This window comes from Daucus carota, chromosome 5 (assembly GCF_001625215.2).
Source record: "Daucus carota subsp. sativus chromosome 5, DH1 v3.0, whole genome shotgun sequence".
Classification (NCBI taxonomy): domain Eukaryota; kingdom Viridiplantae; phylum Streptophyta; class Magnoliopsida; order Apiales; family Apiaceae; genus Daucus; species Daucus carota.
In genome coordinates this window covers 20,721,680-20,793,768 of record NC_030385.2, presented here as the reverse complement: position 1 = coordinate 20,793,768, position 72,089 = coordinate 20,721,680, and the positions used below count along the sequence as shown (strand labels likewise).

Below are 72,089 nucleotides of genomic sequence, written 5' to 3'. Positions count from 1 at the left end.
AAGAAATGGAAATGGTACTTGCACGTCTTCTTCCCCTTTTGGTTGATAAAAACCAAAAATAATTTAAAAGAGGTTGGCTTCCCCTTAATTTTGCACTAACATTCTCTTTTTGAGAATTTTATATAATGATGTAAACAGTGCATTCTTTAAAAGATAGAGAAGGAGTATAACTGTAAGGATTTATTGTCCTTTTATGATTAAACTAAAAAGATGGCTTGACTTATTATATAAGTCTAATGTTTTTATATTTGGCTTAGTTGATTTGCACAACTGTTTTTGCAAAGAAGTCCGTTTAACACTGATTTTATAAACGAAGTAGAAGCTTTTGGATTTCTTTTACAGCTTCTCATTTGGTTGAACGTGAAACCTTAATTTCGACAAGTAGTATCACATTTGGACTAATATTGGTGTTTAGTCGAAGAATTGTAATCCAAAGAGATTCTTTTAAACTTTTAATTATAAACTAATCGAGAATTCATTTGTATAAATCGAATTCAATTTCTTTCGACCTGATTTCATTGAATCGAAAGCAGCATATCGATTTGAATTTTCAATTCATATGTCAAACTTGGACATAAAGAGTACAAATGAAATGTCAAAATTGGACATTTTATATTAAGATAATAAATACATATGAATAATTGTGACTGTCAATCTTGGACACAAAATTAAAATAGTCGAACTTGGACTAGAATTACATTACTTAATTGGACTAGGACGAAAAAACTTGTAAGCAACCATTCAGTTTAAATCGAATACTAATAGATATTCTCATCAAGCAAGAAAACCTGATAGCCAAATTCATATACCTGTGACATCCGATTTTAATTCAACAAGAATTCATATATCCTGTTCTTTTAGATTAACCACAGTAGATGTAAAATAGTATCATACAACCGGTTTTCATGCTTGCAAGATATATAGCATAAGACATATAGCATACAACTTTATGCATATTCGATTTCAGCAGGCAGACATGCACATGAACATTATAACAAATATTCTACAAGTACAGTCAGTGAGATGTTCATTGTAGAGATTTATGTTAAGCTCTTAACATAACAACTATCATTCCATGTTAACTATTCAGGGACAGAACCAATTTTTCAAGCTCAATGATATACAGTTATAAGATTTAAACATACATTTGTCAGATTGAGATTAAGGGAATCAGGCAAGGAGGATATAAGTTAAACAAGTAAGTTTGTAAGACAAAGAACTGCAGAATTTTACATATATATATATCAAAATTAGTTCCAACTAAATCAATTACACATATTGATTCAAAAGGAACTTGAATCCTGCAAGTACAAGGTAAGCTAGTTCTCTATAACTAGCCAGAAGCATCCAACCTGAAACTGGTACAGAGATTTTTAGAACAAAAAAAACTTTGAAGAACATAACAAACAACTAACAGACATTACAAACAGCAGCAAACAACACAACTGAAGCAGATTCTCAGCATGATCACATAACCAGAAAGCTTCAAGTCTCAACAGGCTTTTCCACAGTCACAAAACCAAGATCCTCAGGCATATCAGTGAGATCAGGAAGGGGTTCAGTTTGAACTCCAGCATCAACCATATCATCAACTAGACTTTCATCAAATAGTCTAGAAATCCTTTCACTAACACCTTCATTTTTACCATCAGTAGAATCCTCTTTGTTCCTATTTTCCAATTCATTAAGCCTAGCCAGCATTTTCTCTTGATTATCTTTAAGAACCTTAACCTCAAAGTTTAGAGTCTTAATCTCTAACATATTATCCAAATTATTCTGAGGTGGAGGGATCTTAAGCAACACAGTAGGAGCTAGCTTAATTTTAACAGCAGGAACAGGATTACATTCACTTAAAGGAACTTGATTTCTAACCAAACCAGCCATATTCAAGTATTCTACTCTTTCTGCTAATATTCTAGGCAAAGGGATGTGATAAAGCTCAAATATAGCAGTAAGCAGCAGACCAAATGGCATAAAATCTTCTTGAAAACCATAAATCATGTTGAGAAGGATCACATAGCATATATTAAACTCAACTTGATTTGTAACCAACTGGAACATGACTTTAAGATCAACAAAGTCAAAGAAGTGTGCTTCTTTTGGTTTTGGTAAAATATTTGCCCTAATTATAATGGCAACTTGTTGGTAAATAGGTGTAAAGTGCCTAAAATCAATAGCACATTCTTCCTCAAACAAACCAACAGGAACATCAGAATTGCAAAAGAAGCCCACAAACAACTCAAACTCATTCTTTTGAAAAACAAATTTTTCAAAAATGTTAATACAAGGCTGAAAAGGAGTTTGTAAACCAAGTTTTAGTGCCCTTGCAAAAGTGTTAACATCCACAAGCATATTTTTCCCATGTACCACAGTGTTGAGCAAAAAGATATCATCAAGACCTTTTTGAACAATCATATTTGCATAAAATTCACCCATCAAATAGGTATGATAGTTTTGACCCCTGTAGAAAACCATATTATCCCATTTTCCAACCATAAAAATACCATGAACTACCCCTTGTTGAGGAATTAGAGGCATCATCCCAGGTTGCACACTCTTTTTCATTTTCTCTAATTTTTCTAAGTTTATGGGGTTGACTAGAGTGCTCCTAGGGGGAGAGACAGTAGGCTTGGCTATGGGTGCACTCTGAGTGGTATATGGACCACCATATTGAGTGTTAGGGTTTCTAGGGTTTGTGTTTTTGTTTCCAGGGTGTTGGTACAGGTTCTGTGCATGGTTGTGTGCATGGTTAGGCTTCTGTTTCTTATTAAAAGATTTGGAAGGGTGCACATTGTTTCTGTGAACTGGAGAGGAGGGAGCATTTTTGTAATATTTTCTCTCCATATTGTTTAGAAGAGGAAGTGTGTGCAGTGGTTTGTAACTAGGGTTTGGAAGCTTTTGGAAATCCATGCAGAAGTGAGTGCAGAGTAGGTTTAGAAAAGTGATGTGAAGTTATAAAATGTGCAGTGCAAGTGTAAGCTATATATAGTATAAAGTAAGGTGCTGTTTGGATATAATAGTGTAGTACCTTGAGTATAAATTGAATGAAGTGCACAGATTTTAAAAAGTGCATAAGTGTGTGAGTTTTTAGAAAAGTTAGAAGCATTTAATGTTTCCAAACTGATGTCATACTGCAAAAGGTGCAGGGGAGACAAGTAGCACACAATTTTGTATAAAATACAACTTCCAAGGCTTAGGGTCAAATCAAGTAAAGAAATGAGCATGTACTTATACTCAAAGAGTTGAAAAACTCTATATGATTGATTGACAAGGGTCTGGTCAGCTCAAATGCCAAGGGGGAGTTTCCATTTATACAAATCACATACACCAGCCAAGCAAGCATACATATACAAGCATATATACACCAGAAAGCATTCATTTTATATCCTAAAACTAAGTGGCCGTGGCATATCAGTGATCCAGATACCAAGGAACTCAAGGGGTTCCCGGGCCAGGTCTTAATATGAGGGCTTTGTGTGTGTATGTGTCTTATTTCTAAATAAAGACAAGTTGCACATGTATACATACATATATATATAAACTAATGGTGCACATGAATACACATAAAGGCCACGTCACTGCCAAGTATCACATACCAGACAACAATTCAACACTGCAATAAAATATTCATGACAACTGACTTAGCATATAAGCAAATATACATATATATATCAGTCAAGACAGCCACAAACACATCACATATCACCAAATTTCAACATCCAGCAGTCAAAATAATAAAAAATTCGAGAGTTTAGAGATTACCAGTGCCCAAGGCTTCGGTGTCTTCTTGGGACTTACCTAATCCACACAATTTCGAACTGATTTTTAAACTTCAAAAATTCAAAGCGCCAAAATCCAATTCATATCCAAAATCTTTTAGCCAATTAGCCAGGTAAGTCTTTATACCTGCAAACACTTAATAATCGTGTCAGTAAGACGAAAAAAAAACAAATAAAAGATTAGGGTTTTGAAATATACCTGAGCTCGAGGTCGATATTCACTCGAGACTTACCTACATATATAGATCGAAGCCTCACTCATATAATACATGAGTCACGCGCTCGAACTCTATGAACCCATATCTGACTATGGAGAGTCACTTTAGACAAGCCACAAGCAAGCCGATTTAGCCATAAACCTGCGAACACAACTCAAGAATCTATCAAATTAACCCAGAAAACAACGATTCAAAATCTAGGGTTTCGAACATAATCGAACAAAATTTGGGGGTTTTGTATTAAATCGTCTTCAAAACATCAACATAAGCATATCAAGCTCAAACAAGTCGATTTAACACCAAACCTCTCAATTTTCGAACTAGGGTTTTCAAATCGGAACAAAATCGAATCGATTTCGAGATTTTTGTAAAGAATCAAGAGTGTTGAAAACGATTTGGGCAAAAAAAACTGTGGATTTCGTTCGTTGCCTCAGCATCACTTGATCGATGCTGACGAGTGAAACGAAATCAAGATTTGATGTATCAAACCCAACATGCAACTCGAATCAGTCTCAAAAACTAAGAGATAATCCAAGATAATGTAGTATCTGAGCGATTTGGTTAAAGAAATCGGTGGTTTTTGATCGGAAAAAGCTAGGTTTTTGAAATCGCCGTCGAGAGCTCTCGAGAGAGAAAGGAGAGAGCTGCGGCGAGAGAGGGTGTAAAATGAGGTAAGCACCGACAATTTTGCTTTATATATTTATCAAGTTTAATGGCTCAGATTTACCCTCAAATTTTAATCAACGGCTTAGATTAAAACCTGATGAATGGGTAGGGTTTGACCCGTTTAGAAATGGGTTTTGACCCGATTTAAAACTGATTTTAGAGTTAAAATATTTTTCGAAAATATTTTATAAATACCGAAACAATTTTGAAAATCAAAAAGATAATTTTTCCAGTATTCGAAAAATATTAAAATAATAACTGGATTATTTTTGAAAATTTAGGAATATAAAGGAATTGCCCAAAATAGATTATTTTAGTGAGTTGGACAATATTTCATATTTTTGAGACTATTTCAGATAGACTTTCGAAATAGCTTAAATATGAAAAGATTAATTCAAAATTTTCTTTGAATATTTTTATATCATTTTAATATTACTTTGTCCATTATAAAGCGTTAAATATTTGAGCATAAATGGACAAGTAATAGATTCACAAATATTCGAGATTTGAGATTAATTCTCTTAAATTAAATTCTCGAAATATTTAAATATTCGTAAATCATAAATTGTCCTTAAGATTTTATTCCTTTAATAAATTGGACAATAGATAAACAAATATTTGATTAAGATTTATTTTTACTAAACCATGTATGTAAATATAAAACTTTGTCCATAAATAATATAATTTTGAAGTGCGAGGACAAAGGTATGTTTATATTCATACAGAAATATATTTTCTCTTTTAAAGAGATTTTGTCCATATAGATGAAATTGGTAGTAGCATTGATGGACAAAATATTAATATTTATAGTTAATTTTGGCATAATATTTCATGAATAATTCTCATATTTAGATATCTCACAAATAATAAAATTTGCTTGTACAATGAATATAATTATAATTATGAACTCCCAAATTTTGACTCAGAAAAATCCGATCAATAAATTTCTTTATTGATAAATCTGAACTTTTAGAGTATACTTGAAAGATCCGAATTAATAACCATATTTAAAGTACATGAAATATCTAAAATAATGAGCATTACTCATTTATCATTTTATAATAAATTTTGCCAAAATATTATTTAGCCGGTTCCAACATTCCTAAATCCAATCGTAATTTAGCGAATCTTTCGGAACTTAATGGCTTAGTGAAAATGTCAGCGATATTAAACTCAGTTTCAACATGAGTCATTTTTATGTCGCCTTTATTGACATGATCACGTAAAAAATGATGTCGGATATCTATGTGTTTTGACCTTGAGTGCAGTACAGGATTTTTACTTAAATCAATAGCACTTGTATTGTCACATAGAATTGACACAACATCAAATTTAATATTATAATCTGCCAAAGTTTGTTTCATCCATAATATTTGAGCACAACACTTTGCGGCAGCAATATATTCAGCTTCCGTAGTGGATATAGATACGGAATTTTGTTTCTTTGAAAACCACGAAACTAAACATCCACCAAGGAACTGACACGTACCACTAGTACTTTTTCTGTCTACCAAATGTCCGGCATAATCAGAATCAGAAAAACATACTAGGTTAAATGGTACACCTTTTGGATACCAAAGGCCAAGGTCAACGGTCCCTTTTAAATATCGCAAAATTCTCTTTACGGCGGATAAATGAGATTCCTTAGGGGCAACTTGGAATCTTGCACATTTACAAACACTATATTGAATATCGGGTCGGCTAGCAGTTATATATAATAAACTTCCGATCATTCCACGATATTTCTTAGTGTCAACGGGTACTCCTTTAGGATCCTCCGTTAATTTATCCGATAAAGACATAGGAGTAGAAATGGGTTTAGCATTTTCCATTTCAAATTTCTTGAGCATTTCTTTACAATACTTTGATTGTGAGATATGAATGCCCTCATTGGATTGCTTTATTTGCAAACCCAAAAAGAAATTTAATTCTCCCATCATACTCATTTCGAATTCCTTACTCATATTTTCAGAGAATTCCTTGCAGAGATTATCATTGGTTGATCCAAAAATGATATCGTCTACGTATATTTGGACAAGTAGTATATCATCTTCTTCTTGTCTCGTAAATAAGGTTTTATCGGCAGTTCCCATCTTAAAATTATTATCTAATAGGAATTTGCTTAACCTTTCATACCAAGCTCTTGGAGCTTGTTTTAATCCATATAGAGCCTTGTATAATTTATATACATACTCTGGATTAATAGAATCTTCAAAACCGGGAGGTTGTTTTACATAAACTTCTTCTTCAAGAATCCCGTTTAAGAAGGCGGATTTAACATCCATTTGATATACCTTGAAACCTTTATGACATGCAAATGCTAAAAGCATTCGAATTGATTCTATTCGTGCCACTGGGGCATAGGTTTCATCGAAGTCTATACCTTCCATTTGAGTATATCCTTGAGCGACTAATCTCGCTTTATTACGAACTACCGTTCCATTTTCATCTAATTTATTTCTAAAAACCCATTTAGTTCCAATTATGGAAGTATCTTCGGGTTTTGGAACGAGTTCCCACACTTTACTTCGAGTAAATTGGTTTAATTCATCTTGCATTGCAGAAATCCAATCCTCGTCAAGTAACGCTTCTTTAGCAGTCTTAGGTTCTATTTGGGATAGAAAACTAAGATGATTCACAACGTTTTGAACTTGTGAACGCGTTTGAACTCCTTTACTTAAATCACCCAAAACATTATCTAATGGATGACTCCTTATTATAGGAATTTCTTTAGGGAGTTCTTCATCTTGATTTAACAATTCTAATGGATTATTAGGAGGGGAAATCCCAACGTCCAAATTTTCGAATTGTCGAATAACATCTTCAATCCCATCTTGTTGTGCATCTTCTTTATCAACAAGATCAATATACTTCGAGGGTGGTTTTGCTTCATCGAAAGCAACATTCATAGATTCTTCCACCACAAGAGTTTTGAGATTGAATACTCGGTATGCTTTACTATTAGTTGAATAACCGAGAAATATACCTTCGCTTGATTTAGGATCAAACTTTGTAAGGTAATCTTTAGAGTTTAGAATAAAGCATTTACATCCAAAAACTCTAAAGTAACTAAGTTTAGGAGTTTTGCCAAAATAAAGCTCGTATGGAGTCTTTTGAGTTATAGGGCGTAACAAAACTCTATTTAGTATATGACAAGCAGTAGACATAGCTTCGGCCCAAAAATATTTAGGACGACGATATTCATTAAGCATAGTACTTGCCATTTCTTGTAATGTTCTATTTTTCCTTTCTACAACTCCATTTGATTGAGGAGTATATGGAGCGGAAAAATTATGAGTAATTCCATTTTCTTCACAAAATTCAGTGAAGCTAGAATTTTCAAATTCTTTACCATGATCAGTTCTTATGTAGACTATGGTATTGTTTTGTTGATTTTGAATCTTTTTGCATAAAGACGAGAAAGACTCGAAAGCATCACTTTTGGCTTTGAGAAATTCCGTCCACGTATATCGTGAAAAATCATCAACAATAACCAAAGTATAAGAACATCCTCCGAGACTTTGTACGGGTACAGGACCAACTAAGTCCATATGTAATAGCTCGAGAGGTCTAGAGGTAGATACCATGAATTTAGATTTGTGAGATGCCCTTATTTGCTTGCCAATTTCACAAGCCTCACAAGTATGATCTTTTTGATAATTCAACTTTGGTATACCTCGAACATGATCATTTGTTGATATATTCTTAATCAACTTCATATTAGCATGTCCTAATCTTCGATGCCATAACCATGGGTCATCTTGAGTAGTGATTAGACATACATTATTGTGCTTGCTTATATCACAAGTATACACATTCTTACTACGAGGACAAGTAAGGACTAATTTTCCATCCTTATTAAGAATTGAACAATGAGATGGATAGAAAATTACCTTATAACCATTATCGCATAATTGACTTATCGAAAGTAGGTTATACTTGAGTCCCGTAACTAGTTGCACATTGGCAATCTTAAAGTGTTCATTTCCAATATCCCCAATGCCAATAATATTACCTTTGCTGCTATCTCCAAAAGTGACAACTCCAGCGGTTACCTTTTTAATGTCGTTCAAAAGAGATTTATTTCCCGTCATGTGCCTTGAACAACTACTATCGAGGTACCACATGTTTTGCTTAGCAACAAGGCATTCCTACAAAATAAATCAATTAAATTTATAGGTACCCTTTTGTCTTGAGGGTCCTGGGGTTAGTACTTCATAATAAAGATAGGGGTTTGAAGTAGGACGAACATTTCTGGTAGCATATTCATTTCTAGGTGCATTGTTCCTACCTTGATATCTTGAGTTATCATAGTACCGTGTATCTCTCGAATCATATTTTTGAGAATTTGCATAGTGATACACATGATTTCTATTATTTGGATAACGCATTGTATTTTGAGAATAGAAATTAAAACTTGGTACATGATAATTTCTAGATGATTGACCATTTGAAACTATGTTATTCCTTGTATTTCTATATTGAAACGGTATAGGCTTTTGATGATAATTAAATCTTGGTTGCCTTTGCTCATTAGAAACATTTTTGTATGGTACATATTTTTCAACCTTGGGATTTTGTTTTGTTCCTTTACGAACCCATATATGCTTCCCCTTAAATTCACCATTCTTGAATTTGCAACTTTGAATATCATGTCCATTTTTATTGCAATATGAACATTTTAGTGTTGGTGAACTAGAAGCTTTTTGAAAGATTCGTTCCTTTGGTTGAACATTGCTCTTTCTTTGAGCATTTTTATCATATCCCAATCCTTCATGATTATAGGATATTTTAGAATGTACCATTCTATCCAACATTTCATTGCCTTTTGTAAATCGTTGAATCGTTCGTTCAAGATCATTTTTATCATTAATTAAGGCATCAATCTTAGCATTTAAAATTCTTTCTTGATCTTTGCATTGTGCCAAGATGTTGAAATGTTCATCCTTGATTTTGCAAGTTTCTATTTTGAACTCTTTTTCTTTTTCTTTAAGGATTCGAGCAATTTCGGTTTCGAGACTATCTTTTAGATAACTCGTAGTTGATCTTTCTTGAGTTAGTGACTCATTTTGGATTTTCAAATTTAATAGATCAACATGAAGCTTTTGAATATTTTCATTTAATTGAAGCTTCTCATCTTTTATTTCTTCCGTTTCTAATATTAAGGAAACGTTCTCAATTTCCAACTTTGTAATTGCATCCTTGGATTTTATAAAGGAATCTTGAGGAGTTTTTATTTCTTCTTCAAGTTTAATATTTGATTCCTTTACCCGAGAAAACTCTTGTTGTTGAGTTTGATATATATCTTCGAGTTTTTCTTTCTCGGACCAAGTAGTGAGGAACAATTGATCAAGATAATCATAACGAGTATTAACTTCCACTAATAGCTTGATCAACTCACCTTTTTCCATATTTAATAAATTTAAACTAGAGAGTTTAAGAAAAGGAATATCAACTAAAGTTGGTGAAGAAGAACTTACCTCTTGGTTAGTAGTGGAGATATCCGTTGATGTAGAAGCATCCTCGATTGCCATCAAACATAGATTAACCACTTCTTCACTTGCTTCGGGAGATTCCTCATCTTCACTTAAATCCCAACCGTTTTCGGCCACGAGAATTCGACCCTTAGATAGTTTAGGACATTCTCGTTTATAGTGACCCGGTTGTTTACACTCAAAGCACACATCTTGTGTTTCCTCCAGATTTTGTTCTTTTGGTTTTGGAGGAGTGTAATTATTATTGTTGCTCGCGTTGGCATTATTATAGCCATTCAGACTTTGATTATTTTTGCCTTTATAGCCCGAGTTGGTAGGAAAATTACTCTTATAGTTAGGAGAATAATTTTGAGAGTAATTAGGCCTTCCATTAGAGTTAAAAACTCTTTGTTGATTATTTGATTTAAGGAAGCCTTTTCCGTACCTTTGAGCTTTGCTTTGAAGCACACGACGAAGTTGTCTTGTTAGTAAAGCAATTTCGCTTTCATCAAGATTTTGAATTTCTTCGTTTAAATCTTCGTCATTTTCATCTTCATCGATTAATATGGATTTTAATGCCATATTTTTCTTCTTGTCTTCTACCTTGGGAACGACAATATCCGGAACATTATCTTCCTCGTAAGCACGAAGGTTTCCGAATAGATTATCGATGTGATAGTCATTGAGATTGTGCATCTCTTTAATAGTAGTGACTTTAACTTTCCAACTTGGAGGGAGAACCTTCTTATCAAGAGAACCGAGAGATCTATTTAAGACCATTGATATATCCTAATTTAAATAAATTGGTTTTATATATGACAAGGGTATTTGGGTGAATAAACTAAAATATATTTACTGATTTAAAACAACCTATATACAACTATGTATGCGCATTTAATTCACGAGTTAATGGAAAGATTTTAATATCAGAAATGAGCAATCAAATCTTCTAAATAAGGTAATCATTAATCATAATTATTTTGTATATATTAAGATTTTAAGAATCAGTGAGTTGTCTTCCTTACACGATTCTAAGATTTATATGAGCACTTTGTACATTTTGTTAACAGTTAAGTAAATATATTAAAGAACACAAGCAAAAATTTTAAAGAACACTGAAAAGAATTGTAGTTTTATTATTTAAAATCATTCAAAAAATTAATGAAATAATTAGTAGAACACTTTAATATTATTTCAATCTTATTAGCACACTAAATTATTTATTATTATTTTTTGGAAACAATAACATTAACTATTTATTAAGTATTTCAAATTAAGATTCAATAAAATTTAGTAGCACACTTAATTTTAAAGTATGTTGAAGATTATTTTAGAGAACTTAGTTGAATTTTAATACAATTATATTTACTAAAAAAATCTACTAATTACTACTATATTTATCATTTTTATCAGTAGAAGAAAATTTATGGAATCTTATTACTAACGAATTTCTCATTATTAAAATATAATTTAATAAATCAAGATTTTTATTTATTTTAAACACTTAAGAGAATCTCCCAACAAATAATGATTTTAAAATAAATACTTGTGTATTTAGTTTAATACACAGATTTATTCTCTCAAGTATTTTAAATAACTTAGTTTACTACAATTATATTCTTTTAAAAGAATCTACTCAATGTCGTCATATTTTTTTTTAATAATTGAATTTTAATACAATTATTATTCACTTAAGGAATCTACTAATTGTTGTCATAATTATTTTTTTATCTGTAAAATAAGAGTTGTGAAATCTAAATACCGACTGATTTCTCATTAATAAAATAAAATATAAGAAATTAAGATTTCAATTTATTTAAAACACTTAGAAGAATCTCCCGACAAAGTTATTTCTAAAATAAATACTTGAATAATAGAGTTTTTTTGAAAAAAATCTAGAAATAATAATTAATAATTGTAAATGTAAAATTTAATAATATTAGATTTTATTAATTATTTGTCATTAAAATATATTGATTATTTAAAATAAATTATACATGTAAACAAATAAAATTAGGTGAGGTTTTTAGATACTTTAATAAATATAATTTTAAAGCAATATTAGTTTCTCTTAAGTATATTTTATAAATTTCATATAATTCTACCACATATTTTCATTGTGTTGATATATTTTTTCAAATTTGTACTTTGTTGAAATAAATTTTAAGAAACAAAAATATTCAAAATTTCATGTTTTTTTCCAATAAACATCGTACTTTTGTTTGCTTTTCTTTCAATAGCATCATTTATTTTGTACAAAGATTCTTAAAATATTTATTACATATTTAGTTAGATTATTACATATTATAATATGTTGAGGTTCATTACTTCAAAAAAAAAAATGTTGAGATCTTAATAGATGTACATTTAAAGATTCTTATAGAAATTTTATATTTTATTATTTTCTCTCAATTGGAAAAGTAACATTTAATAATAGACTCTAGTATATATTATTAAATATAATTGGGTTATTAGTTTGCAAAGGATTCAATATTCTGATATGGATTCTATCAATATGAAATTTTGAGATTTTTTAACAAGTTCGCTTAAATATGTAGAATGATATATGGTAGAATTGGTTAAATTTTATTTATAAAATTGAAAAAAAAACCGTTATAAGTAATCTTAAAAATATTAATACCGGAACTATATCTATGTAATTCTTGTAAATAATCTCAAAATTCTATTTTTTTTAACTTAGTTTATATTTAAAGAGCATTTAATAGAACTCCTAGTATGAAAAATATATAAATGAATATTTTAAAGAATCTTAATTGATTGTGTGCTATAATAGATCTTGCAATATAATTTTGTAACTAAATATTTATAAATATTTTGAAGAATCTTAATTAGAAAACAAAATATTTATACAACATTTAAAAGAATCTTTGATAGAAAATAAGGTACATTAAATATTAAATACTTTCTTAATGGTAAATCTTTTGAAAATTTGAAATTTGAAATTCAAATTAATCTACATTAAATGCTCTGGGTTATTTTTTGAAAGAATTAAATGCTATGGTTGATGAATTATGATACGGAGAATATAAAAAAGGAAATCAAGATTACATATCTTGTTATTTATGTTAATCAATATATGATCATAAATCAATACTTGCCCAAAAGATCTTTTATTATTGATGTCCGATTATGCCCTTTACTAATTGTTAATATAAATTTATTAAATCTTCTAATTATAGTAGCCATTGGATTAAAATGGCTGATCGACGGTAGATAGGCTAGTTCTCTCAGTTCTCTCGATAAAAAAGTTCTCTTAGGATCTTAATCCTATATCTTCGAGTTTTTCTTTCTCGGACCAAGTAGTGAGGAACAATTGATCAAGATAATCATAACGAGTATTAACTTCCACTAATAGCTTGATCAACTCACCTTTTTCCATATTTAATAAATTTAAACTAGAGAGTTTAAGAAAAGGAATATCAACTAAAGTTGGTGAAGAAGAACTTACCTCTTGGTTAGTAGTGGAGATATCCGTTGATGTAGAAGCATCCTCGATTGCCATCAAACATAGATTAACCACTTCTTCACTTGCTTCGGGAGATTCCTCATCTTCACTTAAATCCCAACCGTTTTCGGCCACGAGAATTCGACCCTTAGATAGTTTAGGACATTCTCGTTTATAGTGACCCGGTTGTTTACACTCAAAGCACACATCTTGTGTTTCCTCCAGATTTTGTTCTTTTGGTTTTGGAGGAGTGTAATTATTATTGTTGCTCGCGTTGGCATTATTATAGCCATTCGGACTTTGATTATTTTTGCCTTTATAGCCCGAGTTGGTAGGAAAATTACTCTTATAGTTAGGAGAATAATTTTGAGAGTAATTAGGCCTTCCATTAGAGTTAAAAACTCTTTGTTGATTATTTGATTTAAGGAAGCCTTTTCCGTACCTTTGAGCTTTGCTTTGAAGCACACGACGAAGTTGTCTTGTTAGTAAAGCAATTTCGCTTTCATCAAGATTTTGAATTTCTTCGTTTAAATCTTCGTCATTTTCATCTTCATCGATTAATATGGATTTTAATGCCATATTTTTCTTCTTGTCTTCTACCTTGGGAACGACAATATCCGGAACATTATCTTCCTCGTAAGCACGAAGGTTTCCGAATAGATTATCGATGTGATAGTCATTGAGATTGTGCATCTCTTTAATAGTAGTGACTTTAACTTTCCAACTTGGAGGGAGAGATTTAAGAACCCGACGATTCTTTTCATTTTGAGTATAGTTCTTCCCGAGTTGAGATAATTCATCGATTATACGAGTAAATCTTGTTTCCATATCGATGATATTTTCTCCATCTTGGAGTTTAAAGTTCTCGTATTCTTGGATCAAAGTATCCATTCGAGAATCTTTTATATCCGTAGTACCTTCATAGGTTACCACTAATTTGTTCCACATTTCTTGTGCCGACTTGCAGTTGTTCACTCGTTTATATTCTTTTTCTGCAAGTGCACTTGTGAGAACCATTTCCGCTTTAGCGGCGATATTCATTCTATCTTCTTCTTCATGAGTATACTCACTTACTTTCTTTTCGATAGTAACATCGTCGACAATTTTAGTCGGAATAATTGTACCATCTTCTATGGCCATCCAAACTTTGACTCCTTGAGATCTTGCATATATTCTAAATCTCGTTTTCCAAGTAGCAAAGTTTGTACCATCAAATAGAGGAGGTCTAGAATTTGAGAGACCTTCACTACATCCGATGGCATTTATATAAGCCATACCGGATCTACTTTTTCTTGTGCTTGAAATCTCAAATAGCACGTTTAAAAGTAACTGCTCTGATACCAATTGTTAGGTCCGATACGAGGTTAATTAAGCTAGAAGGGGGGGTTGAATAGCTTAATCACCAATTTAAAAATTTATGCGGTGTAATAAAAAGTTTATCGCCTTTTTAAAACTTGTATCGAGAGATGAGCAGTATATATGTGCGGAAGCAAAGAGCAAAGAAAGTAAAGTACCACACACAAGGATTTATCCTGGTTCGCGGTGGCTAACTCAACCGATGGAGTCCACTCACCCCTACTCCAGTCCCCGAGCTCCTCCCCGGACTCGAGATTTTCTCTACTATAAAGATACTCCTTTACAGTAGGCGGAAAAGCCTTTACAAATATATATCTTGGAGCGTAACTTCCCGTTACCTCCTCACTATAAATGTAAACTTACAAGACTCGTCTTGGAGCGTAACTCCCCGTCACCTCCTCAAAGTCGTTGTACCCCGGGTGTAGTCTTTGAACTTCTAAACTTTTGCGGGTCTTGGACAAAGGTCTTAGGTCTTGGGTCTTTCCTCTTCCTCACGGTGCGAAGACGACTAACTCCCCGTTAGCACGCCTAGGACTTGGGTCTTGAAACGAAGATCACCTCACTTCACTTTTCCTCACTACAAAATTCAGAAAACAATATCTACGACAAATAACTTGGGTTTATAAAAAGGTTTTTGGACTAGAAATGTCCAGGCCGAGTGTAGTAATATTCAACAATGAATATTTATAACTTGTATACTTTTCAAGTGATAAATATTAAATCGAAGTATACGTTATATCTTACTCCAAAAATAAATAATATATGTGTGGAGTAAAAGTATTCTTTCTTTGATAAATATACGATCTTGAAGAATCAAAGAATACTTGTATTTATAAACTCCGTGTAGATCGAATAAATTATATTCGGAGTTTTAAGTCTATTTAGGCTCGATGGCACAAGACTTATATTATTACTTCGTTATATGAAAATACGTCTATTTTCGAAGTAATATAATCGAGAAGACTTTGCTTCTTTTCAATATAACTCTTCTCTTTTATAGTCTTTTGAGACTAAATCAAATCAATTAAAGTTTGTAGAGAGAGTTGAGAGTTTCTTTAACTTTAGCACAAGCCAATATAAATTCCGCAAAACCAACAATACAATATTTATACACTTATAATAATAACAACTATAAAGTGCAGAAAGTATATAAATACGTATAGTAGGCCTATCCGGTTATTGTTCCCACGGAGCGCTAAAGGGGCTAGTAGGATGTTAACCAGGCAACAATAACAAGTAAAGTTAATTGCGGAAAGTTAGATTAGATTAGTTGGCAAGATAAGTGCTAAATAAACGTTAAAGAAATAACTAACTATTTAGATCGTTTCCTTCCCAACGGAACACAAGGTGCTAGTAGGGAATTAGATCAAGCTTTACTAAATCGATTTGACCGTCGTCAAATATAATCCTCTTTTTCGAGGTGTATAACGAAACTTTAGTTCGTATACAAAATAGTACGAATCGATGTTCGTTTATGTATTATATATTTGAGAGAATATTAGATCGTACGATATAAAAATTGTTCTTGTATAATAAATCTCAAATATATCACGAAACTTTAGTTCGTGTTAGTATATTTCGAATACAACGAATCTTTAGTTCGTGTATGTAATTTGTTCGAAATAATAAATCTCTTTTATAAATAAAATGGTCGGTTAAGACACGGATTTATGAAGCTAAAAATATAACCACTTACGAGAACGATCGGAAAGTTCGCCGGAAAAATTCGCCGGAGGTTCGGTAGGACTATAAGCACACGGACGAATTTGGGCAGCCCTTCGGGAGGCAAGATGGTAGTGGTTAAAGAGCTAAAGTGGTGAGACAAAGCTTGGTTGGATGAACAAAAGCTTGTATAACTAAAACCTTGTGTATATATATATATATATATATAAGAATGGAGGTTTTAGAGAAGAAGTATTTGTAGAGAGTGTTTGTAGATGAAAGAGAGAGTGTATACTTCAAAAAATCTCAGCACTTCTATGGCTTTTAGCTTGAGAAAAATGGGTGGGGGTGGGGGTTTATTTATAGGAGGGGTTAGGTAGAATGGAGGGTTAGGATTAAATGTAAGTGTATGGTGAGATTGAGAGAGATGTGGTCAATTGTGAGCCAAGTTTGTTGGTTGGTGGAGAATTCAAGCATGTGCCACTATTCTCATCAGATTTGAATTAATATTAAACAATAGAAACGCTTCGGTTTTAGCGAATAAATGCGTATCACGTATCGTTTAATAAATATGACGAATTTCCGAAAGTCTCCAATAAATTCAACCAAAAATATGATAAATCTCCAAATATTGGAAAATAAAATTCTGTGAAGTTTGGTGATTTTTGGTCAACTCTAGCTTGGTCAAATGCTCACTCGAAGTTCGAGACGACAGACAGAAAAACGCTACGAAACGAAAGTTCTCGAAAAATTACGAAACTTTTACCTAACATGCCTATACATATAAAAATGACATCCCCAAAGTTTCAAGTCATTCTAGCAAGTAGAAGTATTTTATCCGGAATTAAAACGATAAAAACCGCTTTTCGAGATACGATAAAATACGAAAATTCTTTTGACAATTTGTAAAAGGAATTAGACAAAGCTTTTGACTTGAATAAATACTATAAATATATTCCCTCAAAGATAAAATAGTTTGGAGTGTTGGGAAGTATATTTGAGTATTTAAAATAATTTCCTTTGATAAATAAGGAAATATATGAAAACCTGAAAAATTAGTATTTGGTCAAAACGAGTAGACCCTTGACTAATTTTTGAAACCAAAATACTTAGAATATTAAGATTCATGATAAATCATGATTTTGATAATTTTGGAAAGCATTCTAAGTATTAAAATATTTTTCTCTGAAAAATAGGTAATTTGAGAGACCGAAGAGAAAATATTTCACAAGGTTGCAAAAACGGATATTAATATTTGTAAGGCCAAATATTAATGATATGAGAGAGTAAATCTTTCTTTTGGATAGAAAATTATTTTTGGAGAGAAAGATTTATTTTTGAGTAATTAAAGTCAATTTATCCCTTAAAATAAGAAATTGATAAAATAGGGAATAAATCACTTTAAATACTAGATTTTGAAAATAATGTTACATGAAGCTTTTAAAGAATTTCAACATGTGAAAATCCTTTTTCCCATCTTCATGTCAATTTGATTTTGCAATAGTAAGAGAGAGAAAATCGTAGAATGGCGATATTCCTCAGCATGGATATTGCACAGAAAATCTTAAAAATTTTTGACACGAAAATCATTTTTCAAATCACTTGCTAAAATTAACCTTTCACCTAGAAATAATCATTTAAATTAAATGTCCTATTGGGAGGATCTAGGTGATTTAAATTTTACGTTTATTTAATAAATACCAAAATAAATCAATATCGAAGATATCCTTTCAAGGTTAAATGTTCACACAGCAACATTTGTTATTTTTATCACTAATTTGTCTACCCCATTGTTATGCTTTGGTTTCTGAATTGCAAACTATCATATGTATTTAAACATATTATCCAATTCCATGTGCAGAAATTGATGACTTGCTCCGCGCTATTGGTAAAAGCTTGAAGAATTACACGGAACTCCCACAACCTCCATTGACTTACCTCCACCACGGCACAAATAATCTTATTATTGAAGAAACTAACTACAACCTACATGAAATGAAAGTAGAACATGACAGTCTCTTATCAAAGTGCAGCGAAGAGCAAATTCACGTGTACAATAAGGTTTTGGATTCTGTCAAAGCTAAGCAAGGTGACTTATTTTTTGTGTATGGTAGTGGTGGATGCGGGAAAAATTTCCTGTGGCGTACGCTAATAGCCAGGCTACGATCTGAAGGTGAGATTGTACTTCCTGTAGCGTCATCTAGGATAGCTGCAACACTTATGCCTGGTGGACGGACTGCACATTCTCGATTCAAAATTCCCATTGTTCTTGACGATTACTCGCTTTGCAATATAGGACACAATTTGGATATTGCTGAACTCATTCGACAAACCAAGCTCATTATTTGGGATGAGGCACCTATGCAGCACAGGTATGCGTTTGAATGTTTGGATCGGTCACTCAAGGACATTATGAAAGCTGTTGACCCTGTTCGTGCAACATTGCCATTTGGAGGTATTACTGTTGTGCTGGGAGGAGATTTCAAGCAGATTCTACCTGTGATAACCCAAGGAGATAGAGGTCAAATTGTTTCATCCTGCATTACTAGATCTCAACTTTGGTCTATCTGCACAGTTTTCTTGCTCATCAAGACCATGCGACTCAACCAAGGCCAATCTCAAGAGGAAATTGACGAACTCACTAAGTTCGCGCAGTGGGTTTTAGATGCAGGAGATGGCAAACTGCCTCTTCCGGAGTTATATGTGGCTTATGCAACGGGACCAGAATGATCATCACAAAGTGCTTAAAATTCTGTGTTGAATGTGAAGTTATATGTGGTAGCTTTATTGGCACACGCCATTTTATCCCATGGATGGAATTATGCCTAAGTGATACTCGCATGCCATACAAGCTTATTAGGAAGCAGTTGCCTTTGCATCTGCTATGCAATGACCATAAACAAAGCTCAAGGTCAGTCACTTGAAAAGGTCGGCCTCTTTCTTCCAAAGGCTGTTTTTACCCATGGCCAATTCTATGTTGCAATTGGTAGAGTGACCTCTCCTCAAGGGTTAAATTTTTTTATCGATGATGATAGTGGTTCTCCTACTAACGTTACACAGAATGTGGTTTACAAGGAAGTCTTCTATGCTTTACCAAAGTGTTAGAGAGTTTTTAGTTTCTAACTGATATCCTTTTTGATTTTGTTATGTTCTAAACTTTCATCGTTCTGCATCCCATTATTTAATAATATATGAATAGACATTTGAAGCAAGAGTTTTCTTTATTTTTACACCTTCACAGTTTTAATCTTAGTGTATGCGCATACCTTTTTTTCATACTAAAAGCATCATTTATAAATCCTATTACGGAACGGCATGTTAGAATTTATGGAAACCAAACCAACCAAATACAATATTTCACAACACAGATATATCAAGTCAAGACAAGTACTGCAGATGATATACTACATTAAGGTTCATAAATATTAATATATCAAATGTTTCAACATATATTAAGAGTTACATACTTAAGCAGAACCAAAAGGATGAAACAGAGATAATACGGTTGCATAAAACAAGCCCAGTTGCCAAGTCTTCAAAACACTAATGTAAACAACATTTTCAAATTATTAAACAACTTCAACTTGAAAAGTAAAATCATCGATGTAGTCCAGCTGAAGTACTTGGCCTTCTGCAAGTTCGTTTGCCATAGTGAATTCAGACCAACCCTTCCCAAATCTGCACACCTTGCCAGAGCGTAGTATGGACACAAATGAAATTCTTGCTCCAAAGATTAGCCTTACATTTATCAAACCAGTCCAGCTCTTATAGGTAGAGTATATCGATGGTGACAAATACTGCATGTTCACAGAAAACCGTAAAAAATTATGCTCATCCTCAAAAATCTAAATATCTAACATTAAACCATACTCACCACTCCGTGCTGCCTTTTATCCACATGTGAAGCCCTTAATGTAACCCTGGAACTTATAGGCTCTGCAACAACTTTTGCTGCATCAACTTCAGCATTATCTTCAATTCAATGAACCAATTGTTCATTTTACCGACATTTGAATAACAAATAGATGCAGCAAACTAATAGATATCAAATATACCTGCCACATCTGGATCATCGGCTAATACAACATCCTCCACATCTATGAAAGTTATGAGCACACGATTATGATACTAGGCAAAAGGCATACCAAATCAAAACCACCACATTTTTATCTAAAAAAATACAGAGTTACCTTCATCACAATCATCAGACACGACGATTATATCTTCACCAATTTTTTTATTCACATCTTCAGCGCCAACACTCTCTTGCACAATATACTTTGACTCCATTCCAGAGAACTTAAAGAGAGACAGTACAAATAAGCAATGATTGATGAATGTGAAAATCATCACATCTGTTGGTTTGATTGGATACTGATGGATGAGATTCCTCATCCCATACAACATTTTCCTTTCTGGACTGTATTTGACAACAACCGTCTCTCCATCCCGCAAGATCAAATTCATTTTCTCTGGAATACTAACTCCCGGACTATCTCTGAAAACTCTTGGGATTTCCTATTACATTCATAACACAATTGTAAGATATCTGCAGAAGTGAATATGTAATAGGAGTTTGAAATCGTGCAAACCATTTCTCCGGTCGAGATGAATTCAAAATTGGCAATTTTCAACCAGTCCATGATTCCACTCTTCTGTCCCAGACCTTGGAGTAACATGAATTTTTAATTAGTACATTACACATTTCAACAAACAAATGCCACTATGACTGAACTTACCTGCGTAATTACATTTGCTACACAGATCTCTCTCAAAGATGCAAATCATATACTTCTGCGCTTTCTCGGTCTTCTGAAACGCAATTGTATCTCCTTTTCGCATGTTGCCTGCCTTTGCAAAAGCATTCCACATTCTACCAAAGTATAACTTACCATTTTCCCATTTCAACTTGACAACCCAGGTCACACTTTTATAAGTCAGTTTAACAAAATCCATTGACTCTACCAGTGCCAGCCTTTCCCACTCATCTTTTTGCAATACCTTATATGGACACATGCACCACAATAAAACAATTAGCACAACATACATGTAAAATAGCATTTCTCAAGCTTATCTATAATACAACAACAGCAAACATTTTCTGCAAATCTAACAACGACAATTTACTTACTTCATAAGAACCACTCTTACGCAAAAAACGGTTTCGAACCACCACATCACAAACAGCTTGACCACTTTGGTATGCATTAAAGGTCAACGTACCACAGAGCTTTTCAACTTCAAGCTCTGAAGTGGACAACACACTGGTAGCAGGATCAATTCAAAAGTTACTTCTGCTCGCAACATCATAGCTAATTTCCACTCCATAAGGATTAAATATCTTCAAATTAAAACTTGGCCCACCATGATAATCAAAAAGAACAAGATGATAAGGCTTTATACTATAAAAAGTCATCATTTTCTCTAAACCTTCAATGCAAAAGTTATCCCTGCTATATAAACCATTCCACACAACGCCTGGCGGAACATGTAACAGTAACCTTTCAGGTAAGCTATCGCTATTGATTAGTCCATATTTTTGCATATTTAAGTGCCTATTTTTTGTTTATTTTCGTAGTATTAATCGCTTATTTATTTTATTTCAGGAAATTGTAGATAAATAAAGAAAGAAGAGAAAATGCAAGAAAAAGAAGAAAAGGAAAAGAAAAGAAGAAAAAAAAGGAATTGGGAAGTAAGGGACACATGGAGGGCCACAATCTTCCCAACACACAAGGCACATGGATGGTCAAGATGGAGCCACCCTACCCCTAAACCCTAATTCTTTAGTTATAAATACCCCTCTTCTTTTACTTGTAATCACCAACCTAGCAACCTACTAACCTAGCCACCTACCCATTTTTTCTACCTAGTCATTTCTATAGTTAGTATCTTAGATAGATTTACATTTTGCTAGCCCCAATTTCCTTTCCAAGCTTGTATACACTTTTTAATTTATATGCAAATCTCTTTTAGCTTAATCTTGAATTGTCTTTTTAATTTATCTTTCTCCTAGTAGCTTGATTCTTCTTAGTACCACCATATATGCCTAAGGGCTTTTGGGAATGAAGACTCCATCTTGTTTTTAATTCATTTAGATCTTGTTATTGTTTGAATTAGAGTTTAAAGGGTTAAAGTCCAATACAAAACTAATTTGTGTGGAGGCTTAAGCTTTATATTTCCAGATTACAACCTCTTAATTTGGCATTAGATTTATTGGCAGCTTAAATTTTGTAATCGATATACACGGTTTAAGCAGTCCAGTTGATTAAGTATATGTGTTGCTATTTTCTTTTTTTTATTAAATCATAAAACACCCCATCTCCCCTGTTTTATAAACAGACCCACTTGCTCTGTTTTCATTTTAAAATCAACCCACACCACTGTTCTGTTTGGCTTTTGCCGAGCCGCAACAGCGAGTGACTAGCTTATTCTACTGAGTCAGTGAGTCGATTTCTGAAGTGTACTGAGTCGTCTTCCCTGTTAGTATCGAGTCGATGGCTATGCTTTCGTTTTTGTCCTGTTGTTGTCTGAGTCTCCATGTTTTGCTTTTACTGAGTCGAGTTTATTTTGCCGAGTTCACTCTGCTGTGTAGCTCTTGAGTTCGGGTTTTGTACGAGTTGGTTATTCTTGGTTTGTTCGAGTCCTGCTGAGTTTGTAGTTTTGCTGGTTGGATTCTGCTGTGCCGAGTCGTGGCCCTGTACTAACTGCTGCGTTTCATACGTTTACTGGGTTTCGTTTTTGCTTCGAGTTTCTCTGTTCTTCGACCAATTTCTGTCTTTGAGTATGTGTTGTTTCTGCTGAGTTATGGCGTTTGTTTATGTACAGAGTCACGGTGGTTTCTGCGAGTCGTGTAGTATGGTTTCCGAGTTCAGAGTTGCCATGTCTGCTATTTCGTTTTTGTAGTTTGTCGAGTTTTTGCTGAGTCTTTTCTTTACTTTTACTGCTGCGTCTTTGCGAGTTTTTGGTTCCTGTTTCTCTGCCGAGTTCTTTCATTTCCGAGTCACCATGGCTGAATAGCTGAGTTTTTGTCGTTACTTTCATTTGGTTCTAAGCTGAGTTTTGATGTCTTTTGTTCTTTTCATTGCTTTGTACTGTTGAGTCGCCGAGTCTGATATTTTTGCCGTTTGTTTTAGTTTAGTCGCGAGTCCGTATTGATGCTTGATGTAATGAGTTTACTGCTGGTGTAGTTAATTGTTTTTTTTTTTTGTTTACAGTCCACCACCGAGCACTATCTTTGTAGCACTGGCCTTTGAGTAGTAAAAGAAAATAATGAAGTTTAGTTTTATTTTTGCTGCGTTGAGAATTCTGTGTCACTTAATTAGTTGAAAATGACATGTGAGTTTGTTTATTTACCGAGACATGTGACTTTGGTTTTGGTTTAGATTCTTTTAATTGTTTTATGGTTTTGTTTTGTTTTTAGTTAATTTTTCATGTGCCCGATAAGTTTTATAGTTAGATTTTTCATAAGTAATAATTAATTAGTTAAAGTTTTGGCCAGTGATTTAATTAGATAATCGGAAAGTTTTAGATTTAATTTTGAAACCAAATTTCACAAAAATATTGTTCTAATTCGCCTAGGTTAATTATTAAAGGATTGCGAAAATAATTTTAATCTCTGTGGACGAATCTTAAATATTAAAACGGTGATCGTGCGCTTGCGATTAATAAAGGTAATATTTCTAGCACATCAAGTTTTTGGACTTCCCAATTCCTTTTTTTTCTTCTTTTCTTTTCCTTTTCTTCTTTTTCTTGCATTTTCTCTTCTTTCTTTATTTATCTACAATTTCCTGAAATAAAATAAATAAGCGATTAATACTACGAAAATAAACAAAAAATAGGCACTTAAATATGCAAAAATATGGACTAATCAGCTATGCTCCACACAAAAGTCTTTAGGTAATTTCTACATAAAATTGGAAAATACAATAAACATATTTGCATGCAGCGAAGTGTCACCAAAAAATTAATATAATCAACAAATCATACAATTACTCCGACTGTATAGTCCTTTGCAAAGTTTGGGCATACAAACCTAATTTCCTCATCTATATCCATCTCAGATTTTCCTTAAAAAATCTTACTGTAAGCCACAAAGACCAATCTAAAAAGGAAAAGAAATGCAAACGAAGATTTATACTACCGAAGAGTTAACATACCTTCTTTGTTGTTCATTGCTGCCATTTAAGATTTGCTCGCAGATTGCGAAGAAGTCATGAAATTAAACTCTCAGCACCAAGTACAGCTGAACAAAATGAAACTGAAAGGACTGTTTTCACAGCAGTTATTAATATGACTTTGTAGTACTAACTCATAAGGTCATTTCATTGTTCAGTGGCTCAAAAAAAATGTAATGATGGCCTATACTGCAAGCACCCCGTAGCCCAGCGCAAGTTCAAGTGCATCCCCCAAGTTTGATAATAAACTATACAGTTTGTAATAGTTTACTAATTCGGTTCATTTTTTCATTACCTTTTTAATTCTAAATTTTGTTTTAATCGTTTGCACAAAATCATATTTCAAAGAAATACCTCATTTTAATATAATAGCCATGTAATTTTACTTAAAAGCATAATAACAAATTAACATCAAATAAATAGCATAACCATTACAAATTCTTTATTTACCTATTAAATTTTTTGAACCAATAAATATCAAAACATCTACCCGTTGTTGCTACGGAATAGTAAAAGAAAAATCAAATTAGAAAAAAATACTTGAGTGAAAGTCAATTTAATATGTGCGAAATACAAATTTAATCTTTCAGCTTCTCCGAACATTACATAATTACTTGACATATGCGAATAATTACTTCACATATAATGTGACCAACCGTAACCTGTGAATTTTAAGTAATTTTAATTCTTGAACTATATTCTATAACCTATGACAAATGAAGTCATAGTTATATATTCAAAAAATTATGACAACTTCAAATTTACTTATCATGCCTACAATTTTTACTTATCATGCCTACTATTTTTTACTTATTCTAATACAATTAATATTCTATTTATTACAATAGGTCATGCAAAATCTTATTACCTTAGATTTTTAAACGAATTTCATTTTACAAATAACTTAGCGTTGTTTTATAAGTTACTTCATATGTCCCAATGAATTGTATACAGTCTCTTTTTTTGGGACGTCCCGTCAATTATATACATACCAAAAGCAATAAGTATTTATTTATACATAAAAGCTTACCTACACCCACTACTTTCTTCTACAATACCCATTTTATACCTTAAATATTAGTTGGTCTCACCACTTTACTCACACTACACTAATTTTACACATTAAATATTAATTGGTGCCAACACTTCATCGATTTTTCTTACTTTTCATCACTAAATGAGACTTTTTCTTCACCTCCGTGCCACTCCTCATATGTATTCTACTCACCAGGATAAAAGCAGTACATATTTAACTGCACCATTATAATACACGCAAAATTTTTCGTTGTTTTATAAGTGACAATTAACGTAAACTCCATATTCATTGGCCTGCAAACCTAAACTATTTACTACTGTTTGTAATAAGTACTGTGACATTACTGCAGCCAAACTTCGACTGACAGTTTAGCCATGTACTTAGAGATAATTATCTGTTATTTTATTGACTCCTTCCTTCCGAAGGAAGCTTTTTCTTACATATCTCACAGCTGTAACTCCCACTTTTCACATTGTTCTATTACCTTGCTCATTATTCATATAACAGCACTGGAAAACCTAGGTGGACTTTGTAAGAGCATTCAACACTCCTCATTACTCCTCTCTCAACAATATTCAGGTCAGTAAATTCTCTAACTATTTATTAGACATTACATGTATCTGCATAAGATTGCATTTCTGACACTGAATCAACCTTAGGCTAATTGTATCAAGGATTTAACAACCACGCGCTTCGATTGGATATGTAGACTGCGTTTACAAACTCTTTGGAGTGGAATGAACAAAGAAAAGAAAGATTTCTGGGGAATGAACATGATATTTATCGATGACTCAGTTTGAAATCTTACTCAGTTATAATTAAAAGTAACAAGCTCTTTCGACGTTGCTTAGATTAACTCTGTTTTTTTGTTGTTTATTCAGAACTACAGGATTCATGCGTTTGCCAGTGTTAAATATTGTAAAGATATAATTGAGGAAATGAAAGAAGGAAAAATTTATGTGTTGGCTAATTTTAAAGTGAAAGATTATGTTGGAGATGAGACATCACGTCCTGTTCGAAACAAAAAACATATCTACTTCACAACACATACAAAATTAGAACAGGATCTGGGTGTTGGACTGCGAATTGAGAAGCATGCTTTCGATTTGTTCTACCTTGATGAAGTTCAAAAATTAGAAATAGAAAATCGGTTCTTAATAGGTATTGACTTGAACAAAGTCCTTAACAGAATCAGGAATTTTTACTAACAAAATTTAAATACAGATGTTGTAGGTCAAGTTCAAAATGTTCGAGGAAACATAAAAGCAAAGCTGAGAGTGAGAAGATACTAACAGAATTCGAGTTGTTCGACGGAAGGTAAAACTATGAACGATTATTATACTTATCTTTTACTATTTAAACTTAAAGTCAACTATGAAAACTACTTATAATCCATGCAGGCAATCTGTGGAAGTAACATTCTTCGACGACTTTGGCGTGTAGTTTGAAATGACTTTGAGAATGGCAAAGCAACAGGAAGTCATTGTACTCATAAGTGCTGCAAAAATTGGACTCTATGAGGGTAAGGAAGAAATAATAAAGATCCCACATTTCATTTGGCTAACTGTTACTTTCTCATGCATTCAGGAGCACCTAATCTGACAAACTATCCCGCAACACGTATACACATCAACCCTTCTCATCACTGTATACTAGAACTGCAAAAGAGGTCCACCTACATTTCGTATTGGAAAAAATTTCTCAATTATGTTTGCCCAAAAAATTGTTATTGAATATCCATTTCCTTGAATGCAGCTTGAAGGAGCCTACATCTGAAGCTGCAATGTCACCACCACCAGAAGATGTAAATTACCCAACAATAGAGAGTGCTAATTTGTCAACTTTTTTACAGACCAGAGTTAACTGTAAAGTTAAGGTCACTAAAGTTAAGGAAGGGTCTTCATGGTTTTATGCTGTCTGTACAAAGTGTCCAAAGAAAATATTGAGGGACCAAGGAGTTTTCAAATGCACAGACTGTAATCGAATAATCCCATATCCTGACAAGAGGTATTAGTTATGATTTTGCACGGACTATGATTCATTTTACACTGATAAATAATGAAAATACAACAAAAAATATTAGGTTCCGCCTATGCACACTGTGCAGCGATAACACAGGCTCAGTGGCTGTTATTTTCCATGATGAAGAGGTTTGCCGTTTTCTTGGGAAAACTGTTTTCGACCTTGATATTTAGACAATGCAAACAATAAGTTAGATTGTAGAAGGGGGGGGGTTGAATACAATCTACAAAAATTTGAACAACTTTTGCACAACAGATTATATTCAAACTACAAGAGAACATAAAAACTAAAATAGAAATTTAAAGAACAAGGATCTTAAAAATTTCAAGTGGATTGTTTGATCCATCTGAGAGATTTTTATATCAAGAACCTTCCAAGTAAAAATACTTGGCTGCTTACAAAAGAATGAAGAGCACATGCTAACAATTTCTTGTTAACTTTCTCTAGTGCTTTGCTCTTCAGTTCTTGGTGTTTTTGATACTTTGAAATGTAAATTACAAAGTGAATATATACTACTACAAACAAAACTAGTCTGTAAAAGTATTTTCCTACTCACTTTCTAGCTAGTGCAAATATAGAATTTCTTGGACTTGATACTGCATTTGGCAGCTTGAAATTCTTGTTGCTTTGCCAGAAATGGTAGGCTTCGAGGTTCTCAATATTTGACTAAACTCTTTTTGGTTTAGCTTCCAAAGCCGGTGTAGCATCTGTCACATCAACCCATGTGAACTTTGTCTTTTACCTGACTTGTAGCTGTCAATTGCTGATAATCAATTGCTAATATCATCAATTGATGATACACTGAAATAGCAGTTGATAGTCTTTTTTGAGTTATGGGATAATGATAATGTTGAAATAGCGGTTGATAGTCTTCCTTCCAAATAGCCATTGATACTTTAAAATTACCGATCGATCTTCACTTCACTTGGATAGATTACATGACTTCTCATATTTACAATTATGTCACCCTATCTAAACATTAATTGATAGATCAACTGCTAATCTAAAAGTACACATTATTTTTACATCAACTGCTAAAATACTCCAGCTTTGTTACAATACCTCATCAGCCGTTGATGGGTCAATCCGATCAATTGATACTGCCTTGGCATGCCATCAATTGATCAGCTACATGCAATTTATTCTAAGTAAGAATAAAATACTTTGTATCATCAAGCATCACATATTCCTAACAATCTCCCCCTATTTATATCTGTAGGAAATTCAGATATAAATTTGAGGTGCTTGATGATTACAAAACACACAATAAAGAAAACAGATATCTTTACATTAAAGAGAAGAATTTAAATTGCTGAAAGATAAGAGTTTTACAAGGATTGGATTTTTGCTCCTCTAGCCTGAGCAGATATTCATTGTTTCCTTTTCTTCTGTCTGGACAGTTTCTTGTTTATCTCCCTCTCTAGATCTTCAATGAACTTGGCCTCTTCTGTGATCTTAGAATTGAGTTTGTTCTGCATTGCCCTCAAGATGTCTATATCAGCATTTCTAGCATGATCCTTTAACCTGAAAAATCTTTTAATGCCTTGATCATCTCTAAAAGTCATCAGTCTTGAGGGATGATTGTGAATGCAGCTACCAGTATTAGGAAGGGACAATCTTAAGGGGAGATCAGAAGGTTCATTCCATTTCTTCCTTATATCTTCAATTCTTTTAAGAATTTCACTTCCGATTCCCTGTGAGTATGAAGTTCTGTTGTCCAGCTTCAGGTACACTGTCTTCAAATCATTGTAGTCTTGATCTAAGATCCTTTCTAGAGGCCATACAATTCTTTCCTGAGATGAGTAGTGGAATTCCAACCTTTCTGGAAGCTTCTTAGTCCTTGTCAAGGCCTTTACACTTAGCAATTCATTCAGATACAGATTGATTGGGGGCTGTTCACTGATATGAAATGCATAAGCATAAGTAGATTTAGGGACCTTGATAATTTCTGGAACAGGAGGAATCACCACTTCTCTTGAGGGAGTCTTAACTTGAACAGGCCCAACTGGATCATGCCTTCTAGGATTTCCTCCTTTCTTTTTGATATTAGCAGGCACATGTTTGGCTTTGCCTCCAGTTTTCTTTGGCCTTGGAGAATCTGCCAGCTCATCTTCTTTAGTTACAAAGATTTTTGGAAAGTTCATGGATGAGATGTCAAACTCTACAGGCTCTTCTTTCAGCTCTTCTGGATTGATGAATGGTTCTGATTGAGCAATAGAAGCAGGAGGTGGATCTTGTCTTGGAGACTTGACTTTTTCTTCTTCATGTACCACAGTAAGATTTGGTACATTTTTCTTCACACCAGCCCTAGTCTTCTTTCTAGCCTTCTTTTCCATATTTTTCTTGGCTTCATCCAGAATTTTTTGCTGAATAGCAATGTTGGACTCATCAGCCAAATCACTAACTTCTTCACCAAGTTCTTGCAGCAATTCTGCAGCAAATCTTTCAATGTCTGCATCTTCATTTACAGAAGGCCCTTGGGTTCTTTCTTGTTCCTCTTTGGCCTTAGCATACAAGGGCTATCCAGGAGGCACACATATAACTTCATTGTTCCTTGTAATGTAGGCAAATTCAGATCTCCACACAGAGTCTTGATCTAATTTGCCAACAACTAGCTTTGGCTTGACAGGCATCCCTTCTGTAAGATCTTTGGCTTCTTGCTCAGCTCTTTCCTTCTCAGCCTTCTCTCTCTCTGTCTTTTCTTCCTCAGTCTCATCCCACTTCTTGCCAAATTTACCCATATGAATGGCAAGACCAAGTAGCTTATGTAATATCCGGGATTTCGACATGTATTTGTTTATGCCAGTATGCGAATATTTTGTGAATATTATGTGAATTAATTGTGAATTATATGTTAAGTGACTTGTTGAATGATCGTTTATGTATGTTATGACTTGTTAGATTATAATTTTTATATGATCAGATCAAAATATGGAGAATTTAGGCACTCATTTGGCAAATTATGGATTATTACATGATTTGATATTTGATTTAAGGGTTTAATTAAGTATATTATAAGATATTATTATTAAATTGATTTTAAACCCGTTTACTCGATAATTAAACCCCGGGGGGGCTTCCGGGAAAATTTTGCCGGTTTGTTATTTGAGACATTCTGAACAACTTTCGTGTTTTAACTTTTCCCATATGGTGTACGGATTTACGTGAAAGAGTTTCGGAACGATTTTATGAATATTTTATTATTATCGATAAACGTGTACGCCGGATATTTTTAACCCCAAATTATTTTGACTAAAGCATTATATTTCTCGTACTTCGTGCCAGACAAAGCTCGGAGCCCCATACGTTTCTCGTAATGTGTGTATTTGATATTTATCTTTAAAATCGGTCCCGAACGGATCAGTTTTATTAATATTTAATGATTAAGAAGTGTATTTTATGTCCGGTATGATCCAAATGGGGGCCAGTTATCTGTAATTATAAATAGGATAATTACTAGTTTATTTTTCATAATTATCATTTCAATACACGAGAATCGAGAGAAACTAGTTATTCGTTCTTCGCGTTCTTGAAGTTCAATCGAAGGTTTGAAGGCGTTATCGATCTCAGAATCAAGCATACAAGTAGTCCAAACGAAGGTATCGACGCGTAGAATCCATATCCAGCATCAAAAACTATCATAGATTCACAGTTTGTAAGTAATTTTACTTTTTAAATTCGAACCAAATAGGGTTTAATTAGGGCTTTTTGATTTTGATATGATTTATGTGATTTTATGTTTCCATGATGTAGATAATCTTCTCCTGATCATTTTGGTATATCATATGTGTGATTTGGAGTTCAATAACATGTTCAAAATTGAGTTTAACCGTTCGAAGTGAAAATTAGGGTTTATAACCCGTATGAATGTTTTCAATTGAAATTGGGGTTTTTTAAATCTAGGAGGTAGAAGTGAAATTGGATGATACCATCATGTTTGTTGTGATCTCAGGAACGTGTACATACCTTCAAATCTTATCTGAGGTTCGTGAATCGAACGAATCGATTCAAAGAAAACTCGCCGGCGACGGCGAGTTTCTTCGATCGATTACGGTCGATTCCGGCCATATACAATGAAATTGATGCCTGGAACATGGTTGTAATGGTCTAGAGTTCAGTTCTGGAGAGTATGGTCACCAAACTTTTGGAAACGATGCAATTAACGTACTAAAGTTTCTGATTTTACAGTTTGACCCCTCCTGAAGTTTTGAAAACTTGCAAATCAAACCCTGGAGTTTCAGATTTCTAAAATCAGTTTTATTTAATTATTTTTAATTTCGAAAATCATTTATTTAATTTCAAAAATTGTTTTTAATTATTTCTTTATTCAAAAATAAATCTAATTTAATTTATTAATTAATTTTAATTAGTAATTAATTATTATAATTAGTCAATTAATTTAAATATTAATTGATTAATTGTTTTAATTATTTATTAATTGATTTTAATTGATTTATTAATTAGATTTAATTGTTTTAATTGTTTTAAAATTCCAGAAAAATAGTTTCAAGCTTTAGAGAATTATTCTAAAGTACATTGAAGGTTTGTTAATCGATTTCAAGTGATTTCAAACCTTATTTCGAATATTTGGACTTGTTTATTCAGTTATAACTTGATTCTTTTACCCGTTTTTATTCCGAAAAATGTTTGAAAATTCATAATAAATACCAGAAAAATCATTTTAACCTCAAACCTTTTCTGAAAAGCTATTTCATTGAATCTCTTATGTGGTATATGCTATGTGTTACTTGATTGATATGTGAAATGTTTATGTGAACATTGTATGACTGTTTTGTTCGTATCTTTTAAACCGTAAATCGGATTTAAGTGAAACGAAGGGTAGATAGAAGCTTGTTTCGATTATGAAACGAATAGAATGATATAAGATTGAGTATTGATAGATGAATATGGTGATTGTCAGAGAAGGACAGGCTTAGAAAAGGAAAGCAGGTAGTGTTGGAGTGATTCTGTTTAGTGAAAGCTATAGAGAAAAGTAAAGCTTCTGAATAAGGCAAGTGCTCTATTCTCAACTTGTACTTCTGTAAACTCCTTGAGTCACTGTTCTGCATATAATGTTGTTGTTCTGGAGAGATTTGAAAATACATCTGTTGATATATTGTGCTATTGATCCTGATTATTGATAAACCTTATCCAACCCTCTTGACACCTGAATTATAAGCTGAACCTTGACTTTGATTTCAATTGAACTTGTACCTATTTCTTTGAGACCTGGAAACACAAATCATTTACTTGATATTCTTTCATCCATGAATGACCAAACAGTACAAACCTATATGCTACAATACTTCACCAAATTATACAATGTCTTACCAAATACCTATATTACTCTTTCGAAGAATGTTCACACATATACACCCTAACACTTGGATTTCCTTCAAGATAAACATAATGAGAACCTTAAGTCAATCTCAATTGCATTATTCCTTCTACAAACACCAGATTGTTTTCACCATATACTTAATCTTTCTTTCGACTTCAAGCCATTCTTCGAACATATTGTGATGATACTTGAACCTAATTCTGAATTGTCTTTTAATCTTGATAAATATTGCAACCCTTGTTATAATGATTCTGATTTAACGATTATGATTCTGTTTTGGTAATATTGCTTCTGTTCAAATGGTATTGATTCTGATTTATTGAGATATTGCTGATTTCATTATATTGTTAAAGAATTGGATTGTTGTATAAATGTGGACCAGATTCGTGGTTAGACCAGATTCGTGGTCATTAGGCCAATGTGTGCCTTGGATCCAGTGATAGAGCTTGGTATGTACCTGGCTCGGGGTTAGTGCGTGACTGATCAGCAGCCTAACCTTGGTTTTTAAATAAAAATATGAATATCCAATTCTAATCACTGCTTTAAAAAGAGGTTTGATATCCTGATTCATTTTCATTGATAATTGTTGAACTTTAGTTTATTGTTTATATTGCTTGCTGAGCTGTAAGCTCATTCTTGCGATTCTTTATGTTCTTTTCCAGTGAAGAAAGAGACTACTGTTAGCGAGGACCCACAGGCTAGCCATCAAGATGAGGGTTGGGAAGCCTTGCTAGGAGTTGCTGATATTATAAGCTTTTGAGTATCGTTGTGTGTAAGCACTACGTTTTATGTTTGTAAGTTGTAAGATAGTGATTGGGATTCGAGGTATTGTAATATAACTTAAGTTGTGGCTTGTTTCATACTATAACCTGGAGCGATCCGTGGATGTTTAGGGTCAATGCATATATTATTATTGTTTACAGGTTTATATTGTTGTGTGACCCCCAAGTCTATGACCCGGATTTGGAGGGCGCCACAGGTTGGTATCAGAGCTACAGGTTATGAGTCAATGAAACAAGCCTAGATTGTCGAGTTTGGGTAGAGGGATTAAGATTAGAAATGAGTGATAGGTAGATAGAACGTTGAGAGGTGAGTATCAATGGAAAATAGGCCCTTCACTAGTACAGAAAACACCTTTTGCAACGCACCTTTTGTGTCGCCTTTTCTGAATGCCGTTGCCTAAAACACTATTTAGCGTCGGATTTTAAGTTAACCGACGCAAGAAGTGATTTTTTATGATTTATAGCGTCGGTTATTTAAAGCACCGACGCTTAAAATTCACCTTTTGCGTCGGTCTGCAAAACAGTGACGCCTTAAAGTAGCTTTTTGTGTCGGTTCACAAAATACCGACGCAATAGAGTAGTCTTGGGTGTCGGTTCACAAATCACCGACACAGTAGAGTTGGTTTTTAGCATCGCCTCTTTAAAATGACGACACAATAGATCTTTAAATTTATTTTTCTTTTTAACAGGAATAGATCTTTAAAATTGATTCTTAAAAAATTAAGAATTAAAACTACTACAAACCACGACCAGTATACAGAATACAGAGTCTCAACCGCACTCATTCACGATAGCTTCACAGAATCTGCTAGCTTCACAAACTTCACACAATCTCACAAACTTCGTTGTGTATCAAGTCGCTAGGCGATTCGTTGGCTTCGCTGGGTATATCTGATTCGTTGGCTTCTCTTTCAAACCACTGCTGGGTATCAATTCGTGGGCTTATGCTGCTTAAACCGCTGTTTCGTGGGTTTACAGTCAGGTAATTGGCCAGCCGTGTCTATCGAGGGACTGGGTCAGTTAGAATCTTCAATTGCTCGTCGGGTTTATTCACAAGAAGAGGCGAGGCATTCTGCTCGTGGGGACTGGGTATGTTTCTTCTTCTAATTGATTTTCTTGTATTTTAATTGTTGGGTTCAATTCGTGGGTTCAAATTTTGTGGGTTCTATTAAAAGAGAGGTTTCCACTATATATGTTGGGTATATCTTTAATTGCTATAGTTGTTGGGTTCAAATGGCTTTAATTGCTCTGATTGTACAGTATATGCTGAGTATACTCCTAAAACAAAGATGGGTTTCAAGTGAATGGTTTGGCCATGGATAAAAATTAAGGGTTTAATTATTGAGATTCTTGAATGGTGTAGTGTAAGTTGCAGAGATTTACAATGGAGTGGAGTAGAGCATCTGGTTGGGGAAAGTATCTATAGTATATGCAGCTAGTTGAGCAAAATATTTAAATTCAAATACTGAAGTGATCTTTTGCTTTTGAATTCCCTCAGTCTGCTAGCTTATGTTTCTAGTCCAACTATTTGGCATTTATAATCAGTTGTTTACTTGGAAAAGAAAGACTTAAGACTATGATGATAGGATAGCAGCATTACATTATATAAATGTGTATCATTCACCTCAGAAGCCTCATATAATGCAATATGACAAACTTATGCTAGTACTCTAATGAATCAAATCCGGCAATCTAAATTGATGTCATTGTACGCTCTTCAGAAAGACACGTAAGAATGACACCCTTTAGTAGGGCGCTTGCTCTAGAAGCACCTGCAGCACTTTTTCTTCTGGTCACAGATTTAACAAATGATAGAGACAAGATAACTCGAAAGGGGCATGCGATATACAGTAACGTAATATGAGAACAGTAGATGAAATGTTCTCCAACATGATACCATTAACCAAATCACCATGCATACATCAAGTTCAAATTAATAGCATTCCCTACTAACATTATTGTTAATTATTATTATACGATACGTTGAATGAAACTGCTGCTCCTCCTCATGGCTACTCTGTTTTTATGCAAACCATTATCCACCTTTTCTGTCTTGCCTTTATTGCCCCTCCTGTCTTCCCGTTGCTTGCTCAAACCCGACGACATGTTCGGATATCGGATAAATTCTTGTTAAATTAATTTTTAATTCCCGACTACTCACTAATTTTTTACCTAATAATTAGACAAGGAAATGTTATGCTAATGATTTTACTAAATTATTTATGTCTGAATTTTGTAATATACATATGATAGAACTCCCCTTAATTTGAAGCATTGGAAGCTAGGAACTTTAAGTATACATTCATGGTTATACAGAAAATGGAACTCCCTTTTGTAGCTCCGCTCTTCCAACTCTAGCTGAGTTTAGTGTTAAAAAAGTTGATCGCTACATAGGATATGATAAATTGAAAAATCTGGTATTTAGCACCATACATTTCCCTTTTAATATATAATACTTCTCTTTGAATAAATAGATATACAGATTTTAGTCTTCTGAATCATGTACAACAATTTATTTTGGTTAGATGTGTGGAAATTATGTGAATTCAGCTGATCAAACTACTGCATTTGTACCTGTCCAAAAAACTAATTACAACAGAATGAATAATTGACAAATCCAGCTATTTCCTTGCTTCTCAACTTTAGGTATAGATACAAACAAATAAACCTCTGTTAGCGTACGACATTAACACAGATATACCAGCATAGCATTCCTCTAGCTACTTAATATACGTCCATAATGTCTGGCCTGGCTCAGTCAAAAAAGAATAAACACCCCTTTTTTTGATCGGACAGCCTTATGAGACCATGTTGGCTACTTCACAAAAGTTTCTAGATAGATTTGAGTCAACTGGCATTGGAGTTGTTTGTGCACAGGAGTGTATGGGAGATTGTAGATATATATTACTTGACAAAAACTAGAATCAGTATTCAAAAAAATCTTATTAAATATATAATATATAATTTTATAATATGATGATAATAGATTTACTGAACTTATAAATTTGTCCCTAATTAATCTGTGACAATTAATCAAATTTTGAAAGTGTGAGTTAATTGATCATCCTGTAATGCTTAACTAGAATATTATTAGTTAAGTCGATCATTTTCATTGTCCAGTAACTCAGCATAACCAGAATTTGTCTTTTATGTCAACATAGGCAGAGCCAGTTGATGCAGCCTGGACATATCAAAATACCCGATTCCGCAAAACCATCACAAGCTTTTACTTTTATTGAATTTCTCAAATATTTCCCGTGCAGGTATTATCGTCGTCTTATTCACGGAGCCAAGCATCAAAGTGAAGAATATAGTCTATCTTCAGGTATTGGAACTTTGGTAGCTATATAGTATTATCTTCAACCTTTCGGTCCTCATTCTAAATCACCTAAAGTCCCCTGCTCAACTACTTTTTTGTTTTAAATAAAAAAATGTAGTTATAGAATCTGAAAAAGTAGACTCTTTGTTGGAATGCTTGCAATTTCAATTGCCCTCATCAGCTTGCTATTTAGAAGGACTGTCCAGTTGTATCAAGCAGATTTTCAGGGGGTTTTCTTAAAAGGGTTGCAGTTTAAGTTAACTGCTCAGGATGCAATAAAACAACGTTTGAAAATTCTAGCACAATCATAAACAGATAGGAGTGTTTAATTTTTACTGGTTGTATTCATATAACATTTGTAAGCTTATAAGCCCTCAATATGCTAATTGTTTAAGCTTATAAACCCTAAATATCTTAATTTCGTCCAATTTGGCAATAGTGTAAAACAGCTCTGGTTGGGTTTTATAATTTTCCAGTTTTTCATTACTACATTTATTGAGATTGCAGCAATAAGATTATTCATTACCTGAAGTAGATTATTCATGATAAATCGTGTGTGTATATATATATATACTAACTTTTTCTGCTTGTATTGTATATAGATATATAACATGGATCGTGCGACGTGGATGTATAAATTACCGCGGGTCGCACATGAGTATGTTATTGGGGTTAATGAATTCATTTCATGTGCGGTTGAGAACCTAAAGAAGAAAGGCACCGAACATGGTAAAGAAGAAATGATCACATGTCCCTGTCACGATTGCTATAATTTGAAAAAGTATCCGAATGTCGAGACAGTGCGTGACCATTTATTCCGGCGTGGTTTCATGAAAGATTATACTAAGTGGATCTGGCATGGTGAAGGAATACAATCGAGAAAAACAGAGACAATTAGCAAAAATAATGAAAGTTCTGGAGATGGTATGGATACAAATAAAGAAGATGATGTAGAAAATGACAGGGTCCATGAGATGATCGAAGATGTTGAAGATCTTCTAATGCACCAGCCGGAAGTTCTTGAACACTTGGTTGATGACTCCAAAAAACTTCTGTATCCCGGGTGCAGTGATCAATTTACGAGGTTGTCAACTACCCTTAAATTGTGTAAGCTTAAAGTGAAGAATGGGTGGAGTGACAAGAGTTTCACTGAAATGCTAAAACTTCTGGCAGACATTCTTCCTCTGAAAAATGAGCTTCCCACTTCCACCTATGAGGCGAAGAAGATACTGTGTCCGATGGGTATGAATGTGAAAAAGATACATGCATGTCCAAATCACTGTGTGTTGTTTCGCAACGAGCATGAACATCTACACGCCTGTCCAAAATGCGGAGCATCTAGGTTCAAGCGGGAGGGAAGTAATTCTTCTTCTAATGACAAGAAGAGGACTCCGATCAAGGTTTTGCGTTATCTGCCTATAGTGGAACGATTCAAACGACTCTTTGCAAATGTAAATGATGCGAAGCTTTTGAGATGGCATGCTGAAGGAAGAAAATCAGATGGGATGCTCCGACACCCAGCCGACTCACCACAATGGAGAAGCATTGATGGAAAGTTTCCAGAATTTGGTGGAGAACTTAGAAATCTTCGACTTGGCCTTTGTGCGGATGGCATGAATCCGTATCGCACTCTAAGCTCGAATCATAGTACTTGGCCGGTTCTTTTAACCATTTATAACTTGCCTCCTTGGTTATGCATGAAGCGCAAGTACATAATGTTGGCGTTGCTAATCCCCGGCCCTAAAGAGGCAGGGAATAACATAGATGTTTATCTTCAGCCACTTATTGAAGATCTAATGTTATTGTGGGATCAAGGTGAGAGGATATATGATGCATACAGCCAAACAAACTTCACCTTGCGTGCCATGGTTTTTTGCACCATAAGCGACTTTCCTGGCTATGGAAATCTTTCTGGGTACAGTGTCAAAGGAGCTAACGCTTGTCCGATTTGTGAAGATGCGACGATTGATATTCGCTTACGTAATTGCAAAAAAAATGTATACATGGGTCATCGTACTTTTCTTCCTCTTAACCACCCTTTTCGTAAGAGAAAAAGTGCTTTTGATGGGACTATCGAAACTCGGGTGGCTCGTTTACCTTTAACCGGGAAGGAGGTTTTTCAACGAGTCAAAGATATTGATGTTGTGCTTGGGAAGTTATATAAAAAGCCAGCCACAAGTAGCGTCTGGAAGAAGAGATCTATTTTTTGGGATCTTCCATATTGGGAACACTTGCAAGTCCGGCACTGTCTTGATTTTATGCATATTGAAAAAAATGTTTGTGAAAGCATTATTGGAACTCTGTTGAATATACCTGGCAAGACAAAGGATGGCATTAAAGCTAGATTAGACTTGCAAGAGATGGGTATTCGAGCAGAGTTAGCACCGCAACAATCTGGTAAACGTACATATCTACCTCCTGCTTGTTTCACTTTGTCTAGAAAAGAGAAAATCAGCTTGTGTGAGTGTTTATCTACTGTGAAAGTTTCATCTGGATATTCCTCGAACCCTAAAAACTTTGTCTCAATGAAAGATTTGAAGCTGATAGGTATGAAGTCACATGATTGTCACGTGTTAATGCAACATCTACTTCCTGTTGCAATTCGAGGCATATTGCCCAAGCATGTGAGACTGGTGATCACGAAACTATGTTTCTTCTTTAATGCTATATGCAGTAAGGTCATTGATCCTATGACATTAGATAAACTGCAAGCTGACATTATTGTCACACTTTGTGAATTTGAAATGTACTTCTTTCACTCATTCTTTGACATAATGGTGCATTTAGTTGTTCATCTTGTGAGAGAGGTTAAGATCTGTGGTCCCTTATATATGCACCAAATGTATCCTTTCGAGAGATTCTTGTGTATCTTAAAAGCATATGTTAGAAATCGACGTTTGCCCGAAGCCAGTATAGTTGAAGGTTATACGATTGAAGAGACTATTGGCTTTTGCACGGACTATCTAGCATCTAATGATCGAGTTGGAATTCCAATATCTCGTCATGAAGGAAGACTTCAAGGTCAGGGTACGTTGGGACATAAAATGATATCTCCTAGTGCTGAAATGCTTGATAGAGCCCATTTATTCGTATTGCAACACATGACTGATGTCCATCCCTACTTACAGGAGCACTTAGTCGAGATTCGACAAGAACATCCTTCTAAGAGTGGAAAATGGGTTACAAATGAACACAATCGATCATTTGTTACCTGGTTTAGAGATCGAGTGATGTTGCAACATTCATCAAGTCATTCTTCCGTTTCTAATACAGTTAAATGGCTAGCATATGGTCCTGACATGCCAGTGAGATCTTACCAGGCATATGATGTTAATGGGTATACTTTCTATACACAATGTCAAGATCAGAAAAGCACAGTGCAGAATAGTGGAGTCTGTGTGGAAGCTTCTTCCACGGAATTTGATAGAGGCAATTCCATGACCTCACGAGATATAAAGAAGTCGTACTATGGGGTGATTGAAGAAATTTGGGAACTTGACTACAGAGATTTCAAGGTTGCTCTCTTTAAATGTAAATGGTTCGATATAAAGCGTGGTGTCCGGGTGGATGACTTGGGTTTCACTTTAGTAGACTTTCTTCGTTTTGGCCATGAGGATGACCCGTTCATTTTCGCTACACAGGTTAACCAAGTTTTTTATATTCGAGACCCCGCTGATGGTAAGTGGTCCATTGTTCTTCAAAGTAAACGACGCATTGTTGGAATTGACAATGTTGAAGACGAGGAGGAGTATAATCAATTTGACGATAATCCCCCTTTCTCCATTGGTATACAAACGACCACATCTAAGGAAGACAATGTAGATATAAATTATGCGCGTGATGACCATGATGAAGGGGTATGGATTAATGGTTAACTATGAATTTCATGGAGTTCCTTCCCGAAAAGGTAATACAAGCTTGCATTTTTCTCTATTATTCTGAGTGCTTTTGTAGTGTTGCTCTGTAATTCTTATCAGATTTGAAGCTCTGCTATGTATTTACTCATGTTACTTTGGCATATAAATTAATTGTCTTTCTTAATTGTTTGCAGAGGCCAGAGCGTCAATCTGCCACATCTTGCTGTGCTGACTTCCTGAGTTACATATATCCAGAACTGCCGAGTTAGTTCCTGAGGTTTTTAAATAATAGCATGAAGATGTGATAGTGCACAGTAAGGTACACAATTGTTATAATGAGAGAGGTGTATATTGTATACATCAGCAATGACATAATAATAGCAACATCTTGTTGTGAGCCTAACGCATTTTATATATATAAGTTTTATGCATTTTATACATATAAGTTTTATGTCCAGTATATATTACATAAAAAGTAGAGAGCTTAATGCATTTTATACATATAAGTTTGATTCCTGAGATGTCAAACTTACTTAAAAAATAAGTAGATGCTTAAATAGTGGTCACTAGTGCTTAAAACAATCAGTACAAGTGAGGTATGCTTGATCACCCAAACTGCAGTTTGACATATTTTTAATTTATGGGTAAACTAAATTGATGACTTTATATATTTTGTTGCAGGTAATAGCCATGAATGAAGATAATGGAACATCAGGTTCTGGTTCAATAAGCAGCAAAAAGAGGGGTCCTACGGTCTGCAAAAAACTGAAAAAAAGAATTGCAAACCAGAAATTAGAGTGTACTATTAATTTTGATGAATATGGTCAGCCATGTGGGGACATGCTTAAAGATTTTACCATCTATCTAGGATCCGTTGTTCGTTTTCAAGTTGATATTAATTTGGAGAGTTGGGATGCAGTTAATCAAGGATTAAAAGATGTAATTTGGGATGATATCAAGGTATGTTAGTATTTTTGCATATATTAATTTGGGATGAGTATATGCTTGAATGAATATTTGTAATTGCCTTCTAATATCATTTGCATTTTCTCAAGTCAGTAACTCAGCTTAAAAAGGGAATAATGCACTTTAACATACTATTTAGTTTCCCTGTTGTGCTTTGTAGTAAAACAGAGACATTACTAACACAGCACATGCCAGCTTTCTAGACTTGTTTAATTTCGGTCAAGCTCCATAACTTAGCTCAACTTGGTGAGCTTCATCATTGTCCAGAAGATTCTAATCCCTTTAACTACTTTCACGTCTATGCAATATGGTCCATCTTATTATACATTCTTGTCTTTTAATTTGCCATATAACAGCCAAAATGAACAATGATATTTCTATGGTTTTTTGTGCTTGTTATGTGCAGTTTAAGGCTGTAAACTAGAAGTGGTTGAACCCTGTACCCAACCCCTAATATAACAGAGTATTTATTTTAATGTCACTATTTACAGAGTCATTGGAAGCTTGATGATTCACGAAAGAAGATTGTGTTGGAGAAAGCAGCAAAGCATTGGCGGGATTTCAAGGGCAAGTTGACAAAGAATTTCCTCCGAGCCGGAAAGGATCCATGTGAAGTTTATCATTTCATCAGCCGAGAGCAATGGGAAACATACAAAAAGAGACGTGAAAGTGAGGAATTTAAGGTATAGAATCTGTTAACTACTTTTTTTGGGATGCAGACCTGTTTCTACTTGCATGCTACTTGAAAAATAGGATATTAAGATTCTCAAATATCTTTTGTATTGTTCAAGTAAAAGATTGTAAGATTCTGTAGCTTCCTAAGAGGCAGGCCACAAAAACAGTATATACAAACTAGCTTTTAACTTCTTTAAAAAAATAGAACAAGCTCTGCAATACTTACAAATAAAAATTAAAATTGCATAGTGCTCTTTACTAAGCTTCAATTTTCTCAACTATAGCAGCCTAACAGTACATCCCTCATTTGACAGTACTAACATGATTGTACATATTTGACCTTTACCACTTGTTTCTCAGGCAATAAGTGAGAAGGCAAAACAAAGTCAGAAACATAATGAACATGTGCATTTTCTTGGGTCGAGTGGATATAGAGCAAAAAGGACTAAGTGGTGCATTGAGGACCCCATAGCTAATCTAGAAAATTTGGAATCTCTTGACTCGTCAATTTTATCGAGTGATCGTAGCAGTCGGAGTTATGATTGGGTTAGAGCACGTACAAAAAAGAAGGAGGACGGCAGTTATTACATCCCAAATAGCCAGACAAAGGAAGTCTTTGATAAAATGGTAAATTATTTAATTTTGCGCTTTATTAAATTGTGATTACCTTTTTCTTGCGCCTTGGATCTCATTATTTTGAATTCTCACGACTTTATATCATTCTTATCATGCAGGGAGAGTTGCAGAAGCAAGTTTCAGACGGAAGTTGGACACCACAGGGTCATGATGATATATTATCACGTGCACTTGGACGTAAGGAACATGGAGGACGTGTTAGAGGTGTTGGTGGAGGAGCAAAAATCAAAGATGTCTTTGGATCGGGAAAAAGCAAACAGAGTGGGGTCATCTCAATGGATGAATTGGCCACGATCACACAAGAAATCACAAAGAAAGTTCAGAAGGAGTGTGATGAAAAGATGGAGATGATGAACACAAAACTTCATGGGATCTTTCAGTACTTAAAACAGATGGGCCTATCACTCCCTGAGAATAATTTCATGGATGATATCGAAAACCCAAGTCCTGGAATTGTTCGAAGCAGCTGCCAGTCAGTAGGAGGAGAAGATCATATATCAGAGTTGATGGTATACCAATTGTCTAGTTAGTGTTTATACTATAATTGTCTTCATTTTCTTTATTTAAAGTTCTAAGTAATGCTACTGTACTTGTATTAAAATGCAGACACCAACTCTTTGTCGGCTTTGCGTGCTGGATAAGGTAAAAGGTAGAGTTGTTGTGGCTAGGGGCACTGTATTCCCGTCGAACAATGAAAGGGGTAACATGATCCATAATAATCCAGTTGCCCCACAAAATGTTAGAGTATCTGTTGATGATGTTGTACCAGAATATCAACTGACTCCCCTTCCAGTGCCTTGTTCTGAACATGAAACAATAGGAAATGCTGAGGGCAGTTTTGTGCAGTGGCCTAAGGAGCTCGTGAACTTAGGACAGGTATATAATTTGTATCTAGGTATTGAATTTTTTTCGCATTCAATTGCTTTTTTTTTTGCTTCTAATGGTGATTTATTAGGATCCCGTATCTTTGGAGAAGAAAAAAGGTCTTGAAAAAAGCCCGAAAAATGTTGTCAGAAGGCTTGAGAGTAAAGGTTCAACTACTCCAATAAAGAAAGGCTCGGGTGATGAAAATTCAACTCAAAATTGTCGATCCTTACGGTACTTGCTTGAGCAATCTGGTTCAAAAGGTGCAACCTTTACTTTTCAAGATGGAGGAATTCCCATTTATGTGACATATGAAGATGTTGATCAATTTCTGAAAAAGTGTTGGTTAAATATACCCATCTTGGAAATCTTTTCGAAGTAAGAATAGTCCTTTTTTAAAATATCTGCTCTTGAATTGTTTATTATTATGCATGTTTATTGTGATATATAATGTTGCAGGTACGGTGCGAAATTATGCAAAGAGCTGAACGATGATACATTTGCATTTATGTCACCATCTAGACTGGTGATAAATCACAAGCGTGACTATAAACGTATTGATGAAGTCATTCAGTATATGACAGAGTTTTTAGTTGCGAACAAAGATAAGCGTTTTATCTTTGCACCATACATCCAAGAGTAAGAACAAAATTAATTTATTTGAGTCATTTTGTTGATATTATAATCTATGTGTATTCATCATTTTATGTGTGCATTTCTGTAGTGATCACTGGATGTTGCTTATGTTCAGTTTGGAAGAAAGTGTTATTTATGTGTTCGATTCTTTGAGGAGGGAACGAGATATACGGTTGACGACACCAGCACGAACGTAAGACATATTTTAATTTTAATTTACAGTTTTTAATTATACATAAAAGATGTGGATTACATACTGACCTATTTCTGTTGCACAGTGCATTTAAACTGTATGTACCACAAGGTGGAAGGAAAAATAACAGGAAGGAATTTCTTTGGTATCATACAGATGTTCAGGTAGTAATCTTGTTCATTAATATGATTCTCTTCGTTGACATGATTCTTAAATATTTTTTGTTTCTCTTTGTAGTGTCCTCAACAACTAGGAGGTACGGAGTGTGGATTTTTTATAATGAGATACATGTATGAAATAATCACGCTTTCTCAAAAAAATCCTAACACTAACTGGAAAGAGGTAAGAAAAAACTAGTTAATAAATCTTTTAGGATCGAATATTAAACTCAATATTTGTCTCAATATGTTATCATCTGAATATTTTATTAACTGCAATTGCAAGGGTCTTGGTTCAAGGAGATATACGAAGAAGGAAATTAATGAGGTTCGAGAGTTGTGGGCTGAATTTTTTACCGTTGAATGTCTATAATCAGGTATGACTTAGATGAATTAGATTATTTTTTGTTGCCATAACTAATTAACTTACATGTGTACTTATTTGTAATCATATATAGAACTCATGTATTGATTTACTCATATTATGCAGACGGACAGTCTATGAAGGTCACTCCAAGTTTTGAGTGAAGAAATGAAGAAAAGACTCAGACTGATTGGTAGATTTCATAGAATTTTTTAGTGTTTGTATGTAGTAAGAAAAAGTTAGACTGATTACTAGAATTCATAGACTCAGATTGTAATATAATTTCAATATACATTTTGATTGCTGTAATGGATGTGGATTCCTAGCTAACTAAATTTGTTTAATTTAGTGTTATTCCCTTTGTGTACTTTCATTTAGATTTTTTTTACATGAATTAAGGATGAGCAGGTTATTAATTAAGGATGAGCAGGTTATTATTGTATATAATATAAAAATATTTTATTAAAAAAATGGACTTTAAGCGACGGCATTTTCAAAAAGAACCGACGCAGTAGGATTAACTTTAAGTGACGGCATTTAGAAGAACAGCCGACGCTAAAAGCATCCACTATAAGCTACGCCCCTTTGACCAACCGACGCTATAAGCTTACCCTACAGTGTCGGTTGTCTGACTAGGTGACACAAAAAGCTCAACTTTATGCTACGGCTCTTTGACCGACCGACGCTATAGGTTCACCCTTTAGCATCGGCTGTTTGACTACCGAAGCAAAAAAATAGCTTTTAGCGTCGGTTAATGGTTCTTTTGCGTCGACATTGAACCGACGAAAATATACTTTAAGCGTCGCCTAATTTGACCGACGCAAAAGGATCAACCTCTAGCGTCGCGTGCATATACTACGCTGGAATGCCGACGCTAAAGGCCTAATTTGACCGATGCTAAAGGTCCATTTTGTACTAGTGCTTGTGCTATCAGAGATTCTTATATATGTTCTGTTACATTGATTTACAGATATTCACGATGCCAGACCCTATCATTCCTCCCAGAGATATACCCTCGACTTCTTCTGCACCACCCCTTGTTCCTTATCATGAGTTTGAGGCGATGAGTATGGAGCGTCAGTATTTACTCGGACAGGTTAGAGAGCTAGAGCGTATCATACAGATGACGGACACTGGGAGAGCTGAGCGAGCGCTGAGGTATGAGATTGTGGATGTTAGGATGATCGCGAGGGCGAAGCTTGGTGTCGTAGCTGAAGATCAGAGTACCTACAGTGATCTAGTGGAGTGGGTCATATGGATGATGAAGGAGTTGGACAAACTCGGAGGTCCTACTTTTCCGTAGAGTTGGACGGTGGTAGTTACAGAGTGGAGGTACCATGTATATTAGTGTGTAGTGTGTAGTGTGTGGTGGTAGTGTAGTGTCAGCCGATTTTGACCTTATATAGACTAAGATGTGCTGACCAGTGTGTAGGTTGCTGTTGTGTTTTACTTTTGACAAGCGCTTGCGCTGATGTACCTTCAACTTTTCATATATATACCAGAACCTTTCCTTTTACATATTGTTCTTTACCTTACTGCGCTTGTTTTACTTACTTTACATATCACACTTGTTTTACATACTGCACTTCATATAAACCCTGTGATATCATTATACCCTGTTTCTTTCATCATTGCTCTGTTCTGTGAAGAAGCATGCGATTTATTTAATTCAATGGTTAAAAATGTTTTCAAAAAGAAATATTCTGTTTTCTAAAAACAATTGTTAAAAGTTTTGGGAGGTTAAATAAACTGCTTGTTTCTTTACAGAACTATGCCTCCTAGAAGACAAACCCGTGCAACCAACCCTGATGACAACAACAATAACAATAATCCAGAACCTACAATGGCCCAGATTCTTCAGATCTTGGCCCAACAGACTGCCAACCTGACTCAGCAGCAGGAAAGGCAGGCTAATCCCCAGGTTACTTTCAAAAACTTTCAGTCTGTTAATCCCCCAGAGTTTAAGGGTTCAGCGGACCCTATTGAGGCCAGGGTATGGTTGAAGGAAATTGAAAAGGCATTTGTGTTAGTTAAAGTGAGAGATGAGCAGAAGATTGAGTTTGCTAGTTATTATTTGAAGGAAGAGGCCACCTATTGGTGGGAGTCTGTGAGAGCAATGGAAGGGACAGAGGATGTTACCTGGGATAGGTTTAAAGAGTTGTTTTTGGAGAAATACTTTCCTCAATTTCTCCAGGATCGAATGGAGTTACAGTTTTTAGAATTGAAGCAAGGGGATATGTCAGTGGCTGAGTATGAGAAGAAGTTTGCTGAGTTGGCTAGGTTTGTTCCAACCTATGTGGATACCGACAGGAAAAGAGCTAAGAGATTCCAACAGGGGTTAAAAGCATGGATCAGGGGAAAACTAGCCATATTGGAATTAGATACTTATGCAGCTGTAGTTCAGAAGGCAATGATAGCAGAAACGGAAAGTGAAATGTCTCAGAAAGAGAAAGAGGGAAAGAAGCGTAAGCCAGAGCATCACGAGGGACAGTTTCAGCAGGGAAGGTTTCAGAACTTTAACCCGAAGAAAGGGAAATTTCAGCAGGGGAGAAATCCCGCTTTTAAGAAGCCAGATGTAGGTGGTAGTGGACAAGGTAACCGTCCAGCTATTGGAAATCAACTAAGGCCTCCACTGCCGGAGTGCCAGATATGTGGAAAGAGACACGGGGGAATCTGTAATAGATTGAATGTAGTGTGTTATAAGTGTAATCAGAAGGGACACTATTCTAGGGAATGTCAGAACCCACCAGCACGGACCCCAATGATTCGAGATCAACCAGCAAGGAACCAACCCAATAGGACTCCAGCAGCTGGAATAACATGTTTTAGGTGTGGAAAACCAGGACACATGGTGAAGGATTGCAAAGTGCCAGCTCCAAGTAACCCTACACTTAGAATTATGGGATCCACTCCAGTAGTCCCAGAAGTTCCTAAAGCCAGGACCTACAACATGACTATGAGGGATGCAGTTTAGGACGCAGATGTGGTGGCAGGTACGCTTACTGTGAATTCTTTATGTGCCAAGGTTTTGATTGATTCTGGAGCTACTAGATCGTTTATTTCTGAAGATTTTGTGCCTAAGTTGAATTGTCCTATAGAATTGCTTAACGAGGTTATGAATATAGAGTTGGCTAATCAGGAACGTGTCCCTGTTAGCCAAGTTTATGGGAATTGTGAAGTTCAGATCTTAGGAAGTAAGTTTTGTGCCGACTTGATACCTTTCAAGTTGGGAGAGTTTTATATTATTTTGGGGATGGATTGGTTATCAAAGCATAATGCTCAGATAGATTGTCGTAGTAAAAAGGTGATGTTAAAAACACCGAATGAGAAGACGATAGTATTTCGAGGGCAGAAACAGGTAAAGAAGTTTTTGATTATGATTCAAACGAAGAGATTGTTGCGTCAAGGTTGTGAAGCTTATATAGCATATGTAACTGATCAGAGTCGAGAACTTGTGAAGCTTGAAGATATTCCTGTAGTAAACGAGTTCCCAGATGTATTTCCAGATGAGTTACCCGGATTACCTCCAGATAGAGAAATTGAATTTGCAATAGATTTAGCACCTGGAACCGAACCAGTATCTAAAGCCCCATATAGAATGGCACCAGTAGAAATGAAAGAATTGGCAACCCAGTTACAAGATTTGTTAGAGAAGGGAGTGATTAGACCCAGTGTATCCCCGTGGGGAGCACCAGTGTTGTTTGTGAAGAAGAAGGATGGTAGTATGAGGTTATGTATTGATTACCGGGAACTTAATAAGTTAACTATTAAGAATAGATACCCATTACCCCGTATAGATGATTTGTTTGATCAATTGAAGGGAGCGAGATGTTTTTCGAAGATTGATTTAAGATCGGGATACCATCAGCTAAAGATTAAACAGGAAGACATACCTAAAACAGCTTTTAGAACCCGATATGGTCACTATGAGTTTCTAGTGATGGCCTTTGGATTAACCAATGCCCCCGCAGCTTTTATGGATCTAATGAACAGAGTCTTTAAACCATATTTGGATAAATTTGTGATTGTATTCATAGATGATATTCTGATTTATTCCAAAACCACTGAAGATCATACAACCCACTTAAGGATGGCTTTAGAGACATTGAGAAGAGAGAAGCTGTATGCTAAGTTTTCAAAGTGTGAATTCTGGTTACAAGAGGTTCAATTTTTAGGTCATATAGTCAGTAAAGAAGGAATTAAAGTAGATCCCTCCAAGATTGAGGCAATTATGAATTGGGAAAGGCCAAGGACACCAACAGAAGTTAGAAGTTTCTTGGGTTTGGCAGGTTATTATAGAAGATTTGTTCAAGATTTCTCAAGGATTGCTGTACCGATGACGAGGCTTACCCGGAAAGAAGAAAAGTTTGTGTGGACTGAAAAGTGTGAAGAGACCTTCCAGGAATTGAAGAAAAGGTTAGTATCAGCCCCAGTGTTATCACTTCCAGATGAGCAAGGGAATTTTGTAATATATAGTGATGCTTCTCATAAGGGATTGGGTTGTGTGTTGATGCAACATGACAAAGTCATTGCTTATGCATCCAGACAACTCAAACCCCATGAGCAGAAGTATCCTACACATGATTTAGAACTAGCAGCCATAGTGTTTGCATTGAAGATTTGGAGACATTATTTATATGGAGAAAAGTGTGAAATCTACACTGATCATAAGAGTCTGAAGTATATCTTTACACAGAAGGAGCTGAATATGAGGCATAGAAGGTGGTTAGAATTGATAAAGGATTATGATTGCACCATCAATTATCACCCTGGAAAGGCCAATGTAGTGGCAGATGTTTTGAGTAGGAAAGAAAGACTGAATGTGTTGACGTTACCTAAGGAAATATATAGAGAATTCGAAAAGCTGGAAATAGAAGTTAGAGTGAGTGAATCCTCAGAAGCTGGATTATATACAATGATTTTTCAACCAGAGTTACTAGAAAAGATAAGGAAATGTCAAGAGACCGTAATGGAACAGGATGTTAATAATTTAGTTGGGGAAGAACTTTGTACCCAGAAAGATGAGCAAGGTATTCTAAGATTTTCTTCTAGAATATGGATTCCACCAGTACAGGAGTTGAAAGATGAAGTTTTAAGTGAAGCACATAGTTCCGCTTATTCAATTCACCCCGGGAGCACTAAAATGTATAGGGATTTGAAAGAGAATTATTGGTGGCCAAATATGAAGAGAGAGATCGCAGAGTGGGTAAGTAAATGTTATACGTGTCAAAGAGTGAAGGCAGAACACCAGCGACCGAGTGGATTATTACAACCCCTAGAGATTCCAGAATGGAAATGGGAACATATTGCAATGGATTTTATAGTTGGATTACCTAGAACGAGGGCAAATCACGATGCCATATGGGTTATTGTAGATAGACTAACTAAGTCAGCTCATTTCCTTCCCATTAACGAAAGATTCTCATTAGACAAGTTAGTCCATATGTATCTGAAGGAGATCGTCGTTCGTTACGGAGTTCCAGTCTCCATTGTATCCGATCGAGATCCACGATTCAACTCGAGATTCTGGAAGAGCTTTCAGGAATGCTTGGGCACCAGATTGAATATGAGTACAGCTTATCATCCACAAACAGATGGTCAGAGTGAAAGGACTATTCAAACAATTGAGGATATGCTACGTGTTTGTGCTATCGATTTTAAAGGCAATTGGGACGAACATCTACCGTTAGTGGAATTCTCATATAACAACAGTTATCATGCGAGCATCGGAATGCCTCCTTATGAAGCTCTGTATGGACGTAAATGTCGTTCACCCGTATGTTGGGATGAAGTAGGAGAACGCAAACTACTTGGGCCAGAACTAGTTCAGCAGACGAAGGAAGTGATTGAAACCATTCAAAGAAGACTAATTGCAGCACAGAATCGTCAAAGAAAGTACGCGGATCAAGCCAGGAAGGATATGGAATTTGAAGAAGGAGAACCTGTATTACTGAAGATTTCGCCATGGAAAGGACTATCCCGATTTGGCAAGAAAGGAAAACTAAGTCCCAGATACGTCGGACCATTCGAGATCTTGAGGCGCGTTGGTAAAGTGGCTTATGAGTTAGCGTTACCCCCACATATGGAGCATATTCATAACGTCTTTCATGTGTCAATGCTTAAGAAGTATCATCCAGATTCTAGGCATGTGATAGAATACGAGCCAGTAGAACTTCAGGCAGATTTGTCTTATGTTGAGAATCCAATAGAGATTCTAGATAGAAAAGAGAAAGTATTGAGAAACAAAGTGGTGAAAATAGTGAGAGTATTGTGGAGAAACCCAAAAGTTGAATAGTCAACTTGGGAGTTAGAAAGTGATATGTGTGAGAAATATCCTCACTTGTTTTCTTAGCAGATTCTGAGGACATAATCCTTTTCACCATGTATTTGTTTATGCCAGTATGCGAATATTTTGTGAATATTATGTGAATTAATTGTGAATTATATGTTAAGTGACTTGTTGAATGATCGTTTATGTATGTTATGACTTGTTAGATTATAATTTTTATATGATCAGATCAAAATATGGAGAATTTAGGCACTCATTTGGCAAATTATGGATTATTACATGATTTGATATTTGATTTAAGGGTTTAATTAAGTATATTATAAGATATTATTATTAAATTGATTTTAAACCCGTCTACTCGATAATTAAACCCCGGGGGGGCTTCCGGGAAAATTTTGCCGGTTTGTTATTTGAGACATTCTGAACAACTTTCGTGTTTTAACTTTTCCCATATGGTGTACGGATTTACGTGAAAGAGTTTCGGAACGATTTTATGAATATTTTATTATTATCGATAAACGTGTACGCCGGATATTTTTAACCCCAAATTATTTTGACTAAAGCATTATATTTCTCGTACTTCGTGCCAGACAAAGCTCGGAGCCCCATACGTTTCTCGTAATGTGTGTATTTGATATTTATCTTTAAAATCGGTCCCGAACGGATCAGTTTTATTAATATTTAATGATTAAGAAGTGTATTTTATGTCCGGTATGATCCAAATGGGGGCCAGTTATCTGTAATTATAAATAGGATAATTACTAGTTTATTTTTCATAATTATCATTTCAATACACGAGAATCGAGAGAAACTAGTTATTCGTTCTTCGCGTTCTTGAAGTTCAATCGAAGGTTTGAAGGCGTTATCGATCTCAGAATCAAGCATACAAGTAGTCCAAACGAAGGTATCGACGCGTAGAATCCATATCCAGCATCAAAAACTATCATAGATTCACAGTTTGTAAGTAATTTTACTTTTTAAATTCGAACCAAATAGGGTTTAATTAGGGCTTTTTGATTTTGATATGATTTATGTGATTTTATGTTTCCATGATGTAGATAATCTTCTCCTGATCATTTTGGTATATCATATGTGTGATTTGGAGTTCAATAACATGTTCAAAATTGAGTTTAACCGTTCGAAGTGAAAATTAGGGTTTATAACCCGTATGAATGTTTTCAATTGAAATTGGGGTTTTTTTAAATCTAGGAGGTAGAAGTGAAATTGGATGATACCATCATGTTTGTTGTGATCTCAGGAACGTGTACATACCTTCAAATCTTATCTGAGGTTCGTGAATCGAACGAATCGATTCAAAGAAAACTCGCCGGCGACGGCGAGTTTCTTCGATCGATTACGGTCGATTCCGGCCATATACAATGAAATTGATGCCTGGAACATGGTTGTAATGGTCTAGAGTTCAGTTCTGGAGAGTATGGTGGCCTGTGGCTGCCTGAAAAATCGTCCTCCGACGATTGGAGGCGGTGGCCGACGGCTTTTTGCCGTTTGGTCACCAAACTTTTGGAAACGATGCAATTAACGTACTAAAGTTTCTGATTTTACAGTTTGACCCCTCCTGAAGTTTTGAAAACTTGCAAATCAAACCCTGGAGTTTCAGATTTCTAAAATTAGTTTTATTTAATTATTTTTAATTTCGAAAATCATTTATTTAATTTCAAAAATTGTTTTTAATTATTTCTTTATTCAAAAATAAATCTAATTTAATTTATTAATTAATTTTAATTAGTAATTAATTATTATAATTAGTCAATTAATTTAAATATTAATTGATTAATTGTTTTAATTATTTATTAATTGATTTTAATTGATTTATTAATTAGATTTAATTGTTTTAATTGTTTTAAAAATCCAGAAAAATAGTTTCAAGCTTTAGAGAATTATTCTAAAGTACATTGAAGGTTTGTTAATCGATTTCAAGTGATTTCAAACCTTATTTCGAATATTTGGACTTGTTTATTCAGTTATAACTTGATTCTTTTACCCGTTTTTATTCCGAAAAATGTTTGAAAATTCATAATAAATACCAGAAAAATCATTTTAACCTCAAACCTTTTCTGAAAAGCTATTTCATTGATTCTCTTATGTGGTATATGCTATGTGTTACTTGATTGATATGTGAAATGCTTATGTGAACATTGTATGACTGTTTTGTTCGTATCTTTTAAACCGTAAATCAGATTTAAGTGAAACGAAGGGTAGATAGAAGCTTGTTTCGATTATGAAACGAATAGAATGATATAAGATTGAGTATTGATAGATGAATATGGTGATTGTCAGAGAAGGACAGGCTTAGAAAAGGAAAGCAGGTAGTGTTGGAGTGATTCTGTTTAGTGAAAGCTATAGAGAAAAGTAAAGCTTCTGAATAAGGCAAGTGCTCTATTCTCAAATTGTACTTCTGTAAACTCCTTGAGTCACTGTTCTGCATATAATGTTGTTGTTCTGGAGAGATTTGAAAATACATCTGTTGATATATTGTGCTATTGATCCTGATTATTGATAAACCTTATCCAACCCTCTTGACACCTGAATTACAAGCTGAACCTTGACTTTGATTTCAATTGAACTTGTACCTATTTCTTTGAGACCTGGAAACACAAATCATTTACTTGATATTCTTTCATCCATGAATGACCAAACAGTACAAACCTATATGCTACAATACTTCACCAAATTATACAATGTCTTACCAAATACCTATATTACTCTTTCGAAGAATGTTCACACATATACACCCTAACACTTGGATTTCCTTCAAGATAAACATAATGAGAACCTTAAGTCAATCTCAATTGCATTATTCCTTCTACAAACACCAGATTGTTTTCACCATATACTTAATCTTTCTTTCGACTTCAAGCCATTCTTCGAACATATTGTGATGATACTTGAACCTAATTCTGAATTGTCTTTTAATCTTGATAAATATTGCAACCCTTGTTATAATGATTCTGATTTAACGATTATGATTCTGTTTTGGTAATATTGCTTCTGTTCAAATGGTATTGATTCTGATTTATTGAGATATTGCTGATTTCATTATATTGTTAAAGAATTGGATTGTTGTATAAATGTGGACCAGATTCGTGGTCAGACCAGATTCGTGGTCATTAGGCCAATGTGTGCCTTGGATCCAGTGATAGAGCTTGGTATGTACCTGGCTCGGGGTTAGTGCGTGACTGATCAGCAGCCTAACCTTGGTTTTTAAATAAAAATATGAATATCCAATTCTAATCACTGCTTTAAAAAGAGGTTTGATATCCTGATTCATTTTCATTGATAATTGTTGAACTTTAGTTTATTGTTTATATTGCTTGCTGAGCTGTAAGCTCATTCTTGCGATTCTTTATGTTCTTTTCCAGTGAAGAAAGAGACTACTGTTAGCGAGGACCCACAGGCTAGCCATCAAGCTAAGGTATCAGGATGAGGGTTGGGAAGCCTTGCTAGGAGTTGCTGATATTATAAGCTTTTGAGTATCGTTGTGTGTAAGCACTACGTTTTATGTTTGTAAGTTGTAAGATAGTGATTGGGATTCGAGGTATTGTAATATAACTTAAGTTGTGGCTTGTTTCATACTATAACCTGGAGCGATCCGTGGATGTTTAGGGTCAATGCATATATTATTATTGTTTACAGGTTTATATTGTTGTGTGACCCCCAAGTCTATGACCCGGATTTGGAGGGCGCCACAGCTTAGATTTATCTGATTTTGGCATAGGGAAATCTATAGCCAACTTGTTCTTACCATGTGGCTTTATTGGGGATGGGGGATCAATCAGGCATGGCTTGAATTCATTTACTGAAGAAGATTCACCTTGACACTTTATGCTCTTGACTGTAACAGTCTTAGCTTTCTTTGGTGGCCTCTTCTTCTTTGCAGCTGGAGGAGCCTTGGATTTTGAGACAAGAGCAAGTTGCTCCCCCTCAGATGCAGGCATTGGTTCTCTGGACAGTAGAGAAAGAGTTGCAGGAGGAATTTCAGAGATGGTTGATGGTAGAGCTGAAGAGGTGGCAGTGATAGATGTAGATGGAGCTGATGATGATGGTGTAGTAGAGACAGTAGAGACTTGTGCAAAAGTAGTGGCAACAATAGTAGTAGCTCTTGAAGACTTCTCCCCCTTTTTGGAATCAGCAAGCACATCACTAGGAATAGGAATGTTCTGAGCTTGGAGGAGAGTGAGAAGTAATCTCTGTTGAGTGTTTTGATTGATGAGAACCTGATTAAGTTGACACTCAACATCTAATACTCTCTTATCCAGAGCATCAATAGAGGCAGCCAGTGGAGAATCTTGATGCAGTTTGGATCTTATGTTGGCCATGGTGTCATAAGACATTCTGGCTTCTAGATTTTTCTCATTATCCTTTTTGACATCAGATACTGCATTGTGAAGATCTCCAATTTCTTGTCTGAGCTGGGTAAGGTGAGATTTGTGAAGTCTCAGATTATCCTTCACAAACATAGATAGAGTTTTCCTCATGGGATTCATCTTCTGCCCACTCCATGGCTCTTTTATATTGCCTTAGAATTTCCATCTTAGTGTCACCAAAATTAAAGTTTTGGCTGAACACCCAATCTAGCATTTCTGAAGCCCCAGCTACTTCTTCATCTTCATCATCATCTTCATCAGCCAGGGAGTCATCATATTTAGAATCACCCTGTGTAGAGAGCATGCCCTTAGGAACAGCAGCATGTGCAATTTGTGCTCTCTCCAGTGCTTCAGATGTGTGAAGCAGCCCCAAAGTTTCTTCTGCTTGGACATTGGATTGGCCAGCCATAATTTGGTAGGCTGACACTGGATGAATGAATTTAGGTGCATCCAAGGGGTTCACAGCAGTTTCCATCCTTGTTTCTTCTGTACCTGCATTTCTCTCATTATCTCTATATTCTTGCATCAGGGTCTCACCCTGGCTCACCACACCTTCACCATCTAAGGTGGTACCCACAATCTCTCCTTTTGCCTGGGAGGAAGAAGTTCCCAGCCTCTCACTCACATCCTCTCCTTTTGCCTGTCTGCAAGACAGCCTCTCCTCTAGCTCACTTTCTCTCAGCCCTAAAAGTGCAGTAACAATGATAAGTTCTTCACTAGCAGCTCTTGTAACAGCAAGATGATCTAATTGAGTTGCATCTGCTAGTGGAACTTCTTCTATCAATGGCTGAGGAATAGCCATTGATGCTACATTGTCATTCATCAACGACTGATTGCTGTTAAGCACATCTGTTGACAGAACTACACTTATTGATTGGTGAGAAATACCGATCGATGATGTGAAAGAATTAGTAATTGATGCATTAGCAGTTGATGCATCAATAGTGACAACTAGTAAATCTGTGAAGAGTGATGGATTTGGTAATTCCACAACTTCACTAGTAGTCATAGAAGAAATTGATTGATGACCCAACAAATCCTGTGAAGAATGATCACCATTTTCAGAGATTGACTTCTCCAAGAACAGAGTTGGAGAATTTGGGTGGGGGATGTTGTATAGTAGATCAACATCCTCCATATGGAAATCTGAGATCGGAGAGAGTGTTTCAACTGGAGGGGACTGTGACTCCACATTTGTTGGAGCCTGCACATCAATCTGAATTTGAGAAGCAGTTTGTACTGTCACAAAATCTATGATTTTGGACTGCACAGTAGTGTGTGTATCAAGTGCCCTTTTCTTGTTTCTCCTAGAGAAGGTTTTAGGAGGTGTTTGGTCAGTGTCCCTGCCTCTTTTGTTCTGTGCTCTTGGAGGAGCTCTTTTCAATAGTGGCATCTTGTTGAGAAGATGTCACTAGCAATATGTTTGATTTCATATTAATCACCACATCTTTTTGGGAAGATGTGGGATGGCTTGGCTGGACTTCTCTCACCTCTCCTTCCTTATTCTGGGGGTTTCTTTGATGATCACCCCTCCCCTCACCACTTACCTCCTTCACACTCCCCTCAGGCTGTGAAGTAGTTGTTACAACTGGTATCTTTTGGGAGACACCAGAGGTGGTTTTCTTAGATTTGGGTTTAGGAACTTTCTTGGTTTTGACAGCTTGGGTAGGAAGTTGGGGGTGTACAACTTCCATTGCTGCACTGAAAGAAGAAGAAGGTTGAGGATTGGAAGAAGTAATGGGAATAGAAGGTACCTTCATTAGTGATGGAAGTGACAAGGGTACTTGCTCATTTGCAAGTATTCTCATCAAGTCACCACAGACCCTCTTGCTTTGCACCCAGCAGTCCAACTTGTTTTCTGGCTGTGCAACTACTAAATCCTTGACTAGATGATTAGGAATGATCATCAAGAATCTAGCAAAATAAATATTATTGGGTCTTCCTTCATGGGGAACCAATTTAGCAACAATTTCATACAATACTAAATTACCAATGTTAAAGTAGTCATCAGTTAATAGCATGTAGAACATGGATTGCATAGACATAGTGAAAGCATCATAATTAGACACTTTACCAGAGAAAACTTTTATAAATGAATCACAAAGAAAACTCCACACTTTGCGCATATGGCGCCTAAGAATATGTCCTAAGTTAGATAAATCACCATTATAGTGCATATTTCTAAGCAAGCTGACATTTTCATTATCACTAGGCAATCTATCAGTAGAGTTCCTAGGCAGATTAAGAGCAGCCCTAACAATTTCACCATCAATATTGTAGCCAACACCATTGATAGTAACAGACAAAGTTTTGGAGGTTGGGTCATACCTGGCAGATGTCCACATGTGCTCAACAATCTCACAGAAGATAGTTGGAGCATGAAGCATGGCATATGAGAACTTACACTCCTTGATGAAATCCATCATGGTATGAAAAGCTTCAGCATTTTTCCCATCCTTGTCTACATAGGCGACATGATTGTTCTGCTCATAAATGAATCCAGTGTTGCTTGTAATCTTGACAACAGGCGCCATTAATGAAAAAGCTTAAGAAAAGATTAGGGCTTGTAGGAGTTGAGTGAGAAGGGGAGTTAAGAGTTTGCAAATGCAGGTGAAAAGTGAAATAAAATTAAAGGCAAACTATTTATACTCTTAGTAAATGTAAATGAAGTAACCGTTCAAAAAGTAGCCAAGCGTCACCGATCGATATATACACATATGTATGTATATATCGATTGATAATTTAATTGGGAACCGGCAGTTGCTATTTTAATATATCAATGGCTAAATAAAAGAGCCATTGATGTGTTAAAATTTCATTTACTTATCCAGTGATATGTGACACACTATCAGTTGCTCAAATAGCGATCGACAGTGAACATTTAGACTAAGATAGCACAATATCCTATCTGTCACTTATCACAGGCTGCGTAATATGAGATAAAAGCTAACTAGAGAAATTTAACATACCAAGTTCACTTACTAATCTTGAGAATGTAGATTCATCAAGTGGTTTGGTGAAAATATCTGTTAGTTGCTTTTCACTGGGAACAAAATGGAGTTCAATTGTTCCATTCATCACATGTTCCCTAATGAAGTGTTACCTTATGTCAATGTGCTTTGTTCTTGAGTGCTGCACTGGATTCTCAGTTATAACAATAGCACTTGTGTTGTCACAGAAAATAGGGATTTTGGAGATTCTCAATCCATAATCAACTAATTGATTTTTCATCCATAAAATCTGTGCACAACAGCTTCCAGCAGCAATATATTCAGCTTCTGCAGTAGATGTAGAAACTGAGTTTTGCTTTTTGCTGAACTAAGAAACCAGCTTGTTTCCTAGAAATTGACAAGTACCAGTAGTGCTTTTTCTGTCAATTCTACACCCTGCATAATCAGCCTCTGAAAAACCAATTAGATCAAAACCAGAATCTCTAGGGTACCAAATGCCAAGATTTGGAGTACCCTTGAGATATCTGAAAATCCTTTTAATTGCTATTAAATGAGATTCCCTAGGATCAGCTTGGAATCTAGCACAAAGACATGTGGCAAACATTATATCAGGTCTACTGGCTGTTAAATATAAAAGTGAGCCAACCATGCCTCTATAACTTGAAATGTCCACTTTCTTTTCCTTAGTATTCAATTCAAGTTTAGTGGCAGTGGCCATGGGAATTTTAGCAGTTGAGCAATTTATAAGATCAAACTTTTTCGATAAGTCATAGACATATTTAGTTTGACTTATAAATATGCCATCACTTACTTGTTTGACTTGCAAACAAAGAAAGTAGGTCAATTCTCCCATCATGCTCATTTCATATTTACTTTGCATTAGCTTGGAAAACTTTTTACAAAGTTTTTCATCTGTAGACCCAAATATAATGTCATCCACATAAATCTGAACAAGTATACTAGAACCATTAACATTTCTATAAAATAATGTTTTATCAACAGTACCTCGTGTGAAGTGATTCTCAAGAAGAAACTGTGATAAGGTGTCATACCAGGCCCTAGGTGCTTGCTTCAATCCATAGAGAACTTTCAAGAGAAGATATACAAATTCTGGAAAATTTGGATCTTCAAAACCAGGTGGCTGACTTACATAGACTTCTTCTTCAAGCTCACCATCCAGAAAGGCACTCTTGACATCCATTTGAAAGACTTTGAAATTGGCATGGGCATCATAAGCAAGAAAGATTCTGATGGCTTCAAGTCTGGCTATAGGAGCAAATGTCTCATCATAATCTATTCCTTCTTCTTGACAGTGGCCCTTAGCAACCAGTCTTGCTTTGTTCCTTGTCACCACACCATTTTCATCCATCTTATTTTTGAATACCCATCTTGTACCAACAATTGCTCTATCTTTGGGTTTGGGTACCAGCTTCCACACTTTGTTCCTTTCAAAATGATTTAGCTCTTCTTGCATAGCTAGAATCCAGTCAGGGTCAAGAAGAGCTTCTTCAACCTTTTTAGGTTCTTCCTGTGATAGAAAGCTGCTGTATAGACATTCATCCATAGTAGCTCTCCTTGTTTTGACACCAGAAGCAACATCTCCAATAATAAGCTCAAAGGGATGATCCCTTGTCCATTTTCTTTGTGGAGGAAGATTTGATCTGGATGAACTGGCTTCATTTGTAAAGTCAGTTTCATTTTGAGAAGCTCCCCCTAAGTGTATGGACCTTGAACTACTAGCCATTGATGAACTAGTATTGGATAAATCATTAGCAATTGATGTAGATTGAGTTACATCAACTACTGTTCTGGTATTGGGTAAGTTATTACCAATTGATGGAGGAATCACACCAGCATTTATATTTTCAACACAGTCATCATCATCACTTTCCAGTTCAATTATTTCTTCAGATTCATTTTCAAATTGAAGGACATCATGAAATCCTTCATCATCTAAGCCTTGAATTTTCTTGTCATCAAACATCACATGGACAGAATATTCCATAACAATGTTTAATCTTAGATTATAAACTCTATAGGCTTTTCCAGCAGCATATCCAACAAATATTCCTTCATCTGCCTTTGCTTCAAATTTACCAAGATTTTCACCTTTATTTCTTAACACAAAACACTTGCATCCAAAGACATGCATAAAGTTCAATGTTGGCTTCTTTCCTTTAAACAATTGATAGGGAGTCATTCCTTGTGCTTGATTTATCAAAGAGATATTTTGAGTATAGCATGCTGTGTTAACAGCTTTAGCCCAAAAGTAAGTTGGCAACTTTGATTCTTCAAGCATGGTTCTAGCAGCTTCAATAAGAGTTTTGTTCTTCCTTTCAACTACACCATTTTGTTGGGGAGTTCTTGCAGCAGAGAACTCATGGTGAATACCTTTATCTTCACAGAAACTGTTCATAACAGAGTTTTTGAACTCAGTCTCATTATCACTTCTGATCCTTGAGACTTTTCTTCCTGGATCAATGTTGTCAACTATCTTAATATCATTGATGATGATTTCACTTGCTTCATCCTTGGAGTGAAGAAAATAAGTCCGAGTATATCTTGTAAAATCATCCACAATCACAAGACAGTACTTCTTCTTTGAAATGGACATTATGTTGACTGGTCCAAACAAGTCCATATGTAGAAGCTGTAGAGGTCTATCAATTGATGATTTCAGTTTGCTTTTGAAAGAGGACTTTCTTTGCTTTCCAATTTGACAAGCATCACACAGACCATCCTTGGAAAATTCCATTTTTGGCAGTCCTCTAACAAGATCTTTTCTCACAAGATCATTCATAGCTTTGAAGTTTAAATAAGACAATTTCTAATGCCACAGCCAACTATCATCCAAGCTTGCTTTGCTGAACAAGCAAGTGAGGGAATCCGCACTGGTAGAGTTGAAATCAGCTATGTAGACATTACCTTTCCTATTTCCAGTTAGAACCACTTTGTTATCTTTCTTATCAGAGATAACACAGGCTTCTGTTGAGAACCAAACTTGATGTCCTCTGTCACAAAGTTGACTGATGCTAAGCAGATTGTGCTTAAGCCCTTTCACTAATGCAACATTATCAATGATCAAATTTCCTTTTGAAATACTGCCATATCCCTGAGTAAATCCTTTGCTGTCATCTCCAAAGGTAATACTTGGGCCAGCCCTTTCCTCAAACTTGCTGAGCAGGGTAGAATCTCCAGTCATGTGCCTTGAGCAGCCACTATTAAAATACCAAAGATTCTTTCTTCCTCCCTGTCCATTGCTGGTGGTGGAAGAATCAGCTTCATCTCCTATTGCCATCAAGGCAAGGTTGACATGCTCCTCATTGTCAGAATCTCCTTTATCAGCAGCCCAATCACCATCCTCAGTTATTAGTGCTTTTTCATTGCTTTGCTTGAGTAGATCAAAATACTTTCTTCTGTAATCCACATTTTCTGAGGAGGATCCTTTCTTTTCAATAGAAGATCTTCTGCATTCATTAGAAAAATGCCCAGGCAGACCACAGTTAAAGCACTTGAATTTTGATCTATCAACCATACCAGATGGTTTGGATTGATTTCCTCTGTTAAAAGGTCTAGAGCTGACAGCATTTCTTTTGAATTTGAGTTTGGAGAATTTTCTGGCAAGAAATGCTAGATGTTCATTAAGATCATCTAGCTCATCTTGAGCTGAAGGATCTTCATCTTCCTCAATGATTTTTACTTTCTTCTTTCCATCATCCTTCTTTCCTTCACAAGCAGAGCTGCTTGAAGGCTTTCCAGCAATTACAGAATTTAAGGCCTTCTCCTCTTCCTCTTCTTTTTCTGCTACAAGAGCCACAGTTTTCTCTCTCTTGGAGTTCTTTTCCAATTCTTCATCTTGTTGTATTTCAAGCTCATAGGTTTTAAGAATACCATAAAGTTTGTCAAGAGAGTATTCATTAAAATTCTGAGCCTGTCTTAGAGCAACAGTCATAGGTTTCCAATCTCTAGGCAATGCTCTCAAGAATTTGAGATTTGAATCCTTGACCATGTAGATTCTACCATACAGCTTTAATCCATTTAACAGTTTTTGAAACCTGTTAAATAGATCATTTAGAGATTCTCCAGATTTAGAGTGAAAGCTCTCATATTGTTGAACAAACAGCTGCATTTTGTTTTCCCTAACGTGATCAGTTCCTTCACATAAGGTTTGAATAGTGTCCCATACTTCTTTTGCAGTGGGACAGTTGATAACACTATCAAACATGTCATCATCAATACTATTGAAAAGAATATTCATGGCCTTGTTATCCTTGTGCACTTCTTTCTCATCTTCTTCAGTGAACTCAGAAGGATTTTTAGGCACTTAAACATCTTCTGCTTCACTTCCATCAAGTCTCAGGGCAGTGTTGATTTTAACTGGAACATGTGGTCCTTTCTCAATGCAGTTGATGTAGCTAGGATCCAGGGAGAGAAGATGCATCCTCATGTTTACTTTCCAATGAAAGTAGTGTTCTTTGACCAGCATTGGAATCTTGACTCCTTCATCTCTTCTTCCCATTGTTGATTGTCTTTAGGATCTGAAAACTTCTTGTATGTTAGAAGCCTGGCTCTGATACCAATTGATATTTAGACAATACAAACAATAAGTTAGCTTGTAGAAGGGGGGGTTGAATACAATCTACAAAAATTTGAACAACTTTTGCACAGCAGATTATATTCAAACTACAAGAGAACATAAAAACTAAAATAGAAATTTAAAGAACAAGGATCTTAAAAATTTCAGGTGGATTGTTTGATCCACCTGAGAGATTTTTATATCAAGAACCTTCCAAGTAAAAATACTTGGCTTCTTACAAAAGAATGAAGAGCAGAAGCTTACAATTTCTTGCTAACTTTCTCCAGTGCTTTGCTCTTCAGTTTTTGGTGTTTTTGATACTTTAAAATGTAAATTACAAAGTGAATATATACTACTACAAACAAAACTAGTCTGTAAAAGTATTTTCCTACTCACTTTCTAGCTAATGCAAATATAGAATTTCTTAGACTTGATACTGCATTTGTGTTAGGTCCTGAAACGATTGTAGAAGGGGGGGGGTTGAATACAATCGTCACTAAAAATCGCGGCGGAATAATCTGTGTTAGGTCCTATAAATTCACTATATAATCTGATATAGTGATCACAATCTGTAACACAGTAAGACAATATAAGAGCTTGAAAGCAGTAAACTCTTATTCACAAAGCTTGAAATGGTTACAAAAACTCTCTCAGTGATTTATAATGTATCACTAAGAGCTGCTAGGGTTCTGTAAAATATACTCGATAACTCAACTCATATAGAGTAACCCTAATCTGTGTTTATATAGACACTGTTACAAAATCAATCTCTGATTTGATATCCTATAAATCAGCTATGAATTCTATCAATCAAAGATTGCTCCAGTTTTCTGTTTAGTTTCCATAGTCAGCAAATCACTCCTCCGCTTCTATCCTTCCTTGAAGTATATCCGCTTCTGAGCTTTTTCCACGTGTAAACTCTGTCGAGTCTTGACTATGTAAACTCTGATCAGACTTTATCAAACTCTGTCAGACTTTACTAAACTCTGATCAGCTTCCATATTAAACTCTGATGATTCCTGTTCTAAAACAAACTTTAAGAACATTAGTAATCATCAATTATATCTAACAATCTCCCCCAACTTGTGCATGAATAAGTTATGTGCAAGTTAACAGATAATTGATGATGTCAAAACATTTAAGTCAAATGCAACAGAGTTTAACTATATAACAGAAAACTTTTAAAACTTACAGATACTTTACTCCTTAGCTGCATAGATTCCATTTGCTGTCTTTAGATACTCTCTGAGGAGTTCTTTCTCAGCTTCTTCAAGCACTGTAATCATTTGTCTCTTGATCTCTCTCAGCTCTGGATCTGAAACTCCAGTTTGATAAATTGCAGCTCTGAGATCATAGATCTTATTCTTCTTCAAGTCCCTATCCAGCCTGATATTGTAAGCTTTATCAGACTCTTCATTAAATGCAAGAGTTCTGATTCCACCTATTGTTTCAATCTTTGCTGAATTTTTCTTCATCTCCACCAGCTGTCCTTTATGATTGAGGTATTTAGGAATGAAAAGTCCAGCATTTTTGTTTCCTGTAATCCCCATCTTTCTTCTGATTTGATCTTTTAGCAGGTTGGAGATGTGTTGTCCTGACTTGTTCTTTACTTGAAATATGTATGATACATATCTCAATTCTTCCCAGTGTTTAGCATATAGATCTGCTTCAAGTACTCTAAACACTGTTCCATCAGACATGAAGTAGATAAGGATATTATCTCCTCTGTCATTTTTTACCAACTGGACTGAATCAAGTTTGTCCATTCTGTCTTGCAATACTCCAATCTTGGGAGCACAGAGAGATGAGGGGTCATCTGGTCTTGATCCTATACTCTGATCAAATTTTTCATACTTGGATCCCAGCCCTCCTTTATCTCTTCCTGCCTTTTGATGAGAAAATGGTTTAATTGAGCCTTTTTCAAAACTTATTTCAGTCATCAGAGTAGGCTTTGCAAATCCAGCCAGTGGAGTAGTTGTTGGTTTGAACACAGCTTGAGCTTTGTCAGAGACTGTGTCTTTCTTTGCTTCCTTATTGACTTGAGCTGTGTCAGAGGTCAATCTTTCTTTTTGAGGTTCTGCAACATGAGCTTTTTCAGAGATTGCAGCTTCTGTTTTCTTTTCCTTCACAACTTGATCCTTGTCAGAGGTTGTAGGCTTCTTCTTTTCCCAGCCTTTCTCCAGATTTTCATCTACTTTGCTTTTACCCTTGGAGGTGTATTCATCTTCAGAGTATACCTTTTTGACTGGTAAACTCTGATCAGCAACAGTAGATTCCTTGATCAGTATTCCTTTTTCTTTTGGCTTGGTAGTTGACTTTGCAGGCTTTTGGATCTTTCCAGAGTTTATGGCTTCAATATGTTCCTTTTTCAGCTCAGCTTCCTCTGCAGCAATCAACTCCAAATTCAAATTTGCTTCTGGATTTTCTTGTTCAAAAACCAATCTAGCAAGCTCTTCATCAGTCATGGGTTTGTCTGATCCAGTCACTGGTCTTTGATTAGATCCAGATGTGATGTTGTGAGTTGGACCAGACTTTGTGCTTTGCTTAGATTGTTTCTGACTGTCAGAGTTTGAAACTCTTCCACCAGTCCCTGCTTGAAATCTCTTGTGCTTGGTGAAATCATCAATATCATCATCATCATCCTTCTTCTTCCTCTTCAGAGTTTGAGTAGTAGACTTGCATTTGACTTGAGCTACTCTCTCCCCCTTTTTGACATCATCCTCATCAGGAATCAATATGGATGTGATCAGAGAAAGTGAAGTTTGTATGGCTTCAAGCTGTTTGGACATCTTTTCTTGATTTGATTCAATCATGGTCATCCGTTTGTCCAGAGATTCATTAGCAGTTACCAGCTTCTGTACATTCTCTTTCATAGGATTGATGGTCCTCTTCTTTTCCAGTTCATTTGTCTCCTTGACTTTTGCCACCTCTGTTCTTAGACCATCTATTGATTTAGATGTCTGGGCATGAGCAGGATGAAATGTCTTCAGATATAGAATTGTGCCCTTGAGGCTTGACATAACATCAGAGTTTGTAATTTTCTGTTCTGCCATAGATAAGAACTCTTCAGCTTTAGGTGTTTCCAAGGAATGCTGGTGACTCAACCAGAGTTTATCCCATACTTCATTTGGAGGATCAACTTGAAGATCCCTGGGAAGTGGCTCAGAGTCTGTGGTCAGAGTTTGTAGCCTGGCAGTATACTGGCTAGTAGACTCCCACTTTTGTTGAGTCAAAGGAACTCCATCATTTCCATCATTTTCAGAGGAACTATCATCATCCTCAGTATCAGCCTCAGAGTTTGCTTTGTCAGCATCAGGAACAGGATCAGCAACTTTCTCCACACTGTCTTGAGCAGATTTTCCTTTAGCTTCAGACTGTGATTTGATAGTCTCTTCACCAGTCTGAGCAAGAGATTGCAGAGCTTCCATAGCTACCCTGTCAGATTCATCAACTACATCAGACCTGTAGTTGTCTGGAGCTGTATCATGAACTATGGCACCTTCTGGAATTTTCATTGGAGAAGTAGGAATTTGAGTAGAAGGTCCATGATCAGATACTGGAGTATGAAGATCAGCCATATTTGCTCCAGCTTCAGTTGTGGTAGGTTCCTTGCAAACAATTTCTTCATCTACCTCAGATGAAGTAGAAGATGCTGTAGGAGATTGCAAAGGAACAGCTGTGATAGGAAGCACCATCAGAGCTTGAGAATTTTCAGCTACTGGAGTTGATGGTGTTTGTTCTTCCTCAACTGTGAAATCTGTGATTTCAGTAATTGGAACTTTTGCTCTTGCAGGCTTGTTAGCCCTTCTTTTGAATCGAGCCGGCTTTTGAGGACTGACTTGAACAGGTTCAGAGACTGTTGTAGGAGTAGGTTCAGAGTTTGCAACTTGTGCAGTTTCTAGATCATCATATTCATATGCTGCAACAAGTCTTCTTCTTTTCTTCTGCTTTGGAGGAGAAGCAGCTTCATTGTGGACATTATCAGAGTTTGCAGCATCAGAGTTTGCTGGTTTATCAGACTTTGTCTTTAGAACTTGTGTATCAACAGAGGTTCTGGTTTTGGTTGTAGAGGGTTGGTCATCAGACTTTGTAGATTTGGATGGTTTTGTAGTTGATGATCTTTGTTTTCTGGTGATTGTGGGAGAGGTTGGATGTTGTGGTTGAGGTTGTTGAGGCTGTTGTTGTGGTGCCTGAGGAAGGTTCAGCCTTGCTCTGAAAGGAGCTGGGATTTGCAGAGGCCTGAGAACTGGTCTCTTCTCATCTTTAGATATGAGATCCTTAAAAGCCCTTTTATGAAGTTTAAAAGGTTTGATCTCATCTGCAGCATCAAAATCCACTTCTCCAACAGTGGCATTAAACAACAATTGGCAAAATCTTGAGAAATATATAACATTCCTGTTCTCAAGCATTCTTTCACCAATATTTCTAAGAACTAATCTACCAAAATCAAAAGCAGTAGAATAGATCAGAGAATACCCGATTTGTAGCATGTCCATTGGAATAGCATCCCAGTTTGTAGATTTCTTCTGGAAAGCTCTGGTAACGCAATCAAAGAAAAAACTCCACTCCTTATTGAGCCATGGACGCTTCAACTGACCCAGTTTATCCAGAGATTCGTAGTACCCCAATTCAAGCATCATTGATCTGAGATTTGCATCTCCATTGGTAATGTACGCAGAATGTTCTGGCAAGTTAAGTGCCTGACGAACTGTTGCTGGAGTAACTGCATACTCCTCCCCGTCATAGGAAAACACAATTGATGGTGATCCATCTGCACCACCATTGTCATATGCACCCGTCTTCCAAAAGCTGATGATTTGGCTTCCTGAAAGTCTTGCAGGAGCGGTGAGAGCGGTACCGATGACACTTTGTGCCAAGAATCGCTGAAAGGGATGATAATCCCTTGGGGCTTCAGCAGTGTCAAGGATGGCTGCATAGTTATTAGGAACGAATTCAACACCTGCCAAGATAAAAGCTGTAGTGGCCATTAGAACAGAGATTATGAAAAGAAGATGTTTGAGGAAATGTGTAGACGAAGATTTGAATTTCAGAGAACAGAGTGTAAGAGTTTTGTTTAGAAGGTGAATAATAAGCAATAAAATCTGATCTGAAAAACTCTTCAGATTTTGTTGAACTGAGCACGCATGGGCTTTTTGTTCAATCAGACACCTGTCAAAATGTAACTGGTAGATGAGTGTTAGTGGGATGGAGAAACGAGAGTAGTAATCATGATTGCAGTAAAACATGCGCAGTAATAAATGCTGATTACACGTTCTCCTATTAAAATGTTTTGCATGTAAACCCACTAATAATACATCCGTTTGAAACACATTCTCTTCACATTCTCTGAATATTTGAGAAAAAAATCAAGATTAAATCTCTCGAATTTTTAAACTCTGAGATTTAAGACAAAGAAATTAAATTTCTGCGAACCTCAGAATAAAGACATAATTTTCAGAATATTCATCAATAAATCAGAGTTTGTTCTGAAATCCATAGCTCAATAATGTGCTTGTGAAATGTGTGTGGTCATGTTAAATCAGAGAATATAAAATTTCACAATTTCGTAATTATAAGGTAGACTTTGAATAATTTATTCAAACTCTCAAAACTTAGACTAGGACATACTCTGAAGATAATCAATAATCTACCCCCTTTTTTTTTTTTTTTTTTTTTTTTTTTTCATCAGGACGCTTCTCAGTGTGAGTGAGGCACGACCTTTAAATATACTCTTGCATTAGTATTTCTCCAGTAATCAGAGATTGTGACTGGTCACCATAGATTATAAAATCTTAGCAATTACTTAATACCAGCAAATGTTTGGTTCTTCCCAGTCACTGTCATATTAACATCTAAGATCTCAAAGGAGTACCATGCTTATTTTTCAGGGGGTTTTGTCTCAGGTAATAAAAACATCAGAGTTTATAATCACTGTCTAGTATATGAGAGAAAATTTAAATTAATCAGTCTCACTTATAATTAAGATATGTGAAGTAGTAGAGTCTCAATGATATCAGCATGCATAGTGTGAACTAGTGTAGCACAAAATTGAGATCAGGATTAAGGAACTTAGTTGAGATTCATGATTACTCATTCAGAACATGCTTCATGGTATCTTCATAGGTGTTTTGTCTCAGAGAAGATAAAAAAAAATAAGATCACTTATCAAGATTCAGAGTTGTAGAAGCATCAGAGAATATTATCAGAGAATGTTATCAGAGTAAAGCAAACAGAGTATATTATCAGAGAATGTCATCAGATTTTATCAATCAGAGTATATCATGGCAGATGTGTGAGTAATACATATGGTAAATTTGACAAGTTAAATTTTAAAGATCTAACCAATATGTTTACTCAGTTCCTGATATCATTCCTAGCTCATTCACCAGCCTAGTAAAAGTTGCTTCACTTAATGGCTTGGTGAAAATGTCTGCTAGCTGCTGTTCAGTAGGAACAAAGTGAAGTTCAATGGTTCCTTCCTCCACATGCTCCCTTATAAAATGATATCTTATACTGATGTGCTTTGTCAGAGAATGTTGAACTGGATTTCCTGTCATAGCAATAGCACTTTGGTTATCACAATAAATAGGAATTTTAGAGAAGGATAACCCATAGTCCAACAGTTGATTCTTCATCCAAAGAATTTGAGCACAACAGCTGCCTGCAGCAATATACTCTGATTCTGCTGTTGATGTTGAGATGGACTTCTGCTTCTTACTGTACCAAGAAACTAGTCTTCCACCCAGAAATTGACAACTCCCACTTGTGCTTTTCCTGTCAATTTTGCAACCTGCAAAATCTGCATCAGAGTATCCAATAAGACTAAAATCTGATTCTCTAGGGTACCATAGTCCCAATGATGTGGTTCCCTTGAGATATCTGAATATCCTCTTTACTGCAATCAGATGAGGTTCTCTTGGATCTGCCTGAAATCTTGCACATAGACATGTGGCATACATAATGTCTGGTCTACTTGCAGTCAGATAAAGCAATGATCCAATCATTCCTCTATAGTTTGTGATATCCACTGATGCACCAGTATCTTTGTCTAGTTTTGTTGCTGTTGCCATAGGAGTAGTTGCAGCAGAACTGTCTTGCATACCAAATTTCTTTAAAAGATTTCTGGTATACTTGGCTTGATTTATAAAAATCCCAGCTTCAGTCTGTTCAACTTGTAAACCCAGAAAATAACTGAGTTTCCCCATCATGCTCATTTGGTACCTAGACTGCATGAGCTTGGCAAATCTTTGACAGAGTTTAGCATTAGTGGAGCCAAAAATAATGTCATCAACATAGATTTGAACTAAAAGCAGATCATTGCCATGATTCAAATAAAACAGAGTTTTATCTATGGTACCTCTAGTAAATCCACTTTCAAGAAGAAATTGAGCTAGAGTTTCATACCATGCCCTTGGAGCCTGCTTTAGTCCATAAAGTGCTTTGTCCAACCTGTAGACATAGTCTGGATGTTTTGGATCCACAAAACCTGGAGGTTGTTCAACATATACCTCTTCATCCAGTTTCCCATTTAGAAAAGCACTTTTGACATCCATCTGAAATACTTTGAATTTCTTGTGAGCAGCATAGGCCAGAAAGATTCTGATTGCCTCCAATCTTGCAACTGGAGCAAATGTCTCATCATAATCAATACCTTCCTGTTGTGAATACCCTTTTGCCACAAGCCTTGCTTTATTTCTTGTAATGACACCCTCACTGTCAGTTTTGTTTCTGAACACCCATTTTGTACCAACTATTGATCTGTCTTTAGGTCTTGGTACTAGGGTCCATACTTTGTTTCTCTCAAACTCATTTAGCTCCTCTTGCATGGCTTGAATCCAGTCAGCATCTTGAAGAGCTTCCTCCACTTTCTTTGGTTCAGTTTGAGACAGAAAGCAATGATGTAAACACTCATTTGCTGTAGCTGTCCTTGTTTGCACACCTGCTTCTGGATTTCCAATTATTAAATCAGGTGTGTGAGATTTTGTCCACTTCCTAGCATGTGGAAGTTGACCATTTTCATCATTGGATCCTCCCCCTTGATCCATGCTCTCTTGATTCTGTTGATTATTCTCTGTAGCTCCCCCTGTATTTGTGCTATCAGAGTTTGAATCAGTATTCTCTGATGAGTTTGAGTCAGCATTCTCTGAGGAATCTTGGGTAGAGTCTGAAACATTCTGATGCTCCCCCTCAGCAAGTGCTCCATCATCATGAACTTGTAAATTTTCATCAGAGCTAGTTTGCTGT

At 35.3% G+C, this 72,089-nt stretch overlaps 6 protein-coding genes across 7 annotated transcripts; 5 read left to right on the top strand and 1 right to left on the bottom strand.

Moving 5' to 3' along the window:
* Nucleotides 1–8,826: 8,826 nt before the first annotated feature.
* LOC135152796 (uncharacterized) lies at nucleotides 8,827–10,917 on the bottom strand. Its single transcript, XM_064093903.1, has one exon. It carries the CDS (start codon nucleotides 10,915–10,917, stop codon nucleotides 8,827–8,829), a length of 2,091 nt encoding a protein of 696 aa, XP_063949973.1.
* A 7,350-nt stretch (nucleotides 10,918–18,267) lies between these two features.
* LOC108203291 (uncharacterized) lies at nucleotides 18,268–19,351 on the top strand. The gene is made up of 2 exons (XM_064093902.1): nucleotides 18,268–18,289; nucleotides 18,483–19,351. The coding sequence occupies exons 1-2, from the start codon at nucleotides 18,268–18,270 to the stop codon at nucleotides 19,349–19,351; spliced, it is 891 nt and encodes a 296-aa protein (XP_063949972.1).
* Nucleotides 19,352–22,724: 3,373 nt separating this feature from the next.
* Nucleotides 22,725–27,898, top strand: LOC108192664 (uncharacterized). Of its 2 annotated transcripts, XM_064092970.1 has the most exons (7): nucleotides 22,725–26,410; nucleotides 26,491–26,625; nucleotides 26,713–26,992; nucleotides 27,056–27,148; nucleotides 27,232–27,353; nucleotides 27,419–27,500; nucleotides 27,587–27,898. In XM_064092970.1, the coding sequence occupies exons 5-7, from the start codon at nucleotides 27,281–27,283 to the stop codon at nucleotides 27,843–27,845; spliced, it is 414 nt and encodes a 137-aa protein (XP_063949040.1). In that variant the 5' UTR covers nucleotides 22,725–26,410; nucleotides 26,491–26,625; nucleotides 26,713–26,992; nucleotides 27,056–27,148; nucleotides 27,232–27,280; the 3' UTR covers nucleotides 27,846–27,898. The 2 variants fall into 2 exon arrangements, with proteins under 2 accessions (XP_063949040.1, XP_063949041.1); XM_064092971.1 differs by lacking the exons at nucleotides 26,491–26,625; nucleotides 26,713–26,992 and having other exon boundaries at nucleotides 22,726–26,410.
* Nucleotides 27,899–34,749: 6,851 nt separating this feature from the next.
* LOC108203290 (uncharacterized) lies at nucleotides 34,750–41,193 on the top strand. Its single transcript, XM_064092969.1, has 3 exons — nucleotides 34,750–35,065; nucleotides 37,240–37,301; nucleotides 37,898–41,193. Exon 3 carries the CDS (start codon nucleotides 37,907–37,909, stop codon nucleotides 41,168–41,170), a length of 3,264 nt encoding a protein of 1,087 aa, XP_063949039.1. The 5' UTR covers nucleotides 34,750–35,065; nucleotides 37,240–37,301; nucleotides 37,898–37,906; the 3' UTR covers nucleotides 41,171–41,193.
* Nucleotides 41,173–45,982, top strand: LOC108203276 (uncharacterized). The gene is made up of 13 exons (XM_064093901.1): nucleotides 41,173–41,202; nucleotides 41,834–42,112; nucleotides 42,610–42,801; nucleotides 43,154–43,420; nucleotides 43,528–43,938; nucleotides 44,036–44,305; nucleotides 44,385–44,671; nucleotides 44,753–44,932; nucleotides 45,018–45,122; nucleotides 45,208–45,286; nucleotides 45,360–45,464; nucleotides 45,567–45,657; nucleotides 45,771–45,982. Exons 1-12 carry the CDS (start codon nucleotides 41,173–41,175, stop codon nucleotides 45,651–45,653), a joined length of 2,292 nt encoding a protein of 763 aa, XP_063949971.1. The 3' UTR covers nucleotides 45,654–45,657; nucleotides 45,771–45,982.
* Nucleotides 45,983–47,415: 1,433 nt separating this feature from the next.
* Nucleotides 47,416–48,618, top strand: LOC108203288 (uncharacterized). The gene has a single exon (XM_017372091.2). The coding sequence runs from the start codon at nucleotides 47,416–47,418 to the stop codon at nucleotides 48,616–48,618; it is 1,203 nt and encodes a 400-aa protein (XP_017227580.2).
* The last annotated feature ends 23,471 nt before the right edge of the window (nucleotides 48,619–72,089 follow it).

Coding starts and splice junctions, on each gene's coding strand:
- LOC108203290 (XM_064092969.1), top strand. CDS start 37,907: ATGGATCGTGCGACGTGGATGTATAAATTACCGCGGGTCGCACATGAG.
- LOC108203288 (XM_017372091.2), top strand. CDS start 47,416: ATGCCTCCTAGAAGACAAACCCGTGCAACCAACCCTGATGACAACAAC.
- LOC135152796 (XM_064093903.1), bottom strand. CDS start 10,917: ATGGTCTTAAATAGATCTCTCGGTTCTCTTGATAAGAAGGTTCTCCCT.
- LOC108203276 (XM_064093901.1), top strand. CDS start 41,173: ATGAATTTCATGGAGTTCCTTCCCGAAAAG. Junction 43,939..44,035: donor ATCATATATCAGAGTTGATG/GTATACCAATTG, acceptor ATTAAAATGCAG/ACACCAACTCTTTGTCGGCT. Junction 45,123..45,207: donor TTGACGACACCAGCACGAAC/GTAAGACATATT, acceptor TCTGTTGCACAG/TGCATTTAAACTGTATGTAC.
- LOC108203291 (XM_064093902.1), top strand. CDS start 18,268: ATGTCCTATTGGGAGGATCTAG. Junction 18,290..18,482: donor GTCCTATTGGGAGGATCTAG/GTGATTTAAATT, acceptor TTCCATGTGCAG/AAATTGATGACTTGCTCCGC.
- LOC108192664 (XM_064092970.1), top strand. CDS start 27,281: ATGACTTTGAGAATGGCAAAGCAACAGGAAGTCATTGTACTCATAAGT. Junction 27,354..27,418: donor AAAAATTGGACTCTATGAGG/GTAAGGAAGAAA, acceptor TCATGCATTCAG/GAGCACCTAATCTGACAAAC. Junction 27,501..27,586: donor ATACTAGAACTGCAAAAGAG/GTCCACCTACAT, acceptor CCTTGAATGCAG/CTTGAAGGAGCCTACATCTG.